Raw genomic sequence first — 72,089 nt, 5'->3', positions numbered from 1 at the left:
ATCAATCTTGCATTTTAGACACCATGCTTGTAAGTTAAAAAAAATCAGTCGCTACATACTAACACAATTTAAATCAGTTTTCTGCATGACAATAAGGTTTTAAAACTAATTGTTGCATTTAGATGCCATATCTATAGGATTTCAAAACCAATTTCTGCATTTAGATACTATTGTCTATAAGTTTAAAATCAGTTTCTGCACCTAGACAGCATGTCTATAGGATCTAATAAACCAAACTGCCTGCTTAAAATTGTCTACTGATTTATTGCACTTCTGATTAATAACTAGATACCATGTTCATAGGACGTCACTGATACACGACTAGGCAAGCCTGTAGGGCGGCTGAAATCCTGCAAATTGTAAAACTGTGCTTTGTTTAATTATTTGTGAATTGCCCAAATTGAGCAAGCCCTAAAATCAGTAGGCAAACTAATTAGGTCTCTATTGCCTCGCTTTAACACAATGTTGCATATATTTTGTTTGTCATGCTCACCTAGATATCCTGCTCTAGGATCCTTTGAAAAATCTGAAATCTTGTTGTTTGAGATGTGCTATTGTCTACTTGTGTGAGAAGGTAAAAGTGGGCCTTTATTTGTTCCTTTATGTGTATGTCCTATTTGCTTGTTGCTTAGATTTTCTCCTTTTAAGCACTTTAGGAGAGTCTAGAACTGCCTTAATTAGAGGTCCTAAACACCTCCAGGGCCATAAAGAAGGGATGGGTAATGCACGCATATAGTACGTTTAATTAGAATTGCTTATATAACCACTAAGGAGAGGGTAATCGGGTAGTAAAGGATATGATGACATGTGCACTAATGTTATGCGTAGCACCCCAACTTGGGGACGATTACCAAGCATTGTACAGAAGTGATCCTGTAGGCTAAAAAACCTAAGACCCCTCTTTAATCCTTGTTTTAAACATAATGTCCATTTGTCTAATTTGCTTTATCTGTTTATAAGACTAATTCACATAATTTGAGTTCGGCCAGGACCCACCGTTGTGGACCGCGAGGGGAGCCTAACATCTTCCCCTCAAGGTTATTTCGAGCCATTACCCAATCTCTAGTAATGCAAACCGATTTATGAGTTACTCCCTCTGTTTCATATTAAATGAGGTACTTTCCTTTTTAGTCTGTTCCAAAATAAATGACACATTTCTAAATTTGGAAATAATTCAACTTTAAACTCTTCCATTTTACCCATTTACCTTTAATGAGAAGCTTTTATAACCACACAAATGTCATGGCTCCACAAACTTTTTACCCCTTAAGCTTTTAAGAACACAAGTTCCTAAAGTCTTCTTCTTTTTTCTTAAACTTCGTGCCGAGTCAAACTACCTCATTTAATATGAAACGGAGGGAGTACTTGCTTTATGTGCCCTAACGCACCTTAAATCTGTTAGGTGACGACTCTTTAAATTTCATACCCAATTCCCAAAAGGAAATGAGTTGTTCCCAGTGAATGTCGAAACCCAGACTCCGTGAGAAAAAAGGGGGCGTGACATTCGTCATCTAACTTTGGATCCTAAATTTGTAATTCCTATTTTACCACATTGAAACATTTTTTTAATTCTTTTTTAATATTTTATAAGGAACTAAATATGTTAGGGTGCAAAAAAAACGGGGACAGAATGCAAATCCCAAAAGAGTACGTAACCCGGTTGTACCACTAAAGTCTCTGTAAAAGTTGCATGGGGCGTCCTATTTAGTCGCCCCCATTTAACTTATACCCATTTTTTTAAAAACTTTTAACTTGTACCCACTTCTAAAATAACTTCAGCCCCTTTCTCCTCCTTCGTTTTCTTCTTCTTCTGAAAAAATAGCTGAAATATGCAAACAAGCAATTGACTGAGTTGTCAAGCAAGAGGACGACCATCCTGTATGCCATATTTGATCTTCCTTTGCCTTTTTAAATATTAATTCTTCTACTGTCTTCCTATAAATCTGAAGCTTTTCTGCTTCGACGTTATCTTCTCTATTGAACTGGATGAAACAGTAATCCATTAGTAATGACTAATACATGAATCAGTATGCGAGGATTATTTAATATTTTGTTTGATATATTACAGATTGTATATATTATAAATTAGTATACAATACATAATTTTAAAATTTAAACAAAATATTACAACAGAAAAATTTCAGCTCTAGAGCTGAAGTTTTCCAGTTATAACACAAAAACTTCAGCTCTAGAGCTGAAGTTTCTCAGTTTCAACACAAAAACTTCAGCTCTAGAGCTGAAGTTTCCCAGTTACAACACAAAAACTTCAGCTCTAGAGCAAGCAAGAGGACGACCATCCCGTATGCCATATTTGATTTTCCTTTGCCTTTTTAAATATTAATTCTTCTACTGTCTTCCTATAAATCTGAAGCTTTTCTGCTTCGAAGTTATCTTTTCTATTTGAACCGGAAGAAACAGTAATCCATTAACAATGACTAATACATGAATCGGTATGCGAGGATTATTTAATATTTTGTTTCATATATTACAGATGGTATATATTATAAATTAGCATACATAATTTTAAAATTTAAACAAAATATTACAACACAAAAACTTCAGCTCTAGAGCTGAAGTTCGCCAATTACAAAACAAAAACTTCAGGTCTAGAGCTGAACTTCAGGCCCGACTACTAGAATATTGAAGTTTTGCGTGATTGCCTTTGCTACTTCAGCCCCGTGTGCTGAAGTTATGCGAAAAGCGGATACGCTTGCAATTGTTTTTGCAAAGCGGACACAAGTTAAAATGTGACACAAAAAGCGGGTATAAATACAAATGCCCCAAAGTCTCTCGACGAAGTTCATGCCAGCCCATTCTCTGGCGTTAAAACGACCTCCTTTCTTTTTCTGATTGAAATCCTATTTCATATTTATAAGGGAAAACTTTGTAATCTTAATATTCTGTCATCCCTACAACTAATTCAAAGTTAGAGTAGCCAGGAAACTTAAATTGTTTAGGATTCGGTATCATTTAAGTTGAAAGTGTAGTCAAAACAATATTGGAATATGTATTCTAATTTTAGTTAAAATAGGTTTTGAACTATTATAAATAAAAGTGCTACTATCTATTTTCCAATGTGAAAGTATTCAAGATATATGTTGAGATTTATGAGATTTTGACTGAATTCTCCATATCTGTTCTAAAAAAGAAACAAGAAAGCCCTACCTTTAAAATTCTTCAAAGGGGCTTTTATTGTTCCATTGTTTATTTTTAGATAGAAAAAAAAAGAATGGGATCTTATCAATTAATCAGAGAGAAGAATGATGCAAGATTAAGTCGTGATCTAGAACAAGGGGATATGCAAGTTGAAGCAGAGTTAAGAAGTATTACAAGCGATGCACAAAGGGACAATAATGATCATGTGGAATTGGCAGCTTTGACATCTCCAAATTTGTTCACAAATACATTGCCAATATCAGGCAGCAGCCCTAAGACTAGTGGAGATGGTCGCCTTGTTTCTCTTGACGTTTTTCGCGGTATCACTGTTGCATTAATGATATTTGTAGAATACGCTGGTGGACTTTATCCCGCTGTTAATCATTCACCTTGGAATGGTTTAAGCCTAGCAGATTTTGTCATGCCATTTTTCCTCTTTATTGTTGGACTCTCTCTTGGACTTGCATACAAGAACTTGCGCTGTAGACTGACCGCGACTAGAAAAGCAATATATCGTGCACTTAAGCTTTTCATTATTGGACTTTTTCTTCAAGGAGGCTATTTTCATGGTCTCAAAAATCTAACTTATGGTGTGGACATTGAGAATATTAGATGGATGGGTATATTGCAGAGAATTGCAATTTCATTTTTGGTGGCAGCAATGTGTGAAATTTGGCTTAAGGGACGTGATAATAGTGAAGTCAATTCAGGGAAATCTTTGCTGAAGAAATACCATAAACAATGGGCCATCGCTATAATCGTTACTGTTGTATACCTATCTTTGTTCTACGGTTTATATGTTAATGATTGGGAGTATCAGTTGCCAACGGACATAACAAAGACATTCTCAGTAAAATGTGGTGTACGGGGAGATACGGGGCCAGCATGTAACGCTGTTGGAATGATTGATCGAAAACTATTTGGTATTCAACACTTATATACAAGGCCAATTTATGGACGATTAAAAGAATGTAGTGTCAATTCCCCTGACTATGGTCCCCTGCCTCTAGATGCTCCATCATGGTGTCAAGCTCCTTTCGATCCAGAAGGCGTTCTGAGCTCATTAATGGCGATTGTAACTTGCTTCATTGGTTTGCATTACGGGCACATTATAGTCCATTTCAAGAATCATAAAGTTAGAATTCAACAATGGTTGATACCATCCTATTGTCTTGTGCTGTTGGGTGTAATATGTGACTACTTCGGGATGCATTTAAACAAGGTTTTGTACTCTTTTAGTTATATGTGTGTTACTGCTGGTGCAGCTGGATTTCTCTTCACTGCAGTCTATGTGATGGTTGATGTATTGGGTTATAGGTGCTGGACTACAGTGCTGAAATGGATGGGAACAAATGCATTGCTGATCTACGTTCTTGTATCCTGCAACATTCTGCCGGTTATTTTGCAAGGGTTTTATTGGACGCAGCCTGAAAATAACATTCTCACATTGATTGGTGTCGGACACACCAAGTAGTAGACAAACAATTGGCATGTAAGACGGGACTAGGATTTGAACTTTATCGGTTCTAAATTCTAAGATAGGTGCACTGTTGCATTAGGTGTTATTAATTGGATTCTGAATTTATTTTTGTACAAATTTAGTAAATTTTTTAACACAAATACAAAGTTTGGACGAAAGCTATTGAATTTTACTACATTACCTTCACGTGATCTAAAGTTTTGCTTCTCTTTTATTTGGTGCTCGGCATAGTAGCAACAAATACTGCAACTCGGACCCTTTTTCCATATTAATTTTTGAGAAATTTTCATAAAGCACTATCTTTTAGTGGTAATTAGCTATCTATAGATACCATTTGCTATATTACGGATTGTAGATACGTTTTCTGTTGTTCTAAGATGTATTAGATGTATTTAAGCTACTGTATTCATGAATACAGTAGCAAAAATAGGTGTGAATCGGGGAAGTCCAGCTAATCAGTTGTTGTATTCGAATGTATTCGACAGTATTCATGGCGTGAAACATGGGATTGCAGCTGGACAGATTATTGTATTCGACTGTATTCAAGGCGTGAAATAGGAAATGCACTGTTTTTAAACGGAAAGTGAATCAATTAACATAATAGACTCCTAATATAACTCAACAAACTCAATTATAACATACAAATTTTGTATTTCCATTTATCAAAAAGATTCTCAACAGAAAAATACCCCAAAAATATAGCAATCTTCAGAGAAATTATATAATACATCTGAATACATAAATTATATTAATTACAAAAACATATGAAAACATTCATGGCATATAGCGAGACAGTGAATACAATGAATACATAGAATACATCGAGATATATTGAAATACAATGAAAAAAAGGCAGTGAATATAATGAAATACAGCGAGATACATTGAATTACAATGGAAAAAAAGGACAATGAATACAATGAAATACATGAAAATACAACGTGATACGTTGAAAATACATTGAAATATATTAACAGAAAATCAAGTTGCTCAGCCCCAAACTCCGTCGTTTTTGTTCAAGAACAAACCCTAATTTCCGGCGAATCCGCCGTTGAGCAACGGTGGCAGAATAAGGTGAAGAAGAGCCAATCTTCGTAAACTTTAGTCAGAACAAACCAATCTTCGTTAGCTTTAGTCAGAAGAGCCAATCTTTGTTAGATTTAGTCAGAATTTATTTATCTATAAAATATAATTTTTTTTAAATGGTATTTATTTAAAATAAATAAGGTATTAATCTTTGTTATACGAGGTAAAAATTCCTTAATTTTTTAAAGATAAATGAAACAATATCTCAGAAAGCGAGAAAAAGAAAAATACTCTAGAAATACCATTTCCGTCAATGACAATTACGGATCTGTTAATAAATAATTGCCCAATTATGTAAAAGGAAAAGAAAAAACAGCCTTAATTTATGGTAATAGATCCAATTATTATTTAGTCAATGCTCTTGATCAGTTTTGGTTTATATTATCTCTTTTTCCATTTTTTCTTTTAAATTTTCATTTATAAAGACGTTTCTGCTGTCAACTCTCTTAACTTTTAAGATGCTTAAGCAATCATACTCAGTTCGAACTACTACTTTTTTTTCTTTGTTGGTCCTTGACTTAGAGCCTAATTAATCTAAATCATTGACCCAAATTATATTAAAAAACCTTCCAACTGGGCCTCAATCTCTGCACTTGGTGATTTTAGTAGAACGTGTCTTCACATACTATTATTTGCTAATATTAAGTAATATTTTCAAACGCTGAGAACGATCGAGCATTAGTGTTTTTAAAAATTTAAATTTTTGTGTGGTGGTAGTTTAGAAAAGTGTTTACACAACTAGATTACTTACAACTAAACATCTTCAATAAGATTAATTGCTAACTTGATAGAAATAGTAACTAACTTGCTAAAATATATTTTTTCAAAAATGGCGCAAATAATTTTTTTCTTTTATTAACCAAAAAATCCTCGAAGAAAATTAAAGTGATACAGGTTCAAAATTCGATGAATAATGTGTTCCCCAACTATTCTCCTCTTAAATGTTACTAGTAGATTTTACGCCATGATTCAAGCCAGTGACATTCGCTAATTAACGTATAAAATCTTTAACCTATCACTGCATATAACTTAAATTCTTTATTTTAAAACTCAAATGCTGAATATATATAACGTGAAGCTGGAGTAGGAAATGAAATACTAACTTCAATAAAATTTGATTATATAATAAAAGATGAAGAACTTTCGTAGATGTGAATTGCGACACTTTCTCTACTCTAGTTGCCACACATTGACCATTATATATGTTATTAAAAAAAATACTCTCGTCGTCCTCAATTGGTAGCAGCGACAAGACTTGGATTTACGTGAAGACATCTTTAAGTGAGAACAAATCACCACCTTTTATTACTCTACAATTTTTATTTGTCAGCTATCGCATATTAGTAGCATTTAAATTTTGGAGTAGTTTGCCAATTATTTGGTGTAAATATAATTTAGTCAGCTCATGCATCACAACTTATGCTTAAAACTAATTAAGTTAAGATTTGAGTGAAAACGTCTAAGGTTTTGTTTGATTAGATCGATGCATGGCATTTTCAATAAGTCGAAAGTAATGTCCATTAAAAGTGGGAAAGAGCTTTTGTATAGGAACACTTTCAGGGCCAACTCCTTCCTACTAATTATGATATAAGGTATAGTTAATTATTGTAAAAAATTATTTTTGATATGACTAACTTTTTGTTCGTGGTTTGGAGTTCAAATGGAATATATACATTTAATAGCTAGGAAGAAATGACATTGAGTCCTGACAAAAGTAGTGGAAAACATTTTCATTTGAACTCTTAAAAGATGTATATAAATTATTGTGTTCTTAGTGGTATAAAAAAAAATTCTTTGAGAAAATAATTTTCCTAACCCAAGACATCAATAAATTGCTTAAACTTAGAGAAAGTTTTTGAAAAGTAAGTTAACGTTTATGATCTTGCCAGACTGATAGCTTCTAATATTTTTATGTAGTCTCATGTCAAGAATTAGAGTCCATAGTCTCCTTCCTAGCTATATTTTTTCTATTTAAGAAGCCATTTACACCAAATTTTCAGACTTTTAAAATATGTCAGCTGAGTGCTGACGATTTTGTTGAATAATATCTCAATTTGCATTTGTTTAACAATTACGGTATAAATCTGAGTTTGGAGTCACGATCGGTTTCATCATACTCATAAAAAAAAAGGAATTTCAGCAATATTTAACTTGAGTTGGCAAAATATCATTAGTTAGCACATAATCGAGATAAAGTCGCAACAGCAAAGATATTAAAAGAACCTCTAGAGGCCCTTTAAATGACCCAGAGGGTACTATTATATAATATACTTTAAGAACCTACAGTTTACAATGACAGTGTAAAAGAAATTTTTATACTATTAAATCATTCAAAAATAATCAGATTAAATTATTCATAATAATAAAACTTGTTAGCTTATAACATGTTAAAATTACAATGATAGTGTAAAGAATCTTGATATATCAAATTTAACATAAAAAATTTAACCCGGAAGTACCGGTGTTCAAGAGATTGACAAGATCAGGATTATGATGAGATGTCCGTTGTTTCAAATTTCAACAGTAGGTTAATTAATTAGGAAAACTGGGGGTAAGAGAAGAATCACATTATCACAGTAATTGAGGTGGATTAAAAAAAGAAATCTCTTAAGATATTCGTGTCATGCCATGTTCAATTTAAAAGTATAGTTGATAGTAGCTCATTTATGACCAAGTGTTTTTTTTTTTGGGTGGGGGGAGGGGGGGGGGGAAGAAACTAAAAATGAATATCATGGACTCCTTATAATATTTCAAAGACCTCTCTTTGTTTGAGCTAATTAGTTGTGACTATTTTATAAATGTTCCTGTGGGACACTTAGTAATATTTTGTGTTGCAATTACTCTCTTTCCATTTGTCAGTCATTTTTCTGTTAATGAAAATTAAGTTGCCCGATTTGCTTAGCAAATTACAACATAGTAGATCCATCTGTCGCAATATAATAGTTTAACGTAGTACTAATATATTAAGAAAAAACTTTTGAGGGAATCTATATATTTGAAAATCAAGATTAATGGAAAAAAGTTTAAATTTTTTTAAACTAATGCAATGTAGAATTCACTATCTCATTGCATCAAACATGCTGGGGATGGTGAGTTTTCCTTTTATGCAAGGTGTAACAATAAATATTTATACAGAACAAATAATTTCTTGCATCTTCGTCGTAGAGTCACTCTCTTGAAAGATTTTTTTCTCCTCGAGAGAGGGTAAAAACAAAAAGATAATAGGTCACTGACTCTCGAATAAATTACAAGTTTTCTATCTGAACATTTTTTTTTACCCGTAATTCTAGTTTTTCAGTTCAAAATTATTGTTTGGGATTTAAGATAGGGAATATGTTTAAAAAATTAGAAGGTTGGATAGTCAATTAATGAAGATCAAGAGGTTTACTTCTCCGTGACTGAAAAGCGGTTTGACTAACACTTGAATATAACAAGGGATAATTCATACGTGTGGCCCGAGATAATCAGAAATCTTGGATTCGAATTTTGAAAATAAATATTATTTTTGGTAGAGAGCTAAATTTGGTCTACCTTGCAAAAATTTAGATTAGGTGAACATTGAATTTCAGATCTTGAATTAAAAAAGTTGTGTCAACGGAAAGTAAGGGTATACATAAGTTAGGTTGGTTCAGATTTTTCAATTACCAAACCAAATTAATAATATCGTATTTTTAAATCCATAAACCAAACCAAACAAACAAAGTCGAGTTTTTCAATCTCGATTTTTCTCGAGGTTTTCATTTTTTTTTCTTCCAGGTTTTCGGGTTTTACCGATAAAATCTTCATAGTAAAAAAATATGTAACTTGTACTCCAAATTTCTTAAGTCCTAGTAAGATACAACTATATAATGTATTTTTGAAGAAAATAACACAATAATATGAGATAAGTCATAGCATTATATTAAAATATTCAATAGCAAAGATAATAAAATTACATAAAGCAAATATTGCTAAGTAATAAGCCATAATGAAAATTAACATAATCTAAAAATACTATATAGGTCATGCTAAAATGCGATGACCCAAAGGGTCATCTTATGTTTTAGAACTCGATTCCATGTTCCGAGGCCTTAACACCCTCATTTTATCTCTCCTCAATTTGCGTGCGCAGTATGGGCGCGTTTTCGGAAAGCTTCTATGTGAAAAGTTGATGAAATAATAATTTTGGCCTAAAAAGTTGATTTTAGTTGACTTCGGTCAACGTTTTGAGAAAACGGACCCGGACCCGTGTGTTGACAGTCCCGAAGGGTCCGTAGTATAATATGGGATCTGGGCATATGCCCGAAATCGAATTCCGAGGTCCCAAGTCCGAGAAATGAATTTTTGATGAAAATTGTAAAACTGAAATTATAATGGTTTTAAGAAATTGGCTAATATTTGATCTCGTTAGTATCGGGTCTGTATTTTGGTTCTAGAACCTCATACAGGTCCGTTATGATAATTATACCTTATCTGTGACATTTGGTGAGAAACGGGACTGATTTGACGTGATTCGGACCTTTGGTTGAGAAATATAAGTTTTGAAACTTTCTTGAAAATTTCATGCAATTGGGTGCTAAATTCGTAGTTCTAGGTGTTATTTTGGCAATTTGATCGCGCGACCAAGTTCGTGCGATGTTTTAAAACTTGTGTGCATGTTTGGTTTGGAGCCCCGAGGGCTCGGATGAGTTTCGGATAGGCTACAGAGTGATTTGTACTTAGAAAAATTTGTCGGTATAGCTGAACTTGTTGCAGGCCTCTGATCTCGCATTTCCGAGATCAGGCATCGCAATTGCGAACCCTAGAGGTTCCGCATTTGTGAGCTCCTCATCACAAATGCGAAGAGTAGTCGGGCCAAGCAGACCTCGTAATTGCGAGGAAATCTTCGCATTTGCGAAGTAAGGTGGGAATGCAGTGATCGCAAATGCGATCTTTTGGTCGCTTTTGCGAAGAATTAAGTTCGCAATTGCGAACTCTTCTTCGCAATTGCGAAGGCACCAGAGGTGTGAATGACTTCACATTTGTGATGGCCCCTTCGCATTTGCGAGCTTCGCAATTCCAAAGCTCTGGTCGCAAATGTGACATCTGCAGCTGTGTAAAAGAGACTTAAACAGGATTTTTGATTCATTCTCCCATTTTTCAAAACCTAAACCTCAAGAGGCGGTTTTCCAAAGACCATTTCTTCCCCAAATCATAGGTAAATGATCTTAACTCATTTCTTTCAATCTTTTACTTCTTTTTACAAGATTTCATCCTAGAATCTAGGGTTTTTCATGGTGGAATTGGGAATTTTTAGATAGAACTTAGGAATTTAGAAATTTGGGGATTTAGACCTCAAATTGAAGTCGAATTCCAAAACCAATTGTATATCCGGGTTCGGGGGTGAATGGATAATCGGGTTTTGGTCCGAATTTCGGGTTTTGACCAAGAAAACCCGGGGTCGATTTTTGACTTTTTGGGGAAAATATTGGGAAACCTATAATTATGCATTGGAATTGATTTCTTTAGCGATAGTTGATGTTATTAAGTTAATTATGACTAGATACGAGTGGATTGGAGGTGGAATCTAGAGGAAAAGCGGTAATTGAGCGTTGAGTTGGTCGTTGGATCGAGGTAAGTGTTAGGTCTAACTTTGACTCGAGGGGTGAGGGATCCCCGACTTAATTGCTATGTGAAAACTCATGTGTGTGGCGTAAAGGTGAGGTGACGAGTACCTATCCACTGCCAAATTATCTGTTCAGCCTGTTCCTTCCCCCGTTCTTAATATAATGTCTTCCTATCTTAACTGTTACATGTTTATTGGTGTTTCCATGTTTAATTGCTTCTTGTTAAATGTTGTTTTCTTTATTGAAGGTATTAATTATTCTGTAGTTTCATTGTATTTCATTATTGGTCTAAGTTGGCTTATCGGTGTGCCATGGTATATTATGGTTGGTCTCACTGTGTAGTATTAAATGAGTGCAGTTTCATAATTTGTATAGCCTTCTGTTTGCTTCGGTTTAAGGCTTAAATATTATGGAGGGTTTTGAGTTAGATTGTGAAATTCCTATTCTTATTGTATGATTGGTACTAACTGTCTGGTGGGATCAGGTTGCGTGACGCAATAGGAGGAATAAGGGCAATGTATTGAGGAAGAATAAGGGTGATTGTCTGGTAGGATCGGGTTGCACGCCACAATAGGAGTAATAAGGGTGATATATTGAGGAGTAATAAGGGTGAATTACTATTGTACGGTGGAATCAGGATGCACGCCGCAACAGGAGGAATAAGGGTGGATTGATAAGGAGTAATAAAGGAGAATGTTCATATTGATATTGATTATATGGTGGGATCAGGATGCACACCGCATCAGTTTATGTGTCTATGTACCTTTTCTTCTACTGTGCAAGTTATTCTGTAATTTGGCTTTACATTTAAGGATTGGTTATAGCTGGTTACGGATGAGATATCGGAGTTCTGTATTCTTCCTTGCAAGTTACTATTTAATTGTTCCGTTCTTCTTCCATTTTATTATGCACTGTATGCAGGTTATATTGTAACTGTCCCGCCGTAGCTTCGTCACTACCTCGTCGAGGTAGGCTCGGCACTTACCAGTACATGGGGTCGGTTGTACTAATACTGCACTCTGCACTTTCTGTGCAGATTTCAGAGCAGGCAGTGGCTGATTGAGAGATTTGCTTCAAGTTACCTAGTTGGAGACCTAAGGTAGTCATGCAGGCGTCTGCATGCCCTGATGTCCCCTTCTACAATTCTATATTTTGTTTTCTTTCCTTCGAAACAGTTGTAATTTCCTTCAGACCAATGTTTGTAGATAATTTTAGTATGTTTGTGAGTTGTGACACCGGATTCTGGATGGTAATAGTGATAATATTGGTTATGGTATTTATATATAAAGAAATTGTTTACATACTTCCGCAATTAGCCACTTGTTTAAGTTTGTTCACTTGTAATCATTGAAATGTAAAAAAATTGGTTAATAACATTCTAACGTTGGCTTGCCTAGCAAGTGTGATATTGGGCGCCATCACGGTTCTGAGGGTGAGAAATCCGAATCGTGATAAGTTGGTATCAGAGCACTAGGTTGCCTAGGTCTCACAATTCACAAACAAGCTTAGTAGAGTCTGAGGGATCGGTACGGAGACGTCTATACTTATCCCCTAGAGGCTATAGAGTTATAAACAATTTCACTTCTATTCTTCTCTGTTGTGCAATTTGGTCTCTCAATGCTAATTGCACTCTCTACTCTTGTTCCTTCGCAGATGGCGAGAACACGTACCGCTTCATCAGCTGATCAGCAACCCGAGCCCCTAGTGGCAGCACCTACGAGGGGTAGAGGACGAGGGCGAGGTCGTGCTAGAGACCGAAGCAGGAGCTGGGCTCAGCTCAAAGCTCGAGCAATAGCACCAACGATGGAGTCTCAGGTAGAGTTTGGTAAGGAGGCGCCGGCCCAGACCGTTTCAGCAGGGCCAGCTCAGGTTCCAGAGGGGTTCATCGCTACCCCGGTACTTCAGGATGCTTTGGTCCTTCTAGTGGGCCTTATGAAGAGTGTTACTCAAGCTGGTACATTCCCTGTAGCACCAGCCATCTCTCGGGCTAGGGGAGGAGCATAGACTCTCACTACTCACACTCCGGAGCAGTTGGCTCCCCAGTTTCAGACTCCAGCAGCCCAGCCAGTTGGCGTAGTTCCGCCGGGTGTTGCAGCATAGACCAGCGATGGATCAGCTATGTCTTTTGAGGCTTTGTGGAGATTGGATAGGTTTACCAAGATTTTCACCACTACCTATGGTGGTACATCTTCAGAGGATCCCCAGGACTATCTGGACAGTTGTCACGAGGTATTACGGAACATGGGGATAATAGAGACCAATAGGGTCGACTTTGCTACCTTTCGTCTATCGGGTTTCACCAAGAAATGGTGGAGGTATTTTTGTTTGGCCAGACCAGCTGGGTCGCCAGCTCTTACTTGGGACCAGTTCGCTCAGCTATTTCTGGAGAAGTACCTTCCTATCACTTAGAGAGAGGACTATCGGAGGCAGTTCGAGCGCCTTCAGTAGGGTTCTATGACTGTCACTCAGTACGAGACTAGATTTGTTGATTTGGCCCGTCATGATCTTCTTACACTTCCTACCGAGAGAGAGAGGGTGAGGAGGTTTATTGAGGGACTTGCTCAGCCTATCATATTGTAGATGGCCAATGAGACAGGGTGTGAGATTTCTTTCCAGGATGCAGCAAATATGGCCAGACAATTTGAGATGGTTTTAGCTCAGGGGAGTGGTCAGGGATCTGACAAGAGGCCTCATCACTCCGGTGTATTCAATGGGACCTCATCTGGAGGTCGAGGTACTTTTGGTAGGGGCCATACTCTCAGGCCGTTTAATTCAGCACTTCGGACATCCCATGGAGTTTCAGGGGATCGTGGTCCTTATGCACCTCCTTTAGGGCAGCCAACTTATAGTGCACCACTAGCTCCTATCAGAGCACCTCCTCTTCAGAGTTATTATCGCGGTTAGTCGACTCGTTAGGGTCAGTCTCAGTTTCCTCAGCCGTAGTATCAGGATAGGTGTTTTGAGTATGGTGAGTATTGGCATATTCGGAGGACCTGTCTAAAATTAGTGGGTATTTAGTCACGCGGAAGGGTTCTCATGCCATGATTCCGGCACCGCCCGCTCAGCCAACTAGAGGTAGGGGTCAGGGAGCCAGATGTAAGGGTCAGCCCGCTAGAGGTAGAGGTCAAGCTATTAGAGGTGGAGGCCAGCCAGCAGGAGACCATCCCAGGGATATGGTTCAGAGTGGTGGGCCCCAGCCCCGACGTTATGCTTTCCTAGCCAGGCCTAAGGCTGAGTCATCCGATGCTGTTATCACAGGTATTGTTTCAGTTTGCAGTAGAGATGCTTCAGTTCTATTTGATCCAGGGTCTACATACTCCTATGTGTCATCTTATTTTGCTTCATATTTGGTTGTGCCTCGTGATTCTTTGAGTGCTCCCGTGTATGTGTCCACACTGGTGGGGGATTCTATTATTGCAGATCGTGTCTATCGCTCGCGTGTAGTTATTATTGGGGGTCTTAAGACTAGTGTAGATCTCCTACTTCTCGATATGGTTGATTTTGATGTCATTTTGGGGATGGATTGGCTATCACCTTATCATGCTCTATTGGATTGTCACGCCAAGACAATGACCTTAGCCTTGTCAGGGTTGCCTCGATAAGAGTGGAGAAGGACTCCTGGTCATTCTACCAGTAGGGTTATTTTTTATATGAAGGCTCGGCGTATGGTCGAGAGGGGATGTTTGGCTTATTTGGCTTATGTTCGTGATTCTCGTGCAAAGGTTCCTTCCATGGATTCTGTACTAGTTGTTCGGGAGTTCCTAGAGCTATTTCCCGCAGACCTGTCGGGGATGCCACCCGATAGGGATATTGACTTTTGCATTGATTTGGCTTCGGGCAATCAGCCCATTTCTATTCTGCCATACCGCATGGCCTCGTCAGAGTTGAAAGAATTGAAAGGGTAGTTGCAAGATTTGCTTGATAAGGGCTTTATTAGACCTAGTGTCTCGCCTGGGGTGCGCCATAAAGAAGAAGGATGGGTCGATGAGGATATGCATAGACAATTGGCAGTTGAACAAAGTCACCATCAAGAACAAGTATCCATTGCCGATGATTGATGACTTATTTGATTAGCTTCAGGGTGCCAAGGTGTTTTCGAAGATTGATTTGAGGTCTGGCTACCATCAGTTGAGGATTAGGGCATCCAATGTCCCTAAGATAGCTTTTTGGAACCGGTACAGGCATTATGAGTTTCTAGTGATGTCGTTTGGGTTGACAAATGCCCCAGCAACATTCATGGATTTGATGAACTGGGTGTTCAAGCCCTATTTGGATTCCTTTGTGATTGTTTTTATTGATGCTATATTGATCTACTTCCGTAGTCGAGAGGAGCACGAGCAGCATCTTCGGATCATACTTCAGACTCTGAGAGACAGCCATTTATATGCTAAGTTTTCGAAATGTGAGTCTTAGTTGAGTTCAGTTGCTTTTGTGGGTCATGTTGTATCAACAGAGGGTATTCAGGTGGATCCTAAGAAGATTGAGGCCGTTCAGAATTGGCCTAGATCTACTTCAGCCACAAAGATCCATAGTTTCTTGGGATTGGTGGGTTATTATCGTCGGTTTGTAAAGGGGTTTCATCTATAGCAGCCCTGATGACCAGGTTGACCCAGATGGGTGCCTTTTTCAGATGGTCGGACGAGTGTGAGGCGCGCTTTCAGAAGCTCAAAACAGCTTTGACTACGGCACCAGTGTTTGTGTTGCCCACAGGTTTAGGGCCCTATATAATATATTGTGACGCATCTCGTATTGGACTTGGTGCGATATTGATGCAGGGTGGAAAAGTTATTGCATATGCTTCGTGACAGTTGAAGATAAACTAAGTTATGCATTTTCATTCCAAGTGTTGAATTGAATTTCTTTTGTTAGTATTAGTATTGATTTGAACATTGTTTTAGTACTATATTTATGGGCTATAAAATTTATTTATCATTCAAGAATGTTAAGTTTAATCTTGAAATATGTATTGGTGGAAAAAAGATATGACACGTGGACCATCAACAAGGTGACAAGTTGCACTATTAGTTAAGTAAATTAAAGGAATTGAAAAGGCATGAACGAAACACCCCCGGTGTTCCATCAGAAGAGGTACTGGACCTGACAGCTGGAAAAGAAGAAATAGGCACGAGATGAATGAAGACCATAAAAGGGGAAGGTTCATAAATCTCTTATAAATAAAGAAGGAAAATCGGCTTTGATCTTGATTACGGAAAATCTTTAGTCATTAATGCAACCGTTATAATTATATATGGTAACGGACAATCAAAGCAATTAATGTCATTAGCAAGCCATAATTAAGTAGGAAAATTGTTATAATTATGTATTCTTATATAAGGACCCGATCCTCATTTGTTAAGGCATCTGAATTTTTATCAATATGTGTAATTAGTATTTTACTTTATTCAAAGTGTTCAAACAGCCATTCTGGGAGAGATTAGCGATCTACATTAAGATTTCTTTCTTACCTATTTTATTTTATTTTATTTTATTTTTTGAATTACCAAGAAAGTGAAGTAATTTTGGTTATCGGTAACCCAATTTTTTCCTGATATTAGCTTTGACGGAGAAATCGAGTTTTGGATTATGTAAATTGGATCCGTTGTCGGGAATCTGATTATCGGTTCACTTTCCAAATTTTATTTTTAGCAAAAAAATATGTCTGTTGCTAACGAGAATCCAGCTGAATCAATAAGGCGGAACTCTACCACATCACACACCCAAAGCTACTCCTCAGCACTCACGAGAACGTTTACCTGAAAGGTCTGCTTCACGTACTGATGGGCAACATGGAGGTGACCAAACCGTCGAGCAGTATGCTTTGAAGCAGTTGCTTGCACAATATATGAACAAAACACCACGAGCTTTTACTAGTGGATTAACCAACGCAACACAAACTCCACCATCAGTGAATACCACCTTGGAAAATCCATGTTCAGGACTCCATAACTCTGGAAGTGGAGAAATGCCAAATGAATCTCGCGATGGAGGATCACATACACCAGATAATTCCAATTTACAAAGTTTAGTGCTAACCCTGCGAAAACAGCTGAAGGAGCAAATTAAGCATATAGAATAAATACCTGGCATGCCTCCTGTGATCAAATGTGTGAATATTGATAAATATTCACAATAACCTTGGAAGCCAAGTGAAACACCTTTGCCAATTTCCAAAAAGTTTAAAATGCTTGATATCCCTAAATATGATAGGACATTTGACCTACGGGATCATGTTACTGCATTCACCATAGGCGTGAAAGGCAATGATTTGACCGAGCATGAGAATGAATCAGTCTTGGTTAAGAAGTTTGGCGAAACTCTCACGAAAGGGGCATTAACATGGTACTCACTCTTACCTAAGAACTCTATTGATTCCTTTGCTGAGCTTGCAGATTTATCTATAAAGGCACATACGGGGGCTCAAAAAGTTGAAAAAAGGATGGAGGATACCTTCAAAGTTAAACAAGGGAGTACATAATTGCTCAGAGAATTCGTAGATAGATTCCAATGTGAGAGAATGATGCTGCCACAAGTACCTAATAATTGAGCGGCTATGGCATTTGCAAGCAATTTGAATGAGAAAAGTTCAGAAGCCACGAGGAGGTTAACATAAAGTTTGCGGGAGTTTCCTGCAATAACTTGGAATGATGTGTACAATCAATACAACACGAAGTTGTGGATAGAAGAAGATACGGCCACACAGCCAAGGGCAGATGAAAGATTAGGGTCTAGACGATCGGAATTAGAGAGAAGGCCTGGTAAGAATAAGTACGAGCCTTATATGGGACATGCAAGGAAAGATTCTCGACTTAAACAAGAGATTGCACGTTTTGATTCAAGATCAAGGCAAAAAGAGGCGAGTTCTTCTTCCCAATTCAAAAAGGAGCGGGACACCCGAAGCAATGATTCCAGCACTCAAGTAAGAATAGGAGATTATAATTTTAACGTCAGCACTTCTGAATTGGTGGCCATTCTAAGAGGAATGGGAAACAAGGTACGACGGCCAAAAGATACGAAATCAGATCCAAACAAAAGGAACCCAGAGTTCTGGTGCGAGTTTCACAATGATCATGGCCATAGAACAACAATTTTTAGGCTCATGCAATGGGAAGTTGAATATCTACTGAAACAAGGCTATTTTATTGATCTGTTCAGTGAAAGGAAAACAATCGTACATGAAAAACAGGAAAGAACTTCTAAAACCTCCATATCTAAAGAGAACGGTAAATGTCATAATCGAAGGAGAAGAAGTTAATGGAGTAACGTACACAGCTGCGAAAAAGACATCAAAGGTCATCGTCACTCACGGGAAACGAGTTTTCCAATTCTTGGAAGGTGATAGTATAGTGTTTGACGATGAAGATGCGAATGGATTGATGATTCCTCACAACGATGCACTGGTAATATCTTTACTTGTACATAATACTAATGTTAAACGAGTTTTGATTGACCCAGGTAGCTCAGTGAATATTATTTTATTGAGAGTGGTAAATAAGATTCAAGCTAATGATAATATCATACCAAAAGTACGATCATTATCTGGGTTTGATAATTCAAGCATCGTTACAGAAGGAGAATTTGTACTGGCTACATTTGCAGAAGGAGCAATCAAAGACACAAAGTTCTAGGTAATAGACGCAGACATGGCCTATAATATAATCTTGGGTAAGACATGGACCATGATATGGATGTTGTCCTGTCCACGTTGCATCAAGTCATCAAATTCCAATCAAAGTGGGGGATCCGACAAATTCGGGGAGATCAACAGGCATCACGAAACATTAATTCAGTGATGATTGCAAATACAACAGCCAACTATGTAGATGCGAATATCAATTAAAGAATTCAGTTGGGAACACTTCTATTCACACCCCAACTAAAAGCCCACAAGGTCAAACTGATGTATATTCCAGACATGATATGATTCAAGAACTAGAGGAAAACGAGAACATCAAAATAACCACAGAGGAACTCAAAGCCGTAATATTATTTGTCCATTGGCCAGACAGAAAAGTCTACATCGAAGCAAATTTGAGCCCGAAAATGAAAGATAAGTTAATTAAATTTTTACGTGATAATGCAGACTGCTTTGCTTTGTTGCATTCAGATATGACAGGTATACCACCAGAGGTGATGACTCATAAGCTGAATGAGGATCCATTACATCCACCTATCATACGAAATAAAAGGAAGCAATGAGCATTTAAAAATCAGGTGATCCAGGATTAGGTGCAAAAATTTTGAAAATCTGTTCAATAAAGAGGTAAAGTACCCTGACTGGTTAGTTAATACTGTTGTGGTTCCAAAAAAGAATGGAAAATGGTGAGTCTGTGTAGATTATACCGATTTAAATAAGGATTGTCCTAAAAATTCATTTCCTTTACAAAACATAGACTAGTTAATTGATTTAACCGCAGTTCATGAGCTTTTAAGTTTTTTAGATGCTTACTCTGGTTATAATCAAATAAAAATGGACCCTTTAGATGAGGAAAAAACCACATTTATCACATATAGGGGGGACTTATTCCTATAAAGTCATGCTATTTGGATTGAAAAATGTTGGAGCAACATATCAAAAACTGGTGACTAAATTTTTTCAAGAATACTTGGGAAAAACTATGGAGGTCTACATACATGATATGTTGGTTAAGTCAACAGAAATAGGGGATCATTTTAAATATTTGGCTATGACCTTCGAAATTCTCTACAAATATAACATGAAGTTGAACCTAGAAAAGTGCGCTTTTGGTGTGGCTTCAGGTAAATTTTTAGGCTTTCTTGTTTCTAATAGAGGTATTGAAGTAAATCTCGCACAAATCAAAGCTATTGAAGAAATACCTGATGTACTCACGAGCAATAAAGAAGTACAGAGATAAACAGGTAGGGTAGCGGCACTAGGAAGGTTTATATCCAACTCATCAGAAAAATGTTTTAAGTTCTTTTCAGTATTAAAAAACCAAAAATCAGTTAGAATTGATTGACGAATGTCAACATACTCTGAAGGACTTAAAGACGTATCTATCAAATCCGCCCCTATTAGAAAAACTAAAGGATGATGAGAGATTGTTCATCTACCCTGTTGGGTCAGAAGTGGCGGTAAGCGCGGTATTGGTATGTAAAGACAAAGGTAAATAGTATTTGATCTATTATATTAGTAAGTCTTTGCTAGATGCTGAAACACGGTACCCTCACCTAGAAAAACTTGCTTTAGCTTTAATTATGGCATCAAGGAAGTTACGACTTTACTTTCGATGTCATCCTATTTCTATTATAACTGCTTTTCTGCTAAGGAATATATTGCATAAGCAAGAATTATTAGGAAGGTTAGCTAAATGGACAATAGAGCTTAGTGAATATGATATTATATATCAGCCTAGAACGGCTATACAGTCCCAAGTGTTAGCAGATTTTGTAGCATATTTTAGCTAAAGCCTAATTCATAAAGCAAACAAAGAGCTACAAATATTTACCGTAGCTAATCCGAGAACTTGGACCTTATTCACTGACGGTTCCTCACATATTAAAGGATCGGGTTTGGGATTGTCTTAATTCCACCCTCAGGTGAAATCATAAGACATGCAATAAAATGTTACCCAATAAATAATAATGAGGCAGAGTATGAAGTTATGATTGTAAGTTTGGAGCTCGCGCGAGAGCATGGTATTGAACAAATCATGATCAAAAGTGACTCGTAGCTAGTAGTTAATCAAATGCAGGGGACTTACGTGGCAAGAGAAACACGAATGCAGCAGTGCCTCGAAAAGTTACGTAAATTGCTTAGGAAATTCCAAACATGGAAAGTTGTACAAATACCCAGGGAGGAAAATGCAGAAACAAATGCATTGGCAAATCTCGCATCTATCGCTGATGTGACAAATGCAAAAAATGTTGTTGTGGTACACTTATTTCATTCAACCAGCGACCAAAAAGAATGAGGTAAATTTCAATTGGAGAAACAATTTGTGAACTTTTTGCAGTATGGTATTTTGCCTGAGGATAAAAAGAAATCTCGGTTGCTACGGTTGAAGGCTGCTCAGTTTTGCCTAATACCTGGGAATTTATATTGCAATATATTTTGTGGACCTTTAGCACGATGCCTTGGACCTTCACAAACAGAATACGTAATGAGAGAAGCACACAAGAGGCATTGCAGAAATCATGTCGGGGGAAGATCATTGGTAAAGACACTAATAAGAGCGGGATACTATTGGCCAAAAATGGAAGAGGAAGCGAAAATGTTTGTAGCAAGGTGCGATACATGCTAACGATACGCTAATAATATGCATTGACTGGCAGAATTGTTGTATTTAGTTATATCGCGATGGCCATTCATGAAATGGGGGATGGATATCGTAGGACCATTGTCTCGAGCTAAGGGAAAGGTACGGTTTTTGTTAATTCTAACGAATTATTTTTCAAAATGGGTAGAAGCAGGTGCCTTTAAACAGGTGCGAGAAAAGGAAGTTATTGATTTTATTTGGAGGAATATAATGTGTCGATATTGAGTCCCAAAGGAGATCGTTTGTAATAACGGGCCGCAATTCATAGGCGCGAAAGTTATTGACTTTTTCCAAAGCTGGAAGATTAAACGGATTACTTCTGCACCTTACCACCTAGTGGCTAATGGGAAAGTCGAGTCAACAAATAAGGTCATCATCAACAACTTAAAAAAGCGATCGGTTGAATCAAAAGCCAAGTGGCTAGAAGTACTACAAGGTGTGTTATAGGCTTACTGAACAACGGTAAAAACTAGCATGAGAGAAACCCCATTTTCACTTGTATATGGAATGGAAGCTCTTATTCTAGTGGAGATAGACGAACCAAGCACGAGGTACACACATACAAGTGAGGCAACAAATTAAGAAGTGTTACGAGTAAATTTCGATTTGATGGAAGAGAGAAGAGAAGCAGCATTAATTCGGATGGCGACTCAAAAGTAGATGATTAAACGATACTATAACAGAAAGGCAAACCTGAGGTATTTCAAAATCGAGGACTTGGTCATCAAAAAGGTGTTCCGGTTAACACAAACATTGAACGCAGGAAAGTTGAGTCCAAATTGGGAAGGCCCATATAGAGTTAAAGGCATTGCTGGAAAAGGAGCGTACGAGTTAAAAACTATGGATGGCAAGGTGTTACCATCTCATTGGAATGCAGTCCATTTGAATAAGTACTACTTCTAAAAAGTTAATATCCATGGTCAGGTATCACGAAAGTTCAATTTTACTTTGTTCATTTAAGTTTTGCTAACCGTTTTAGATGATAGGCAAAAAGTTGGCACGTACCAAATGATGATATTAGACCCAAAAGACACGTAAAATACTTAATTATGTCCGGTCTAGGTTACAACATTTCTGATGGCAAAGGTTTAAGTAGTCATCATCTAAAAGATTACCCTCGAGTCCCGTATGTATTTCCTTTTTCAGGGAAAGGACCAAAGGTAAGGAACTCATCTAGTATTTGAGATCTCATGCTTCAATGCTCAAACACTAGGGGACTATGCATATGGAAGAGTACACGAGGATAGAAGATGTACACCACAAAAACATAGCTTAGCCAGAGTCAAAACCTTAAAGAAAATGTCAAAATTTCAAAGGCGTTCAAACTCGAATGGGCAGTATAGAGTTAGAGAACCTACAGAATACTCTTACGAGCTTCTAGGTTAAGGACATAGATTTAATCACGGGAAAATATACCCGCATTTGTAAACCTTCTATAAATAAAATAGTTATGAAAATGTTGTACAAGATTACTTATTTGAAAGTTCAAAAACAAATATCTTCAAATTACTTCATGTTTCATATCTTTGCACCAATATGGAGATGAGACGTCATCTTCATCAATGTTATTAATATAAAAGGGCCCTCTTTAATAAAAAGACTCGTGCATATTGAAGGTGCGGTCTACTAAATCATGTTTATGCAAATATAAGCTCAAAAACTTAAAGAGCAAAAAGCATAATATGCAGCAAAAAGATATTTATATCATTTTCCCATAAACAGGGGAGGGAAAATCTCCCAAAAACTACTCAAAAAAAAATTCAACAAAAACCAGCACAAAGTCAAGCCACTTTCACAAAAGCTAAGGGTAAAAGCTAAGGAGCATCATCCACGGAGAAGAGGGATCAACTTGAGAAGACGAAGGTATCAATTTACCAGGAGTAAGTCCATCTCCATCACTTTTGAAACCTTCATCCTCGGGTGTTAAGAAGCTTTGACGTAGTTAATTTTGTTCAATCGCTTCTTTAGCCTTTGCAATTTCAGAATTAAGGTTAAAACCCTCCTGGCTAGCTTCAGTTAGAGTCTCAAAATGGGTGTTCAAGAAAGTCCAGCTAACATCAAGTGTCAACTTGTCTTCAAGAGCCTCATAATCCTTCTCCCACTACTCAATTTCAACCCTCAACTCTTCTTTATCTTCTTCTAAAGCTTCATAAGATGACTTCAAAGGAGTAAGAGAACTCTTAAGGAACTGAATCTTGTCCGAAGAGGTACAGAGGTCTTCTAGAGCTTTGGTGAGCATCTGCACCAAATCACCCGCATACACCTCTTTCTAGTTAATTAGCTCTTTCAAACTTCTTATTTCTGCAGTTGCCTTAGAGTGCTGCTCTGCGAAGGAGGATTCCAATCTGTCCTTGTTTTTTAACTTGATTGGAGGAAGCTTTTAAAATCGCTAGTTTAGTGGTGGTTATCTTCAGTTTTTGTTCTAAAGCTCCCTTTTCCTCAGCAAGAACATCTTTCTCCAGTTGAAGGCCTTCGAATTTCTCCTTCCAATTATCAACCTTGGTGCGTAACTTCACTTGTTGATCCGTACAAGAAATTGTTCTCATAATCTCCGTACCTATCAAATTGATGCCACGAATGGCAAACCCTATAAAAATACATCAAAAGAAAAGAAAAAGATGAACAAATAGAAGGAGAACCACGGGGATAAAAATTTACCGTGGGTGTTCACTTTCCATCAAAAAATCTGTGAGAGAAATTTCCAAGATCTCTTGTGTATGGGAGCAACAATCAACATTTTTTCTACCCAATCACAAAAGTCAGAAATTTCTGCAAAGACTTCCATGGTTGCTGTAAAATGAACACACACTTATGTGAAGAAAATTAAAACGCCAAGGAACGCAAAGAAATAAGAGAAAAAATACTTACATGAAAAGTTTCACTTTTCAATGAAGGGAATATTCTCATCACGCACTAACTCACGAGTGGGGATAGCAATAAATCGAGCATACAAGACATGGTGACGATCATTCTCGGGGCTGACTAAAAACTCTTTTACTTCTATTCACGAGGGAATAAACACCTTCACAAAAACGTTTCAGAGAATACAGGTGGAGCAAGTGACGGAGGGTAAAAAGGGCAACAACTAAACCTGACAAGTAACAAAGGCAAGCAACTACCCTCCATACAATCGGACCTATTTGACCAAAGAATACATTGAAATAGCGGCTAAGAGGTTATTCTTTGATCTACACTAGGGGTCATTACTAGAAAATCAGGTTTCCAGTGACATTCACGTCGAACCAAGGAAAAGAGTCCTGGAGTAATTGAGCTAGGTACTGACCAGCGGGGTTAAGAGACGCTATGGAAGAAACCTATTTTTCATAGCTTCACGATCTGATACAAAAGAAAATTCTTATAGGACAATCTCAGAAATAGTGGGTTCTCACATGGGTTCGTTATGATCTCTACCCTCTAGAGGATCTAGGAGTTAAGGAAGCTCTAGCCCTAGAAGGAGAAGGCTTAGCAATACTACTTTGAGGGGTAGAACTACGAGTAGATAACGAGCCTAAATCACGTAGTCTGCCACCTCCCCTACTCCCGGTAGGAGCAGTAGAAAGAAGGGGTCCATCAACGATCACCACTTTATGTGGATCTGATGATGAAGAAGGATTTAATGAACGAGAAGATATCGTTAATGGTGAAAATATAGGTAAAAGAAGAAGAACTACAAGAGAAGTTAGGGAGATGAATGCAAGGAAGAAGAAAAGGATTTTCGAAATTGGGCGTGATGAGGTTTTTATAGGGGAAAACAACCGTCATTAGAGATGGTCATTATGAACTGTTAACATGGAACCGTCACTTTGAGACTGATGCAGCCGCTGAAAAACACTAAAAAGGTGTTGAAAACTACAGAACCAATTATAATGAGACACATGTCTTGAGCATTAAACAGACATGACGTATGTCTCATTGATTCTGAAGAAGGCATTATGATAATAGAGAAAAGGAGGCAAGAAATTCCCACCATAAATAGTTATCGCTTTCCCAATATTCAGTAGAGAATATTCAGAAAGTGGGGGGACTATCTGTATTGATAAAAAAAGGCATGACACGTGGACCATCCGCAAGGTGACAAGTGACACTGTTTGTTAAGTAAATTAAAAGAATTGAAAAGGTACGAACGAAACACCCCCGGTGTTCTATCAGAAGAGGTACCGACCCTGACAGCTAGAAAAGAAGAAATAGGTACGAGATGAATGAAGACTATAAAAGGGGAAGGTTCATGAATCTCTTATAAATAAAGAAAGGAACTCGACATTGATCTTGACTACATGAAATTTTTAGTCATTAATGTATCTGTTACAATTATATATGGTAACGGACAATCAAAGTAAGTAATGCCATTAACAAGCCAGAATTAAGTAGGAAGATCATTATAATTATGTATCCTTATATAACGACTCAATCCTCATTTGTAAAGACATATGAATTTTTATCAATATATGCAATTAGTCTTTTACTTTATTCAAAGTGTTTAAATCACCATTCTATGAGAGATTAGCAATCTACATTAAGCTTTCTTTCCTTACCTATTATTTCTATTATTCTTTTTATTCTTTAAATTACCAAGAAAGTGAAGTAATTTTCTTAATCAGTAACCCGATTTTTTATTGATATTAGCTTTGAACGAGAAATCTATTTTTGGGTAAAATAAATTGGTTCCACTGCCGGGATTATGAGTTCAAATCAACACGAAAGCTCACCTAATGGAGAGTATAGTTCCTGGGTTCAAACCAACACGAAAGCTCACCTTATTATTAGAAAAAGGTTTGGATCAACCCGATTTTCATGACACGATGCCCCAACCAAAAAGACCTTGAGCGTGTGTGTGTATATATATAGTCCCACACTTAAACTCTTGCTGTCCTCGAGCAACTTAAAATTAAGCGCATATGCAAGAATTACCTTTCAAAACATACTCAAGCATCACACCAATGACAATAGTTTATATCAACACTTAAAACCCAACATATGCACTCTTCATACATTTACTCAAGTTTTAAACTCATGCCAAGATTATTTAAAATATTTGTGTGACTCTTCTAACATCCTAGCCTAAAAAATTGACTTCATTACATTCCTTTTTGTGACTAGCTTCTTATACAAACTAAAGATACGAGTTCCTTACCAATCAGTTGTAAAGCATGTGCTCTCACCAACAAAACAAAAGGAGTAATCAGTCCGCACACTCAAAATTGAATTCAAGTATAATTTAAGGACTCACAGAATGAAAGAATTCACTCACTCTCGCAAAGAAACTCATGTCCCCCAAAGCTCATACCATAGGCTTGCTTGTAATGTAAGTCTCTGCTAATTTAAGCTCGTAAAGTCTAGGATCAATTAGGTCTTTATGGGTTGTATTGTAGTCTAAGGGACGAGTAGGATAGATATGGATAATAGTGACTAACCCTCCTAAGCACTTTTAATAGAATACACTTTAACTTTTAAGCAAATCCTCTGCATGATCACTCAACATATCGCTATGATAATGTAGCCCATTGACTTTAAGCACACCTATATAAGCACTAGTACATATCAAAGTGAATTGGAGGGATTTTTATTTTATATTTTTTTTTCAAAATTATTTCAACACCCTCCATAAATTAGTATTTCCAGCTAGTGGCTCTCTCAATACACACATGCACCTTTTGGCCTTTCTATGGTTCCATTCAAAAACTACACAATCTCTTTTCCTTCTCTTCTAGTGACTTAAGTGCTTTTGGAGGTAAAGGTTCAATAAGATTTAGTTCAGAACAAAAGGAATTCGTCTTGTAATGTGGGTACCAAAGAAAAATTTTACATGCTCAAATGGGCTAAAAGGATAATTTTTATCATTGCTAGGCAAATAGACTAAAGGATCAATTAAAGAAACGCATATATCATTTCCTAAACTCACAAGACTTAATCATTTCGCTTCGACTCACACACGGGGCAAGTTCTAGACTAACAAGGGATGACACAGAGTACAACCAAAATCTCACTTCACACAATGCACATGACTTACTTAGGACGACTCAGACTCGACTCTCAAGTTAAAGCAACTAGCACAATCATAATATAATCCAAACACTAGTAACAACAAGAGCCAATAGACGAGCTCAAGCGTCAAAAGAAACATATATACTCTCAAGGCATATAGTTACAAGAATAAAAAAGAAAGTACTCAGTGCAAATACTCCAGCTCTAAGCCCCAACATAAAACATGTCAAAAACATAGATACTCAAGTTCTTCCTGTTCCATTATCAGTTGAAAAAAAAGATTTTTGTATTTTTCTTTAGACTTAAAATCCTCAAGAAAACTGTCTCTATCGTTGGGAAAAGTCCAAAACTTTTTGAAAATTCTACTTAAAAAAAACTACTACCCGATTCAAAGAGTCATCCCTTGAAAAAGAACCATGGTCATAAGAAAAACTAAGAGAGATTATTTCTACCTAATTATTTTTTTAAATTTATTTTTCAAATTATATAAAATAACACAACTAAACTAGCATAGGAATCCACCCAAACAGTCTCTTTACCCCACACTTAAAATTGTGCATCATTTCCAATGCACAATTATAAATACAAGAGGATAAGAAAAACTCCCTGGTAGACTATAGGCCGAAGCATTAGCAGCTCATGGGGTACTCAGACTTATCCCAGACTTGATTCTTTGTGCGGTCCCCCACACTTAGTTCTCACCATCTCACTTGTTTTGCTTTCTTCCGATACTTTGCTTCACATGCTCCTAGAAAATAAAAGGTGACACTAAAAAAAAATTAACAAGAGTAAAAAAAATAAAGCTTGGCTGCCTCCAACAAGCGTTTGATTTAGCATCGCTGAACGACGCGAATTACTTTTTGCCTCCACCTTGAGCTTATGAACTGAACCCCAAGTTTTGACTCAAGCTTATGATTATGCTCTTGGGGCGGTGGAATGAATCTAACTGGCCCAAGGAAAAAATATAGTATTCTACACTCCTTGGCATTTAGATGAGGTGTGTAATCCTGACTTTCTGGCAAGAAGAATTCAAGAATGTAGGCACCTTGTTATTCATTCCTTGACCCCTCAATTGGTTCGGATGACTCTATTCCCATATCATCATCCAAACACAATGTGAAGAAATGTTTGGAATGAGGACTAATGCGCTCAAATACATTAACTTCAAGACTGTCAACATCCTCTACACCAATGACAATAGAGTCAACTAAATATGTATCATCAATGTCCTTGGTTGACTCTAGTATCTCTTGTGCCACATCGACATCCTCCAAATCTAGTTTGATTGATTGTTGTTGTTCTACTCTGTCCTCCTCCATTTGTACCTCAATTTCAGCGTCTAATTCACGCTCTTTTTGTCCACTATCCATAATATTAGCTTGTTGAGCATTAAATACTTCAACTAGTTGACTCACTTGAGCCTCCAAGTTGTGAATAGTAGCCTCTTGCCTTTGTATGTGTAGTTGTTTCTCATTATTTTGTTCCATAAGGCACCTTAGAAAATCCTTGATCTCTTTCAGGTCATCATCCCTAGGTTTTTTATTCCTATTAATCTCATAAGAAAATGTAGAACCATCATAGTAAGGGGTTGAGGGAGGATAAGAAATATAAGCACAACCATAAAAAGTGACCATCTTAACCACCACACATATTGGTGTCGCCCAAACTCACACCACAAATATAGGTTGTGAGGCGATCAAAGCAATAATAAAAACCCAACGCAAGTCGGGGTCGAATCCACAGGGAGTTAGATATAGGATTAGGTATATATCTATACTAGGTATATGATGTGCCCAAGATTGCACTTTCACATATTTGGTTGTTTCTTTCTACTTTTAATGATTATGCTAATGTTTGCAAATGAAAAGCTAAGAGACAATATTTTTGGTGTTGTTGTTTTACAAGTTGATAAAAGATCTAGGGTCGTGACTTCCACCTAAGTGGTTACCTAATGGGGTTGTAAACTCTAGGGCAAGATTGATTGGTCGGGGTTGTAATATAGCAATCGCACGCAATTACCCACTCAATACATCACGGTAGTTAGAGTGATTTTGCCCAATTTGGATCTATCAAGTCCAAATGGGTATTGCACAAAACAAGTGATAAATGCTCAAGTCGGGTCTTACTATCTCTAGATTCAACCCTTTAATTGGGGCTATCAATTTCTTGAGTTCACCCCAATTCCTTGTTAGCCAAGTTTTGCTAGATTTAGTCTCTCTTTCTCAAGCAGAGACTAAGTCAATTAGGCATGAATCAATGTTTGCAACCATTAATTCTTAATTTCAAGCAAGAACTAGGCTAAATATCACTAACCCAATCACAAACAAGCCATAATTCAAACACCCATTAAATACTCACACTAGGGTTGGGTCACAACCCTAGCTACAAATTTAGCTACTCAGGAAAATGTAGAAATTAAAGAAAAAACTTAGATAGAATTAATAATACTTGATTAAGGAAAGAAAATCTAATGTTTAGAAGCTAATCTAGAATAATGTTACCCAATACAGTAAACAAAAATGGCTCAGGTGCTCCCAACTTACAAAACTTCACCCAAAAATGATAAAAAGTTCTATTTATACTAAGTTGAAAATATCTGACAAAATTGCCCCTGCAGAGGTTGTGCGGTCCGCACAATGAGACTTGCCTTGACAGGTTCCTGTTCTACGGCTGCACAATTCTGGGTTGCGACCGCACTCCTTCAACTTCTGCGGACCGTACATTTATGAGTGTGGCCGCACTCTTGCTTCTGCGGCCGCACAATTATAGTGCGGTCCGCACTCCTTGAACTTGGGATTTGGCATCGTGGGACTTCTGCGGAATGCACATTTCTGAGTGCGGCCGCGCTCTTGATTATGCAGCCGCACAAAAATGGTGCGGTCCGCATTTCTTCTTGACCTTAAATCTCATCTCTCTACATTTTGTCTTCTGTAGCCGCACCAGAATTGTGCAGTCCGCACTTTGCATAACATTCCTTATCAGAGGCTATCTTCATGATCTGCGGCCGCACTCAATATTGTGCGGTTCGCACAGTGCCCTTTTAGCCTTGTTTTTGTCCTTATCCAAGATTACTCCTTCTTGAGTTGATTTCCATCTCTTTGGCTCATATTCTAACACTCCTACAAGAAAGCACATTTCATTAGTTTTCGGAAATACCTTTAAGCAATTTTGAGCTAAAGCGCGAGTAAAAGAGTGCAAATAAGTAGTCAAAATCCCTACTTATCAACTCCCCAAACATAAGCTTTTGCTTGTCCTCAAGCAAATAAGGTAAATCACACCTCCACAGTAAAAGAGCTATTTCATCTGACCTAGATTGAATTAAACACACATCAATTGGGACCAATAATTACCCACAACACGTATGAATTATCAACAATGCAATGATTTGACTTTTTGAGTATAATAGTTCTAATGTGACACTAAAGCATCAAGAGTTAACTCTATTAATCAAGGATTCTCTCTCTATTGTGTAGGTCATTGTGGATCCCAAACTCCTACTCCTTTACTCTCCACTAGCATATCTCACTTTCGAATGCCACACTCGATGCAAGGATTGTGAAAAGTTCGTTCATCTCTCTCAAAAGAATGTCACAAGTCCAACTCTAAGTACCATAAGCTTTCCCCTTTTGTAAATCACCAGTAATGTAAGCTAACGCAACTTGAAATCATGTAGAGCTTTTTCGGGATGTAATGAAGGCTTTTGGACCAAGGTAGGACTTGTTGGAATAGAATAGTTTCATCTTTCCTTAAGCACTCCATTTTCTCTTTTTTTTGGCTCATACTTTATCGACTCTTTCAGTCATTTTCTTTTTTCTCGGGGGAACTAGAGAGCCGCAATATCACTCTTTCTTGGTCATGATAATCATTTTTCTCCTTCTTTATTTATTCCATGCCCTTTCATTCTTGCTTTTCTTTGAATCCCTTCAATTCTTCACTTTATTCACTTTCTTTTGGCTTCTTTTTGTTCTTTCTTTCTTTTCTTTGCCTTTTCTTTTCTTCATTTATTTCTCCTTTCTGTACCTTTATATCACTTTTAAACTCCTCTTCTCTCCCCCAAACTTTTGTTTTTGCCAACTATTTCTCAAGAATGCTAAGGAACGATCGGGTTCCAAGAGAGGGTCAATACAAAATAGATTAAGGTTTGTAACGTGGTTATTGAAAGAAAACGGGCTTAGGCTCAAATGGGTTGACTAGGGATGTCACTTTGGTAGGCTATGGAAGATTTTAAATTTCAAATTTCAAATTGGATCAAGGAGAGCCTACGATCATTTCTCAAGCCAAGCTACACATAGAATTTCGCCTAGAAAAATAGTCGGGGGTAAGTTCTAGACTATTAGCACGGGTACTTGGACTTGTAATTCAATACCTCACCTCTCACAGTGCTAGATTGTTAAAGAGAGAGGAGTCAAGGTCCCATAACAACCCTAGTTAAGATTTAGAATCATAAATGGTTCGACTGAACCACTCGATGACTGTTTTAGTCAACACAAGAGTCAAAAGGTCACAACTAGAGCTATTTTCTTTCAACCACTTATTTTTAACCATAAGGTCGTAGGTAAATGTGTTGGTACTAAGTGAAACATGCTTGAGACCCTTTTATTCAATACTACTATTTTTGCGTAAACATAAAAGAAAACGGATTCAATCCCTTAAGAAGGTTGTCATACCATCCATCTTTGGGAAGAGTCACCTGGTTCACACCAAACCCACATTGGGAAAGAACTGTATCATTAAGAAAACCAAAGGCTTATTGTTCACTCAAAACGCAAAAAAGAAGCTAACAAATCCAAAAGAAAATACTAAAGTAAATAAGAAGTTATACTACCAAGAAAGACAAACTAAAGAAGCTATGAAATAAACTACAGAAAGTAAATATATACATAAGGAAACTAAATATATACATCAAATGAAAGGGAAGAATATATACATACCAAAGAGAAAATAAAGATAAAAGAAAAATAATTTAAGAGTGATTACAGGCCAATGTCAATGTCAAATCAATCAAAATAGACCACCACCCCCCCCCCCGAATAAAAATAAGCATTGTCCCAATACTTAACCAAAAAAATAAGAACAAGGAAAGGTAGAGAGTTAAGAGAACTCCCTATGTGGTCTCAGTCTGCATGGCATCCGCAGCACCCTCGGTCTTCTCTAACTGTATCATATCATCAACTGGCTGAGGGACAATAGGGTTGCTGAGCATCTGGAGCATCTCCTTAGCAGTGTGGGCAGTAGCGTCCGACTCCTCAGACTGGCCGGTTGCTACCTCTGATGCCTCGGGTACTACTGGTGCCGCCTGTGTTACTGGGACTGAAGGTGCTGTCTCCATAAGTAAATCCAGCGGTAGATCACCAGCAGATGCAATCTTGGATATATCTTTTCTCAACCTCCCCACTGACTTCTTCGATGCCTGAGACTTCCGCATCTTCTTCGTTTGCTTCCCCACTCCTCAGTGACCTCCCCATGCACCACCAGAGTCTCAATAATGGTCTTCTGGTTTTTTAGAATCTTCTTCAATGTTTCCTCCACTAACGGAGGTACCTTGGTGCTGTTGAGGCAGAAGATTGTGCTGCTACAGTATTTGATGTGTCAGACAGCTTTGAAGTAGTTGCCTGCATTTAGTTGTTGCGACTCACCAATGTCTAGGAGACTCACAGTGCAGTCTGTGGATAAGTGGATGAGGCTAGCACTGATAATAGAGCTGATGGTCTAGAAGAAGAAGGTGGTGGCATGGCTGTTGTCCTAGTGGAAAGACCGGCTGCTGTAGAAGGCATGTCATCTGTGGAAGGCTCAGCAGCTGAATAAGTAACTATTATTGTTGGCTCCTCAGACTAGCCAGCGGAGGTAGTTGCCTTACCCTTGAACTTCGGGTTGTCAGCACCCTGTAGGTCGTACCATAAGAAAGGCTTCTTGGCCTTTACTTTTGTATCATATTGCCTAGGATCCACCTTTTGATCATTGAAATACTCTGTGAGGAAGTTCAGGTATGGGTATAATCTCTCATCTTTATAGACAATTGAAGTGATGTTGGTGGACATGATGGAACCAACATTGATCGGGTACCCAGCCATAATCGAAGCCACCAGAACTGCTCGGGGAATTGGGAGGTTGTTATCATTTAAGCACATATCAATACGGCTACACACGAAGGTCTACCACCCTTTGGCTTCAAAATTTAGGGTGGCTCGAACTATGGGAACCCCCGGAGATGGTGATCCTCGAGCAGCCAAAATCTCAGCTAGCCACAGGTGAGCTGCATCACCCATAGCCAACTTTTCCAAATATTAGACCGCCTCGACTTCTTCAAAGACCACATAGGCATTCAGAGCACATGAGTCGTTCAGATTCTCAGTTTTGTTACCTTGGTACCCTTATTAATATGAGCCACATTGGCATAAAATTCTTTAACCAAGTGCTCATTTGCATCAATGACATTGTGGGTGAACCATTTCCATCCCTTTCACTCTCGGAATTGTCTAAGGACATTAGGGTTGTGAATGTCCAAATCCTTCATTAAAAACGGTCGCTCAAGTGTGAGCGATCTCTGGGGCCACCACTCTCTGAATTTTTTGAAAGTAGTTAAGCTGATGAATCTGTCTTCCCACATCTCTTTCCTCCTCGACCTCTCAAGGCCGCCCACTCAAGTGTCACCTCCTCTACCATCATCCGGGACATCATTATCATCATCTATATTGACTGGTACAGTCGGGGCATGTAAGGAAGAGGGCTCAGAATCTTGGCTACCCTCTTCCGAACCCTCAGAAGAACTAGCAGGTGTAGAGGATTCATCGCTCAAGTGGAATTTACCCGGGACTTGTTTGGGTTGATATTGGGTATCAGGCAGCGCTTGCACAGATTTACCCTCAGAAGCTTCCCAAGACGGGAGATACTCACTGGACTTAGAGGGTTCAGGAACTTTGTTGGCGGTTTCTTTCTTGCTTATGGCTCTCTGTATGGCTAGTGGTAGGTTACTTTTGCCTCAGCCTCGGGAGGATTCACCTCTCCCTTTAGAAGCATCACCTTGACCACGTGATCTAATCATTGTCTGCAATTAATAGCAATAAGAATCAGTTAGAGCTCAAAATAAGGCACACATATGCATGATAGTTGCAGGAATCAGACTATAGAAGAGGCAGTGCGAACCGCACAAAAATGAGTGCGGCCGCAGTCTTCCAAGTGCGGACTGTATAATTTTAAAGTACAACCGCACAACCCCAGGTTCAGACTACTGGGTTCTCTTATCATTCAACAGTGCGGACTGCACAATTTTTCTAAGGACCGCATAATTTCACTGTGGACCGCATAATTGTGAGTGCGGTCCGCACATTGCAAGCACCAATTTTACCCTATTTAAGAGCTATGTGGACAACACAAAAATGTGTGCGGCCTCACAATTCAAACAGTGATAGCACTACACTTAGGGTTCTTACATTTTTTCACAAATTAAACATGGTGTGCACAAATTGACAAGATTAGAAGTCTACCCAGCCTCTAATAAACATATACGAAGCTACCCACATGATTTTGAAGCGCATATTAAGCATATTTGACATTTTTACACCTAAAAATAACTAAACTAATCAAAGAAAACAAAAACAAAAATGAAGAAGAATGAACAAAAATTTAACATGGATTGAACATACCAGTAGTGGATTATACAAGTGAGAATCTAACTTGATGAAATGAGGGAAGATTTAGAACTAACAAGATATGCACTGTGTTTGCTTCGGGCTTGGGAGTTCAGAGATCGTAAAGTGTGAATAGTGTTGAAAAGCCCTTTTTATACTTTGACCAAGTCAGGTCCAGAACTTACCTGAGTGCGGCTGCACAATTTGAGTGTGGTCCGCACGCTTTACCTGAAACTTTGAAGAAGCTCTACGGTCCGCAAAAAGTGAGTGCGGGCGCAAAATTTGTGCGGACCGCACAATTTTATGTGCAGTCGCAAATTGTTAATGAACTTTTACAGGCCAATCTTCAGAGAGCATGCACTTTTGATCTTCCAGTTGTATGACCACACACAAAATTGTGCGGCTGCAGAGTGATTGTGCGGTCCGTATAATTCTGGTGTGGTCCGCACTTTTGTGACACTTAGCTAATTTTTCTTGCACAGTCCCTGCAATACACACTCATTCCTACATACACTTCAAAACTAGTTAACACAAAACAAAGCATATCTAATCCAAATAAGAAAAACAACAAAAAGAAAAAGACACATGGGTTGCCTCCCAAGAAACACCTGATTTAACGTCACGGCATGATGGAGATTACCAATCATTTGACACAATAATGTTTAACCCGGTGCTCATTGACTCTAAGCACTTCATCGTTCTTATTTTTCAAATCGATAGCACCAAAGGGGGTTACATTCACCACTTCAAAGGGGCCACTCCATTTTGACTTCAACTTTCCTAGAAACATCCGTAACCGGGAATTGAACAATAGCACAAGATCACCTTCTTTAAACTCCTTGTTGTGGATGTACTTGTCATGGAGGTACTTCATCTTCTCCTTATATAGGGAAGAACTTGTGTAGGCATTATACCGGAATTCATCAAGCTCATTCAATTGTGTCACTCTTAGGTTTGCGGCGACATCCCACTCAAGGTTCAACTTCTTCAAAAAGCCTACATGGCCATATGCTCAAGTTCCATCGGAAGATGACACGCCTTCCCAAATACCAATCAATATGGAGACATCCCAATCGGTGTTTTGTAGGTTGTACTATAATCCTAAAGAGCATCATCAAGTTTTATTGACCAATGCATTCGGTTGGCATTCACAGTCTTTGACAAAATACTCTTGATCTCCGGGTTGGAGACTTCAACTTGTCCGCTTGCTTGAGGATGGTGGGGGTCGAGACTTTGTGAGTCACACCATACTTGGTGAGTAAGGTATCAAAATCCTTATTGCAAAAATGTGAACCCCCATCACTAATAATGGCCTTAGGAGTATCGAATCTTGTGAAGTTGTTCTTCTTTAGAAATGCCACAACACTTCGAGCTTCGTTGTTAGGTAAAGACACGGCTTCAATCCATTTTGACACATAGTCCACAGCTACCAAAATGTAAGTGTTCCCACAAGAGCTCATGAACGGTCCCATGAAATCAATACCCCACACATCGAAAATATCTATCTCCAAAATGGTGGTGAGAGGCATTTCATTCTTCTTTGAGATTCCACCAGCTCTTTGGCATTCATCACAATGCTTGACAAGATCACTAGCATCCTTGTAGAGAGTAGGCCAATAGAATCCACAACTCAACACTTTTGTAGCTGTTCTCGCTCCATCATGGTGACCACCATAAGATGAAGAGTGGCAAGCCTCAAGAATTCCCATTTGTTCTTCCTCCGGCACACATCATCGGATCAACCCATCGGTACATATTCGAAAAAGATATGGCTTATCCCAATAATAGTCAAGGCAGTCCTATTTGAGCTTCTTCCTTTGGTTTAAAGAGAAGTCATTCGGTACAATTCCGCTCACAAGATAATTGGCTAAATCGGCTAACCACGGCATCTTGGTCATTGAAATGGCTAGCAATTACTTGTCGGGGAAGGAATCATTTATCTCAAGGCCGTCATTTGGCTTCCCCTCCTCCTCCAAACGAGACAAGTGGTTCGCCACTTGGTTTTTACTACCCTTGCGGTCTTGAATCTCTAGATCAAACTCTTGCAATAGAAGCACCCACCGCATCAACCTTGCCTTAAAATCTTTCTTGCTCATCAAATACCGAAGCACCACATGGTTGGTGTGAACAATTACATTTGTACCCATCAAATATGGGCGGGACTTCTCCATAGCAAAAACAATAGCAAGTATCTCCTTTTCGGTCAGTGTGTAATTGACTTGGGCATCATTCATGGTCTTGATAGCATAGTAGACCGGATGGAAGATTTTGTTGATATGTTGCCCCAAAATTGCTCCAACCGCCACATCACTAGCGTCACACATGAGCTCAAAATGTAAGCTCCAATCTGGTGAGGTAATAATAGGAGTAGTAGTCAACTTGAACTTAAGCAACTCGAATGTCTTCATGCAATCTTCATTGAAATGGAACTTGGCATCCTTCTCCAAAAGTTTACACAAAGGGTTTACCACCTTGGAAAAGTCCTTGATGAATCGACATTGAACCCAGCATGACTCAAGAAGCTCCCAACTCCCTTCACGGATGCAGGGGAGGGAGTTTGGAGATCACCTCAAATTTGGACTTGTCGACCTCAATACCATGCTTTGAAATTTTGTGGCCGAGGACAATGCCTTCCTCGACCATGAAGTGACATTTCTCCCAATTCAACACCAAATTTGTTTCATCACATCTAGCCAAAACCCTATCCAAATTGTTCAAGCAATCTTCAAAAGAATTCCCAACCACAGAGAAATCATCCATGAAGACCTCAAGAATATCCTCCACCATGTCGGTGAAAATAGCTATCATACACCGTTGAAATGTAGCTGGTACATTACACAAACTAAATGGCATCCGCGAGAATGCGAAAGTACCATAGGGGCAAGTGAAAGTAGTCTTCTCTTAGTCCTCAGGAGCAATAAGGATTTGATTGTAGCCAGAGTATCCATCAAGGAAGCAATAAAAAGCACGTCCGGCCAACCTATCAAGCATTTGATCAAAGTAAAAAAACAAAAAACGTTGAAAATCAGAAGTATCTCTTGGAAACGGAAACTACAATATTATTCAATGAACTTATTGATCTTATTACAGAGAACCTTGACATAATCTGACATGAAGTCAAAACTCAAAAGCACATAAACATGTACGGCTTGGTACGTAAATAAATACAATACTTTCAAAACATATATAGTTCGAAAACTTTACGAGATATACAACTAATATGGAAGGGGGGAATGATCTTTTTGAGTGACTTTGTTGAGCATCCTATAGTCCATGCACACTCTCCACCGGGTGACAGTTCTTGTGGGTATCAATTTATTCTTGTCATTTGTTATCACAGTCATGCCCCCTTTCTTTGGGACACATTGCACTTGAAAGTTCCACGAGCTATCAAAAATGGGGTAAACAAACCTGGCATCTAATCACTTGATTATATCCTTCTTGACCACCTCTTACATTGCTTTATTTAGCCTCCTTTGATGTTCAACGGAGGGTTTGGCACCCTCCTCCAAAATAATCTTGTGCATGCAAAAGGCGGGGCTTATGCCTCGGATATCAGCCAATGTCCATCTAATTGCTCTTTTCCTCCTTTGTAGCACCTCCAATATGGACTCTGCCTGCATGTTAGTTAAACAAGAAGAAAGGATAACCGGTAAAGTAGAAGAAGGGCCAAGGAATTCATACTTGAGATGCGGAGGCAATAGATTTAACTCCAAAGTAGGAGGCTCCTCGATTGAGGGCTTTGTTGGAGGAGTCTTTCGATTTTCAAGATCCAAAGATAGCTTGCGGGGCTCATAAGTGTACAACGCCATCCCTTGAAATGCACTCACACACTCCGCATAGCCTTCTTTCTCCTCATAATCATTAAGATTGAGCAAAACGACTTCCAAATTATCCTCAACATTCATTGTAGCACTAGCATCATCAATAATCACATCTGTTACCAAATCCACGAACAAACAAACTTTATTGCTATTCGGTTGCCTCATAGATTTGCACACATGGAAGACTACCTTTTTGTCACCCACCCGAAAAGTGAGCTCACCGGCTTTCACATCAACAAGAGCATTCCCTGCAGCGAGAAAAGGTCTACCCAAAATGTTAGGCACCTCATAGTCCACTTCACAATCAAGAATCACAAAGTCTGTCGGGAGGATGAACTTGTCAACACGAACTAACAGATCATCAAAATACCCAATGGCCTCTTCATTGTACGATCCGCCATTTTCAACCTCATGGATGTGGGTCTTGGTTGACCAATTCCCAACGTTTTGGACACTGAGTAGGGCATCAAGTTGACACTCGCCCCAAGGTCACATAAAGCTTTGGCAAAGTCGGCACTCCCAATAGTGCAAGAAATTGTGAAAGCGCCAGGATCTTCCAATTTCGGAGCCATTGAGTGCACAATAGCACTCACTTGATGTGTAATCTTGATAGTCTCACAATTCATTGATCTTTTCTTTGTCACCATTAGCCTTTGGCACTACCTATTCTGGCATGTCAATCACATGTTCCCTAGACGGGTTCACTTCTTCTTGCGTCTTCTCCACATTTTCATCAATATCAATTCTCACTTCTTAATTAGCTTGAACCACATTGCTTGGAAATTCATCTTATTGAACCACAACATCTTCATCCACATTTCTTCTTTGATTTGAGGTGGTTGCATCTCCACCTTTTCCACTTCGTTTAGTCACGACTATAGCATGTCCCGTATTATTCCCACCCTTTGGGTTCACCACCGTATCACTTGGTAGTGCCCCCTTAGGACGAGTGTTCAAAGCTTGTGAGATTTGTCCTAATTGAACTTCCAAATTGCGAATAGAAGTGTTGTGAGAGGCTAGTTGAGCATCGGAGTCGGCATTCTTCTCCATCATCTGTTTAAACATGTTCTCAATTCTACCCATTTCATTGTTAGAAGAGCTCAGACCTTGAGAAGTATAGAGAGGTGGATTGCTCGGTTGTTGGAACATTGGGAGCCTTTGAAAACCCGACCCCTGGTTGTTGTTATTGTTCTACCCTCTTTGATGTTTCCTCCCCAATTGGTTTAATTTTTTCCATCCCTATTGCCTTGATTATTGCCTCCCCAATTGCCTTGGTTACCTTGATTATTCCAATTGCCTTGATTATTGTTACTACCACTCCAATTTTTTTGGTGGCCTTGATTGTTCCAATTTCCTTGATTGCCTTGTGACCTCCATTGTTGTTGATTTTGTCCTTGAGCATTATTTTTTTGTCCTTGATAATTGTTGACATATTGCACTTCTTCCTCTTGCCCATTGAACGAATCACCTTGGTCATACCCACTATCATCTTGCACGAATTGATCCGGATGGAATTGCATTTGTTGACATTCTTGTCGTCTCTTGTTTATCATCATATTGACACCTTCAATCGCATTCACTTGTTTCGGCGCTTGAACTTGTTGAAGCTGAGCTTTGGCCAATTGATTCATTGTAGTTGTCAACTTGGCAATAGCTTGCCCATGATCATGTAGTTCCTTGTGTAGGTGAATGATATTTGGGTCGCCTTGAGAAACATTGGCTCTTCTTTGCCATGCCGATGAGGTATCCACCATCTCATCCAAAATTACACAAGCTTCGGCATAAGGCGTATTCATGAAGTTCCCACTGACGAGTTGATTTACCACACATTGATTTGTTGTGTTAACCCCCATGTAGAAGATTTATTGGATCATGACCTCGGTCATATCATTACTCGGGCATTCTTTAACCATGGTACGATATATTTCTCAAATCTTGTGCAATGGCTCATTGGGCTTTTGCTTGAACGCAAGAATCTCATCCCAAAGTGTAGCCATATGCCCCAGAGAGAAGAATTTGGCAATGAATTTTTCCGCTAACTCATCCCATGTATGGATGGAATGATTGGGCAATCTCTCTAACCAATCCAATGTTTTTCCCCGTAGAGAAAAGGGAAATAGCCTCAACCGCAGTGCGTCCTTGGAGACATTGGTTTGCTTGCTCCCCCAACAAGTATCGATGAACCCTTTGATATGCTTGTAAGCATTTTGACTCGGAGCCCCGGTGAAGAATCCTTATTGCTCAAGTAGTGTAAGAATCACATTGGTGATTTGGAAGTTGCCCGCCCTAATGCAGGGCGGGACTATAGCACTTGCATAACCCTCATTCGGAAACACCCGGTGACCTGCCACTCTTGGTAGAGGTAGGGGAGGGACGAGAACATTATCATGAGGTGGTCGGCCTCGCCTATTTGCTTGAAGTTTGGAAAGAACCTCATCTCCTTGATCATCATTCAGTTCCTCCCCCAATGGCATATTCCCAATACACTCGTTGTTGAGAGCCATTCTCGTACCTATAATCAATTCAAAAACAAAGTTAGTGACTCGGAAGGAAAAGAAGACAAATCACACAAAAACCTAGATATATAGCTAAATCCATTTAACTCCCCGACAATGACGCCAAAAATTGGTGTCGCCTAAACTCACACCACAAATATAGGTTGTGAGGCGGTCGAAGCAATAATAAAAACCCAACACAAGTCGGGGTCGAATCCACAGGGAGTTAGATATGGGATTAGGTATATATTTAGACTAGGTGTATGATGTGCCCAAGATTGAACTTCTACATATTTGGTTGTTTCTTTTTACTTCTAATGATTATGCTAATGTATGCAAATAAAAGCTAAGAGACAATATTTTTGGTGTTGTTGTTATTCACGCTGATAAAAAACCTAGGGGTGTGACTTCCACCTAGGTGGTTACCTAATGGATTGTAAACTCTAGGGCAAGTTTGATTGGTCGGTATTGTAATATAGGAATCACACGCAATTACCCACTCAATACCTCTCGGTAGTTAGAATGATTTTGCCCAATTTGGCTCTCTCAAGTCCAAATGTGTGTTGCACAAAACAAGTGATAAATGCTCAATTCGTGTCTTACTATCTCTAGATTCAACCCTTTAATCGGGGCTATCAATATCTTGAGTTCACCCAATTCCATGTTAGCCAAGTTTTCCTAGAATTAGTCTCTCTTTCTCAAGTAGAGACTAAGACAATTAGGCATGAATCAATATTTGCAACCATTATTTCTTAATTTCAAGCAAGAACTAGGCTAAATATCACTAACCCAATCACAAACAAGTCCTATATCAAACACCCATTAAATACCCATACTAGGGTTGGGTCACAACCCTAGCTAGAAATTTAGCTACTCAAGGAAAATGCAGAAATAAAAGAAGAAACTAAGATATAATTCATAATACTTGATTAAGGAAAAAAAATCTAATGTTTAGAAGCTAATCTAGAACAATGTTACCCAATACAGTAAACAAAAATGGCTCAGGTGCTCCCAACTTACAAAACTTCACCTAAAAATGACAAAAAATTCTATTTATACTAAGCTGAAAATATCTGACAAAATTGCCCCTGCAGAGGTTGTGCGGCCACATAATTTTGTGTGCAGTCCATACAATGAGACTTGGCTTGATAGGTTCCAGTTCTACGGCCGCACAATTCTGGGTTGCGGCCACACTCCTTCAACTTCTGCGAACCACACATTTATAAGTACGGCCGCACTCTTGCTTCTACGACCACAAAATTATAGTGCGGTCCGCACTCCTTGAACTTGGGCTTTGGCATTGTGGGACTTCTACGTTTGAGTGCGGCCACGCTCTTGATTATGGCCGTACAAAAATGGTGCGGTTCGCATTTCTTCTTGACCTTAAAATCCTATCTCTCTGAACTTTGTCTTTTGCAGCCGCACCAGAATTGTGTGGTCCGCACTTTGCATAGCATTCCTTGTCAGAGGCTATATTCATGATCTGCGGCCGCATTCAATATTGTGCGGTCCACAAAGTGCCCTTTTGGCCTTGTTTTTGTCCTTATCCAAAATTGCTCCTTCTTTAGTTGATTTCCATCTCTTTAGCTGATATTCTAATTTCTAACACTCCTGCAAGCAAGCACATTTCATTAGTTTTCGGGAATACCTTTAAGCAATTTTGAGCTAAAGCGCGAGTAATTAAAAGAGTGCAAATAAGTAGTCAAAATCCCTACTTATCACATATCACACACATTCCACACATAAGATTGAGTTGGTGCATATAACTCCCTTTCGGGAATATTTTGATAATTTTGCCATGGGTGATTTCCTCCACAATATGCATAAGGAGGATCAAAAGTAGAATTACCAACATCGAAACTCTCATAATTCCAAGATGCCATGTTTCTAAATTTAACAAGTAAAACAAAAATAAAAAAATCAAAAACAAGAAAACAAAAATAAAAGTTCAAACTTGCAACCTAGCAATATGTACACCTACAGCTACATCATTAGTTCCCCAGCAACGGCACCAAAATTTGATCACATCCAATTCTAGTCCTAAAAAGGATAAGCGGTCGCTGCAAATATAATCCGATCTAAAAGTCCGGAGTCGAATCTCATAGAGAACTAAGGTTTAACTACAACTGTTCACTATCACCAAGAAGACAATCTTGAATAATTCCTAAGTTATAAATATTAAGATTCTTATGTCTAAATAATTAACTAACAAATTTAAATAGTAAATTAACAACTAAAGATACTAAGGGTTGGAGACAAGATTAAGGAGGTCTAGAGTTATAATTTTTTCAATTGTCGGAATCCTTCCCGCTACATCTCCTATAATTTCTCCTAATTATTCTCTACTGATCGTGAGCACTTCAGGTGTCGTAATTCTCTCCCGAGCAACTACCATAATTTACTAGACATATTCTCCCGAACTACGCTAGCTGGCATAATCTTACCGCTCACTATGACCACGTCAAGACTTTGTTATTCCTAAACCCACCTTTAAACCTGCCGTATTGATTCTTCATATACGTTAGGAGTGACGTTGTTCAACAACTACCTAAATATGTATTCTTTCCCAAGAAATACATAATAAATAGGTACAGCCAATTGATGACCATTCAATCAACAGAAATAAGCACGTAGTTAAACAAGTAAAGAAATTCAAAAGTTAAATTATATTCAAACTTAACAAAATTCATCCTCCAAAAGGTTCCATCAAACCCTAAATAATAAATTAGCTACTCATAATAGTATGTGAAAATACAATACTAAAATTTAGGCGTAATACATACGGAGACACCTAAAGTTGGCACAATCTTTCACTTAGACACTTAAATTAGTCCTCTTTCCAATTAGACATAAGAATTCATTTCAAACTGTACCAATTAAACACAAAACTATGACATGGAAAAGAAAGTATTTCTTAGTCTCCTTGAGCGCGTGAATGAAATAAACATGGCATTTTCCAATTAATTAAATATTAAAAATATATTTGACCACAAAAAACCCTATTTTCACTAAATCCCCCATCCCCCCCCCCAACCCCAAACTGCGTTCCATCATCTTCTTCATTTTCCCACCATATCAGCTCCCCCACTATCGTATAGTACATTTGTTTTTTTCCCCTTTCATTTTTCCATATGAAACTTTTCTTTTATTCATTTTTCTTGTTTTCACACTTAAATCTAAAGGGTTCGCCAACTATTCTTTTTTCCCCCTTTTATTATCTCACTATCTATCTCTTTGAGTTTGACCCGTTGCCACCTACGACAGCTTCTTTGCTCCCCTCCAATGGCTACCCCTGAGAAGTAACCATCTAAGTTAATATGTGAAAGAAACTCCGCCGGCGAACTCTGCTGCCGGAGAAAATTACTACTACCGGCGGATTCAAACAGACCCGGATCGCCGGTGAACCTAGTTTTCGGCTTAACAAGCTCCGTAAGATGCTGCTGAGTAGTTGATGGGTGGGGTGGTGGTTTGTTGGGTGAGTGTAAAATGGGAGAAGAAGGGTTAAGAACCACTTCGTTTTCGGTATCGGATTCAAGAAGTGCCTCTAACCATGTTGCCGGAGCTGAATTTTAGTGGAAATAACACTATATAGCTGAGGTGGACAGTGAGGTGGACAAAAAATGATGTGGCACGATTTTTAATGGTTACTTTTGCCATGTAGACGGAGATTGCAGAACACGTGCTTGGTTAATTAATAAGCCAGCAAAAAACGTGTCTAATTGGTATGAGAATTGCCTAAGAAACGTGTCTAATTGGAAAGAGGCCTAGTTTAAGTGTCTAAGTGAAAGATTGTGCCAACTTTAGGTGTCTCCGTATGTATTAGGCCTAAAATTTATAACTAACAATAGAAAACAGGAAGAAGAAAGGAAAAATACGTGGTTGAATCTTCCTCCTTGCTCCTAGTATATTCTTGGCTCCAAAGGTATTGTGTAACCCTAAAATAGTGTTTCCTCCTCCAAAGTTATATTTTAGGATGTATTTATATGACCTAGACAGGGTGGAGGGCCGTCCAAGGCAATCCAAGATCAGATAGGAGAACTGGAGGGCGCGTCTGCCTTCGCGCACCGCGCAGCCATAGACGCGGACTTAGCTTTTGTAATTTTTCAGTTCGCGAAGCGATCCGTGCCTTCGCTTCGCTGTTTTGTGCCTTCATTTTTCTCCTTTTTCGCGTCCGTTTTCGTGCACGCACAAAATTGGACGAGCTTCCAATTCTTTCCATCTCTCTTTTTGTGTCGAATTGTCATCTTTTGATCATTTATCATCTAAACTCGTTCCTATGCATAAGAAACACATAATGAGCGTATTTTACTTCAAAAACCATGTAATCTCCCACGACTCACACAAGAATTAACATGCAAATATACTAAAAAATATGCACTTTTCATCATTTATCAGTGTGTGTCAAAAATAATGAACATTTCAGCTAATATTGAATTCTCAACTCATAAATCATAGTAATTTAAATGTGTAATAGTTTAAAGGTAAAAAAAAAAAAAAAAACTCGGACCCTTCAAATTTAAAAATCTCGAATCCGTTTCTCACAAAAAGTTTGCCTCTCTTTAGAGTGACCCTAAGGATCTATCTGGTCACCAGCCATGCAAATTAAGTTGTATGATATGAGTTGACCCTTTTGCCATGTGACCTTCATTTCGTACGAAGCTTCAAAAGAAGTACTTACTACTAAACTAATAAGAAGACAATTTCAAAAAATAACATAGTAATAATCATATCAAGATTGGAGACAGCCAAAAAATACGTTTTCCCTCAAAAAGTCTTCAAAGCTCGTCTGTCACTTAAACGTTGAATTTGAACTTCAACTGTTCTTTTTTAATTCTTTTCTTTCTACTCGTCAGGTCATCAACAGAGTGTGTATAGAATAATGAATATAAAATAAAAGATGATTGGCGGTCGCCCTCAATTTTTAAATATATATATATTTTTCTTGAACGTTTGTGTGTAAGAATGGCGATAGGAGGAGACTTAGATTCAAGTGAATTTAAATATTTAATAATAGTAGTAGTTTGAAGACAAAGGGCTCCTTTTGTGGAATAACTACAACTATAAGAAACCTTCAAAAACTGTTCAAAGAGACCAACCAAAAAAGGTTTTAATTTCAAGCTATGGAGAAAAAATTGGACAACTCCATCACAGAAACGGTTGTAGCTAGAAATCAAGGCAATAATCATGAAGAAGAAGCAGTCGGGAACTCTTTAAAGGTAAAATTAATCTCTGTTAATTAGATTTCTTCTTCATTCTCTGTGTGCATTTATATTTGAAGTCCAAATTTTATTTTGCTTGGAATTCGACCTCTATATCTTAGTTTCCAGGTTCATGGTAATAATGATATACCTTAATTTCTTGCAGTTAAAAGTCTAAACCTCTCTACCCTGCATTACATCGGGGGGGATCCGATTGAGTCAACTATGATTTTTCTCCCTAATGGCTACCTACCATGGTTTATGGTTTTTTTTTAAATATATGCTTCGGTTTATATCAAACTTTTCAATAGAAAATTAAGAGTCAATTTACATAATTAGATGATGAACCAATGATGGAGTTTGTTATTAAAGGTATGCAGAATTTTGCATAAATAGTGTCCGTCTATTATCACAACTCAACTTGTACGCGAGTTTGAATCTTGAGGTTGTAAAGTAAAAACTTTAGATGACACCCCTGAAGGGTGTTTTCCCAACTGGTCAAGAAATTGAATACTCTTCCCAATCAGTAGACAGTGAAAGTTGCCTTTGATTTAGTGTTATAGCTGTATGAGATGTGGCATAGTTATTTTCTATGAAATATACGTTTGGTTGAATTGAAAAAAAAAAAAACAAGCTTACGAAAAGACTACGAGGATGTTTGGCTAAGCTTATAAGCTGGTCAAATTGGCTTATAAGTACTTTTTGGCTTATCTACGCGTTTGGTAAAATTAAAAGTGCTTATAAGTTAAGTGCTTATAAGCCAAACATAAGCCAAAAGCCATAAGTTGGTTTCCCCCAACTTATCAAATTTCAGCTTATAAGCACTCTAAGTTTGACCAAAATATTTACTATTCTATCCCTAAAATACTTCTTTTTAAAACAAAACTCTTTGTATACCTAATTCTTCAGCTACTTATTATTAATTTCAGCACTTTTGTCCAAACACGTAACTGCTTATTTTTTAAATCAGTTTCAGCACTTAAAAATGCTTTTTAGCACCTAATGTTTATCAGCTATTCCAAATCAGCTAAGCCAAACGGGTTCTATATACTGCCGAAATAATCCACCTCTTGCTCGTCAATGGGAAAATGATGTTTGACTGAATTGTACTATTGTGAATGTAGGCTGATGAATTTAAGTCGGCCATAGCAGAAGTCAATGAGCTCAGACTAGAGAACGCAAGACTAAGAGTGTTACTCGAGCAAATACGGAAAGATTACAATTCTCTCCAAACTCGCTTCTCTAATATTTGTCAACCAGATCATAAGAGGAGTGTCAGCCCAACATGTACAACTGAAAACGTTGCTGAAGAAGAATATGAACTAGTCTCTCTTCGACTTGGGCGAAGTCCTAGTCGTAATGAACAGTACAAAAAAGACGATAAGAGAAGACATTCTTGTCAGTCCAGTGATGGGCTTAAACTTGGCCTGGACTACAACAATGAAGTACCTAAATCCGATCCTATGAAGCTCCATACTGATCCAAGCCCGGATAAGGTTTTAGAAACAAAAACAGTAGACGCCAGAGAATCAGGGCCAGCTAGTGAAGTTGACAGGACAATGAGAAGAGATGACAATGAAGTTTCACAGCCCAGACCAAGTGTTAAAAGAGCTGGTGATGATGAAGTTTCCCAGCCCAATGTCAAGAGAGCTAGAGTCTCTGTTCGGACAAAATGCGACTACCCAACAGTAAGTACAAAAATTCAATTATGATTTAATCTTTTAACGTAGTAAGTGTGAGTTCATTTCTCACTCTTCTTTTCCCTTTCCCCGTGTATGTAATACAGATTAATGATGGTTGTCAATGGAGGAAATATGGACAAAAGATATCAAGAGGTAATCCATGTCCACGTTCATATTATCGATGCTCAGTCGCTCCATTGTGTCCAGTGAGAAAACAAGTCCAACGATGTGTTGAAGATATGTCCGTATTAATCACAACTTATGAAGGAACACATAACCATTCACTTCCAATTGAGGCTACTGCTATGGCCTCCACTACTTCAGCTGCTGCTTCAATGCTTCTTTCTGGATCATCAAGTTCTCAATCAGCTAATAAAGATTTGAGAAATTTGCCTAATAATTCGAAAACAACACCTCTTTATTTATCCAATCCTCCTTCAAATTCAAATCCTTTTCCCACCATCACATTAGACTTCACCACATTCCCAACTACTTCATCATTCACTAGTTTCAACTTCCCTTCCAATTTCCAATCCAATACAAGATTTCTTTCTAACAGTTTGAACTTTTCTTCGCCTGAACCGGACACACTATCCAAAATTTTGGGCAGTGGGTATGTAGATTATGATTGTACTACTACATTACCATATAGCAAGAGCCTCGCAAACATTGGCTCATCAAATCTTGGAAGACCATCCCCTGCCCAAAAACAATTTGACCAACCTGTTCTTGGAAAGAATAATAACAGTAGTAGTAGTAGTAATAAATTGAAGGAGAATTCTTCTCAACAGGCTCTAACGGAAACGTTGACAAAGGCAATAGCATCAGATCCTAGCTTTCAATCGGTGCTAGCTGCTGCTATTTCATCAATGGTTGGTGCCACCAAAACTTGAACTGGAGACTGGATGATCAAATTCAGGTTCCAAATTCAAGTTCCAGAGCACAGATAATTTAAATGATGAAGTTTTGACGCTCTTGTCATTGAAGTTTAGTCAACAAGAGATATTTTAATTAAACGTTTTTTTTTTTTTGTCATTAATTTGATAGCTTTGATATATACACAAATGTAAACTCTTTTGACTGTTTTAATTAGTCATATTGGTGCCCTTTCTTTCATGTTAACTAGTTCCAAACGCACGTGTATATCAAGTCATGTAATATATAATTTTGTAAAATAAATAATAATAATATTAAAATAAAATTTTAAGTAAAATACTTCTCACAAAAATCTTCATCAAAATATTTTTCTCCATACGAAACTTACCCAAATTAGCAAAGATGGAACATTTCAAAATTGAGAATATTCTAATTCTTGTGATAAATTAGTCAAAGAACTAATATCTAATAAATCAACAGTACTAAGTAGCATCTCACACATTGAAATATATAACTTATCAAAGTGTAAGAGTACAAAATCATCTTTAAGGTGCATGGATCAAGAGAGTTAGATCATTTCTTCTAAGTTATGGTAAAAATTATACAATTGGCTCTACAGGTCAATATCTTATTTCTATATATTTGTCCAGTAGGTAATCTTTTCAAAAAAAATTTGGATGATAATTAGCATAGACTTTACTCAGGAATTTAAGGCTTTAAACAAAAACTCATTGTTAATGCATAATTAGCGTAGAAACTACATATATGCTACGTCAATACAATGACATGTTATTATAACAGTAGTTTTAAAAAAAAAACTAAAGACAATCAGAAGAAGATACACATAGGTGGGGCCACACCTTATTTATCAACCGTTCCGAAGGCATTGACCAAACGCCTTTGCTTTCCTTTTCCTTTCTCACAAAATCCCCCACATAATTGTATCTCATTATCAAAATGCTTGCCAATTGAGTGGAAAAATTGAATTTTTTCCAAGCAGTTTGTTAATTACTTTTCTAGTCTTCTCAAGCTCTTGGGATATAGGAAAATGCTCCACAGTGGCTAACTTTGTAGCCATTTTCCTTTTTCCTATTCATAGCTCTAAAGTTGTTTTCTTTAGAGAAAACTATACTCCTATATCTTTGTTTCCTGAAATATATATCAGTGCAAGAGAAAACTTTATTGCCATAAAAAAATTCGTTTGTAATTTTCATTAGCCTTGCGCGCACTTCTAGTTCTCCAAAACAATATTAGACATTATGAACTTTTAATCCTAAGCCAAGTACATCTACACTTTAAATATTTCTAGTGCCATCTTCATGTGTAACATCCAGAGGCGGGCCTCACCTTGAGGGGTCACGTGACCCCATTAGCCTCGGTATAAATTCTGTATATACATATTATATATATTTATATATATATATATATAGGACCCTTAAATATTTTAAGTGTGCCCCCTAAAACAAAGAGGTGAATGAGAGAAGTAGTTGCTTTGGGCCCTTTAATTCCCAACTGTGATGAGGACGTTGGTTCGAAACCTCCCTTTAGCTTTTTTCTCCTCCTTTTATTTTTATTATTTGAGTACAATATAATTTATATTTAATAGAAAATTGCTTTATCTTTTACTTTTATCTCTTTTTTTTTTAAATTCAATTATAATTTAGTACTAATATATAATAGTCAACTTTATTAATATTTTAATTCTTTGAATAAAATATAATTTATATTCAATAACAAATTGCTTTTTTTTTTACTTTTATCTTTCTTTCTTTTTTTATTTCATTTATAATTTAGTACTAATACACAATAGTCAACTTAATTAATTTTATTCCTTCTCTTTCCATAGTACCCATCTCTCTCTCTCTCTCTCTCTCTCTCTCTCTCTCTCTCTCTCTCTCTCTCTCTCTATATATATATATATATATATATATATATATATATATATATATATATATATATATATATATATATATATATATATATATTATCGCTGGTGATCAGCATACAGTGGTGCTCCCGTCTTGCTCAAATCCTAGGTCCGCATCTGGTAACATCTAGGGAAAATGCATAAGTACCCACCTATACTCGGATTCTCAACTACACACTTTTTCTTTGCAGGAATTCTATTATCCTCCCCCCCCCCCTAAACTTATTTTAAATGGAATTATTTGTACCATAAAATTAGACAACCAAACTCTTGGCAAGTGGTGAGCTACACGCGCCCCCACATGTATTTTTAGTACTTTTTTATTCTTTCTTCTTTTTCTTATCCTTTTTTCTTATTTCTTATTATTCTCATTTTTTTGGTTATTTCATTCTCTTTCTTTTTGTTTTGGTCACCGGCGACATAAAATGGTGGTCGTCGAAATTTCACAAAAATCATTTTTTCGGCGAATTATTTTTTTTCGGCGACATATTTTTATCCCGATCTAAGTGTGTGTTATTTTGTATATATATAATTTTTTCTTGAAAGTATAATTTATGTGTGGGAGGAAGAGCAAAAGAAATAAAAACGAATATAAGCTGAGAAACTTTTTCCAGTTAAAATTTTAATACATTATTTTTTTCTGGCATGGGAAGGTTTTTCGATGATGAAATTTTCCCTCCAAATCTGAGTGTATTTTGTTTTGCTTATGAATAGATCTTTTGAGAGTTTAATTTGTGTGTGAAAAGAAAAAATGGAAGAAAAACGGTTAGACAAAGTCGCCAGTAAATAAATATCCGCCGGAATTAGAGAAGAAACGAAAAAAAGTAAAAGAAAAAAGACAAAGAAAAAGGAAAAGGAAAAGGAAAAGGGAAAAAAAGTAAGAAAAATGGTAAAAAGAATAAAAAATAATTTGAAAATCATTTTTTCTTGCTTTCTCACTCTCCTTTGGGAGAGTGAAATACACACACTCTGTCACACCAGCATTAAGAGTGTAAATAATTTTATTTAAAATAAGTTTAAGGGGATAATAGAATTCCCGCAAAAAAAAGTGTGTAGTTAGGAATCCGGGTATAGATCAGGAGGTACTTATGCATTTTTCCTAACATCTATCTTAACATTTGTAGAAATAAGATTTCAAGCATCACCTTGAAGTTGACATCTTCCTGCGAAACTGTTTGATGCCAAAACGTATAATAATGTGCCGGTTGCACGGAAAGATTTATGTCTAGCTCACCAAATGGTTGCAAAAGACTTGCTGCTCACTCGGCATTTTTTTGAAAAATCTGCAAAAAGTCCATAATAAACTGCGAGAGACGAACAGAAATCTATAGTAGCGGATCATTAATTCCAATTTTGGAGTATGGTTGATGTCTCTGTTACATTTCCATTCATATACTGCCAAGTATTAACTGTTATCTCTTTGCAAATCTTCTCAATATTCCTACATATTAGTTTGTGTCTGCAATATAAAATCCACAGCAAAGGGGAGGATCTCTGGTACTCCATTAAAGTTGAGAGAAATATTGGCATGGTGCTTGTTCGGTTGCGTGCAAGTTTTCTATACAGTATAACAAAAATAAAAAAATACTCTTTCCTATATCAATAACTAATTGGAACGGATGGTAATCAAGAGGTCATAGAATTCTATTGATCAAAGGATCATAGAATATATGGGTTAACTAAGTCTTGATAAATCAATTTGCATATTATGACACAATAACATCATTCTATATTATGTTATTCTGCCAAACAAAAGGCTGCCACCGTTTCCTTAACTTTTGTAGCGTCTTTTCGTTTGCGCTGTTTCCCAGCGTAGTTTTTCTTTTTTTCCAATTAGGGTATTTTAATTTTAGAAGGACATTTATGTAATTTAACTTTTTAGTTTAGAGGTTTATGTTTTTATAATAGTACTAGTCTCCGTACACGTGCGTTACACGTGTTTTCCATATAAATTTCTTACTAAATGCTAAATAATAGTTATAAATCTTTAATATGCGTACATATTTGAAAAATATAACTTTAAGACTCTTTATGAATTTTTGGTACATCTCTATTCTTCTGTCATAACATTGTCATTAAGTTTTGGTATATCTTCCATATGAATATTGATTGCTCCAATAGATGATGTTGGAAGCAATATTTTTTGGCCAACTTTATCTTCCCTATATCCTTCCGCCATAATAGTATTAATTCCGCATTGGCATAATTGTCTTCTCAAGATTGATTGCTCTTTTGTGGAATATTGAAGCCTTACTTTTTCTATTTCAGTACACATGTCATGAACACAATCTTCAATTTCCTCATGTATACCTACAAGTAATATGTGTTTAATATACTAATAAGTGTTAGACTTCAAATTTTTATTGTTAAGTATGAAGAATTGAATTGCTAAATGAGTCCAAGTTAGATAAATTAAAGTATACTCTTTAATGTTCAAGTTACTCAATTTTATATTTTCCAGTAAAATCTTTAAGCTTGATATATCATTATTGGAAAAGTACAATTTGAATTGTATAATGAATCCTCTTTTATCTACTGGCTGAAAATTAGATAATCCATAGCCCATAATATATAGTGTACTCTTCAAAATTACTTCAATTTCATATTTTTCAATTAAATCTTTGAGCATAGTCTTATTCGGGTGACTATAGTCCTTTTTCATAATAGCCTATGCGAGGAGCTCTCCCAAATTAATTAAATGAGGCTTAGATAAAGACAATATAAGTTCAACATAGAACAATAATAGCATGTAAAATAAATTGAAATAGCCCGTAAATAAAGAGAAAAGTGTAGAAGAATTAGTACAAGGATTAAAATGATGGATTTTAATGTTGCTTTGTCGTTGTACTTTCCTAAAATGATCCTGATACTGTAAAAAAAATTACCATCATTTGCAAGAAGTATGTTTCGTGTAAATTAATTTCATGAATGCAACAAACTAAAAGCAGTAGAATGGGGGAAATTACAGAGTTGTTCGTAAATCTGTGTGAATTCATCTTGCTCAAATATAGGATCCTGTCTGCAAGAGTAAGAAGCATAAAATAATATTATTATAAGTAATGTGGCAACATCTTTCACGGAATATCATATTCTAGTCTATTTATATTACGAAAGATTGTATTACAAAGCAATATTAGCAATTAAGATCATTACTTGCAATTTGACATAGGAATGATCCAATAGATCAAGAATTTGCTCGTTATAATTTACTCCACGCGTGCCTCTCATTCTTGTACCAAATCGATATCATCAGACTTAAAATAGAAAATAAAATCAATATTATAAGTGAAAAATTCATCCTAACTATTCTATTCCAATGAAGAAAGTCCCACATAAACTAAGACATGGATTTATGCGAAATTCCTTTGTATCTGTTATTATTATTCTCATATTTGTGATGGCTCTTTCATAAATAATATTTATGACATATTTATATTTAATATAAACATATAATTATTTTTAATTTTTAAAAATAATCTGTAAACGAAATAATGAAGAACATAAATGCTGAACTGGGAATGATCCAATTTAACCAGGGAAAACTCCAAATCCTTATAAACTTCAAAACAAAATGTCAACCCTAAATACTGCTTACTTTCTCCACCAACATTTGAAAGCAACAACCAAATATATTAGAGAATAAGTTAAAATTATAAGTAACAGCGTAAAAGATTATCAGTTTGAATCTAAAGCCTCATTCCTCTAACTGATTCTACTCTATGCCAGGTCTCAAGAAAATGGCAATTTTTTTAGTGTATGGGCACTTTTCAAGATTTAACATCTGGAATATTGGAAAAGAGAAATACCATAATAGTAAAATAGGACTTGTCATAATTGTGCTTTTCAAGAAAGACCAAGTATAAGGAATTAAATTAAATCCACAATTTTCAATTTACTTTCTCTTGTTGTAAACCCGAAGACAAGTAAATTGGGGCTCTAAGAAATTATAAAAGTAGATTTAGAAATTCATAAAAGTACCAGTAACTGAAAATAAGTTGAGAGACAAATACAATAATTTTAAAAAGGAAATAGCGAAAACTAAGCCTTGAAAATTAGAACTCAATTAAACTCTAATCATCTCTAAAATAGAACCATTCCACATAGTATCCCAATTCAATAACAATTTGTAAAAGTAGATTTAGATGAAAATAAGTGGAGAATTAAACAAAAATAAAATTTTTAAAAAGGAGACAAACCTGGTGGCATCTTTAACATGGGCAATCGATTAGTGAGAAAAAAGTGTCATGAGACTTTTTAATTTTTAAAGAGGATAATGGTGGCAACTCTTCTTCAAAAAAATGTCTGTATGCTTGGCGTCTATTCGTAGGGTGACGTCTGTTGTAAGGGACTTTGCTGAAGTGACACACGTTTTAGGTTCTCATATTTAAGTTAATTAAAAGGACACTTTAATAAATAATAAGGGGGTAATTTAGTAATTTGACTTTTAGATTATGATGTTCCTACTTTTAATATATTGTAGATGTAGATAGATTAGCCAAGCAAATTATGTTAGCTTATGCTTTTAGACCTGATTTTCTTAGGTTCTTTTATGGTAGTTAACATTTGGTCAGGGAGGCAAAAAGTTCTCCTAAGTTTTCTTTTAATGGTGGTCATGTCTAAGCCATTTTACTCACATTTCGACTAATTCACTGGATATTTGTTACCATTACACCCATATGGATAGTGGATAACTCTTCCGCAACGATTTAGACAATGGAAATATATTATTTACCTAGTGTGTTCACACACTAAAATTTGAACCTTGATTCCCAAGGTTGTCTCTCCGACCCTTCGACCATCAGGATGTTGTTATGGTTTTGCTCTGAATTTCTAATCTATTAAGACTCTCTTTCTTGATGGAAAAGGAAAAGACTTCTAAAAAAAAATCTCCTTCAAATACCTTATCCTTTTTTGGAGGAAAAGTTTTTGAGATCTATTATGACTCATCAAAAGAGTCTTGTTTAGGAGAAATTTTTTCTCTCAATAGTTTTTTTTTTCTACTAGTTTTTATATGTAGGTTAATTGACCAAACCCATTATAGTATCCTATTTTAGTACTCCCTCCATTCCAGTTTATGTGTGAACCTGTTTCCTTTTTGGTTCGTTCCAAAAAGAATGACCCATTTCTAAATTTAGAATCAATTTAGTTTAAACTTACAATTCTACCCTTAATGAGAAGTTTTTATAACCACACAAATACTCTGAGCCCCTTTTTGACTTGTTTAGGATCACAAATTCCAAAAGTTTTTATTTTTTCTTAAACTTCGTGCCCAGTCAAACAGGTTCACATAAATTGGAACGGAGGGAGTATAATTCTTTTGTCGTCTTGGTTTATCGTCTACTAAATTTTGTATTGTTAGCTTCCGCATGCACCAATTTGAACGACAATGAAGACTTATCCAACAAATTTGAACATGATGCTACATGTGGAGATTAATTTACCATCACAAATATTCTAAATCCTTGTTGCTGCATCATTATAAAAATAAAAACTGACTTTTAATCCATGTTTGAGCCACTTTTAAGCAATGTCAGTTTTAAGCAATGCCTACTTGTAACAAGTGAGCTCTAATGCCAGTTTTAACTCATGCTTATTTTTAACGCATATGCTAGTTTCAATCAATATCAGTTTTAACTCATGCTTATTCTTAATGCGTGAGCTCCTTTTAACCCATTCTTGGGCTTCTTTCAACCAATACCAAGATTTTTCTATTTATACCTATTTTTAATCATGGCAAGCAAGAGTGATGAAGATTATGTGAAGAAGGTGACTCAAGTTTTGTCAAGAAAGTTCAGGCCAAGGAGAGAATTATTAGGGTGTTTCCCTAAATTTCTAATCTATTTGGACTCTTTTTCTTGAAGAAAGGGGAAAAGACTTCTAAAATGAATAAATCTCCTTCATATAACTTATTCTTGAAGGAAAAGTCTTCGACATCTATAAATTGAGGATCTCTGCTTCTCACAACAACAACAACAACAACAACAACAATATCCATGATGTAGTTATCAAAAGAGTCTTCTTTAAGGGGAAATTTTTCTCTCAATAGTTTTTTGTTTTTAAACTAATTTTTATATGTAGGTCAATTGATCAAACCCATTATATTATCCTATTTTAATATAATTCTTTTGTCATCTGATTTATCGTTCACTGAATTTTGTATTGTTAGCTTTCGGCTGCACCATGTTATTTCGATCCCAACATATACCTCGTTGAGAGCAAGTTTCCAGAAAATTTAGGGGCAGAAATACAATAAACTAAAAGTTATAAGATCAAGCATTTAATTTTGGAAAAATAATTTGTTAAATGCATGTCTATTACTCTTATAAGTAATTTCTTTGGCAAAATACATAGTTTACCCATCAAACTTGCACCGAAGTCTCTGTTACACACCTTTTCTTCATGGATAATCTTTTAAACACCCAACCTTTTAAAAGTGTATCGAAAACACACCATTTTGATTATGTGTCACTCGCGTATTTTTCACACATTAAAGGCGAGTGGACAATTAAAACTTTGTGTCTAAAGGCTCATTTTGACAACACTTGTCTAGCCTTTTCATATTTTTATTTTTCTAAATCTTTTTCTTTATTTTTTAGAATAAAAAATCCACCATTCTTTTCCATCTTTTTTCAGTACTGCACCATCGCCTTCTTCTACAAGCATACCACCAAATATTTTTGTCAAGATTTAAAGGAGGATAAAAAGAAATCAGAGTTTCATATTCAATATAAAAATCGTTGAATGACGGTGTTACGATTGAGCTACCTGGGTGGCCAAATGCTGAAAGGAAAATTCGTGAAGTTTTTCATATGTGTTTCGTGAGAATTTATGGGTTCTAACTGGGTCTGTGGAGTTTCTTCCATTTCAGCCATTGATGGGTTGGGAATTTTGGGTTCTTAGGTTCTTTTTTGTTCTTACTGTTGCTGGTGTAAGCAATTTTGGTACCCAAACTATATAATCGATTGGTCAAAGCAAAGATACAAATACAAAAAAATTTAGGGAAAATATTTAATTGGTAGTGATGACAGAAATTCAATGTTATCCTAATAATTTGAAAATTAAAATTAAAAATAAAGGTTCATGATTGCTAGTACAAAATTACTCACTTTGGGTGGGGTGGGGGAGGGGCAACCATGGTGGTATAACTTGGGGGAAGATGAAGAAGATGGATATTTACGCGATTTGTAACAAGACTACAATAGTGGCTATTTCGTGCAATGCATGCCATGTAAGATCTGACATGGAGCCCTCCATATATGTATATCATGCAAATCAAAGGCGAAATACATAAAATGCACCAAATCTTTTAGTTAAATCCCTCTTACACACCCGGCAATCACGGGAGTATTAGAATACATTCAAACTTTTTAAAGTATGTCTAGTAGACACCACTTTATCTAGGCAGCACTCCGCATGTCCTACACATGAATCAGACGCGTTAATAGAAAATTTCTTATGTTTGAAGCTCTCTATGGATGCCACGTGTCCAACTGTTTCATTTTTTCATTTTTTTAATTTTATCATTTTCCTAATCGTTATCCCTCATCTTTAGGTGACCATTATCCCCATTTCCAAATTCAGGCAAACCTCCATTGTGGGTAACCCCATTTCTATTGGAGTTTGAATTTTGAGTTGTTGAATAAAGTGATATTGGGTGTTGGAAGTTGATTAATTAACTACTTTGGATCGAGTATTATTACTCACTCAAATTTTCGAATTTGAAGAGTAAAAAAAAAAGAGGTACCATTGAAGAAGCCTTCAATTGTACTCCTATTTAAAAACCCAGATTTGAAACCCGAATGTATTGGCGATTTATTGTTAAAAACTAATCTGGGAAGTCTAACATGGATTACCATGTGCACTTCACTAAATTTGAGCTCAAAAAAATATAAAAGGGAAGCTCGATCGCCGGAAAATATGGATGTCTTGCCGGAAAATATGATATTCTTTTGTCAATCGGTGCACTTTTTTTCTTCCTCTTTATTCTCTCTTTCTTCCAAATCAGTCTATATTTTCTAACTCTTCAAATTCGTTTTCAGTTATGTTCAACATATCAAAAAGTTTTACAAAAGTTTTCAAGAGATTCAAAGCTAAGAGAAAATCTTAACTCGATAGAAAATCAACTGTTGGGTGGGGGAGATTAAAGAACCGGGGAGGGGACTTGGGGAAGATGAGGATAGGGGTGGAGGGGAATTTCTTTTCTGTTTTTTTTTTCTTTTCTAAAATATTATCATTTGTGGTGTAGGCTCCTTTTTTTCTTCTTTTGAGTTATGACACGTGTCACACTCTAATTAGCACGTGTGATGCAATTTTCAAATAGAAGTTGTCAACACAAAAATGGTGTGTAATAGAAATACTTCAAAAAGTTTAGGTGTGTAATAATATTCCCGTAATTTTCCGGTGTGTAAGAGGATGACTACAAGATTTGGTGTCATTTTATGTATTTCGCCCAAATCAAACTCAAATTTTCACTCTTTAAGTTGACGATTGCAAAGGGGACACTAATCACGGCGGCCGATTCTCCAAGCTCAAATTCAAACGCCGTCCACTATCTTTCAAAATTATATTGCCGCTTTGGCTCTCAGGTAAATGGATCTCCCCCTTACCTATGCTTTTCTGCATCAATTCACGTGATTGGTTTTTGGGCTGTTCGTTTTTCACATCAACCCTAGTGAATTGACAATTTTTTCTTTATGCAATACTCTTAGTTATTGCCTGGGATTGAGGTGTAGTTGTTGTTATTGTTGCAATGCTCTGTTTCGTTTTGGCTTAATTTTGCAGCATTCGATTGCCTCATATATTGGCCTATATAGCTTTGTGGCAGATCGGCAGCTCGTGCGGGGTGCTCCTGTTGCTTTTACTATATAGTTGAATTTTTTCAATACACACACAATAACTTTACATAATACTGCCTCCAGGGCTTTGGTTAAGTAGTAAGAGCGAGCATGTGTTGTGTGCGTTAGGCGCATGTCAGAGATTTGAACCTTGCCTCAGACAGAAGCCTGCCTCCATGGCTTTGGTCTAAAGTTCGATATGTTTTAGCTGCCTTAGTAATCATGGAAAATAAGGTTCTTTAATGAGTTTTGTGTTTACTTGAATTGTGATTTCTTAATTAGGCAGTGATGATGTCAACACCAGCGAGGAAAAGATTAATGAGGGATTTCAAGCGGTTACTACACGATCCTCCTGAAGGCATCAATGGTGCACCTTATGACATCAATATAATGCTATGGAATGCTGTCATATTCGGGTATGGCATTTGGAATTGAATGAAAATCACGGTGTACCATAACTATTTGGAGTTTTAAAATGATTGCTCCTGCCCAAACAGCAGTATATTTGTACTTATAGCTTTTCTTTCCTTGAAATGCAGCCCTGATGACACTCCCTGGGATGGAGGTGAGGCAATGATACGTTGCTAATGACCACCTTTTGTTTGTGATGTGAATTAAACATTCGTGTTTAATAGCGCTCCATCATACCTATGCCTCATGAGATTTATTTATGCCTTGGCAATTGTATGAACAAATAAGGTGCCCCTATATGTTTTATATCAGAAAGTTAGCTGCATCAGGTGAAGATTTCTTGTGTCGATATGGTCCAGTTTGAGTTGCAGAATTGTAATTCAGGAGTCTTTGTAGGCAATTTGCTTTGTGCCTTCAATGCTGGGATGTTCTTGTTTTATCCTCCCAGTGAAGAAGGTTTTCTAGAATTGGTATTGGGTGGCTGGGTGCATAACCAGTGTCCTCTCCTAAGTTAAATATCCTTCTGCCCTAACTTTGATTGTTGGGTGATATTGTTTGCTTACAGGCACGTTTAAGCTTACTCTTCAATTTACAGAGCATTATCCTAACAGGCCACCAAAAGTGTACTTTATGTCCAGGATGTTCCATCCAAATAGTAAGTAGCTGAAGTATATCTCACCCCTCCTTTTCTTCTCCTCTTTATCTCTTAGCAGAGTTGTAATCCTTTGAGAGGATAAGAACGTTCATTATACTATAAATTGTGGAACAATAAGTCTGGTTGCATTTTCTCTTTTGCGTTCACATATGTGTGGGTGTTTGTATGCATGTATTGTTATGCAAGGAGGGCAAGGTCAGTTTGGTTTTATATCGTTACATTGTCAAGTCTTTTGCAAAAACAATCACAACTAATCATCAATGCCAAATTAGTTGGGGCTGGCTAGTGGCTATATGAATCATCACTATCTATTTTACGCCATTTGACCCAGCTCATTCCAATGTTCAATAAATTAGGTTCTCAAATCCTAGAAGTTCTCTCTACATTCTCTATTGATATACAATCCTCCAACAAGATTAAATAAGCCCCTAACGGATATTGAACTGAGCCAGCATACCAATAAAACTAAGCCTTAATCATAACTAGTTCGTATTGCTTATATAGATCTATTTCTTCCATTGTACTTTACTTTTTGCCAAGATTGCATGAATTTGAATAGATTGTTAGCCTGTCAAAAACGTGATTTTAGGTCTACCTTGTCTCCCTTTAACACTTAGAACCACCATGGTTTTTCACCTACACGCTGGTGCATTTGGAGGTCTAGATACAAAACCATTTCAAATGATCTTCTTTTATTTTTTCCTGATATCCTCTGTGTGCTACTTGTACTTGTATCCAATGTGTTCATGTCTAACCTTTTTGTTGAAAGAGGAGTAAAATCACTTTGTTTGAAATGTAGACATTTAATTCCTCTTGCGTCCTACTTCTGCTTCTTTTTTCATTTCATATTAGCTTATCTTATGCTTTTTCATATTGTCATGTTTAGTATAGTTTTTCTGATCTCTTATGCTTTTGCTTATTGTTGCTCAGTTTATGCTGATGGAAGTATTTCTTTGGACATCTTGCAAAATGAGTGGAGACCTATATATGATGTAGCTTCTATACTTATCTCAATACAGGTATTATGAGATGTTCTAAATGCAACACCATGCCTCGTTTCCATAAATAATTTTGAAGAATTAAAATGATTATTATTTTGGTTTTTTTGGGGGGGAGGGGGGAAGGTGGGGTGGGAATGCGTCGATGCATTTCTCCCACATAGTATGGACAACCTATGACCTGTTCTGCTTTATATCTGTGAATTCCAGTTTCTTACTTTAGATATTGAACTAGTATGTGCATGTTGAGGATAATCAATCAGTAGTTTGGTTGAACATATGAATAGAGGAAGAAAAGAAGCATCATGCACATGTTTGTAGCCTGAAGATAACATGGATGTGTCTCAGAGTGACACTATTCTCAATGCTGATTCACAAGTTTTCAGTTCTCTCTTGAGATTACTAGTAGGTTAAGATTTACAATTTTGAATATCCGTGTTTAGTTTTGATAATTTAATCCACAGAAGCAAGTCTTTCTTCATTTCTCTAACTTTATTGTTTCAAGCAAATTTTTACTTATGTTTAATTCCCATGTAAAAAATGCTCTCATTAGTTGCACATACCTAGTACTATTTAGTGAGTTAGCAGCTTTTCTTGGCACTGGTATTTTAGTTATTTTTGTCATTGTTAATTCAAAAGTTGGTGGTTAGCATTGTCTCGTGTATTTTGATAAATTTCCAAATGTTATTTTCAAAAAGTAGGTAGATAAATCTCTGATGATGGACATATGAATCAGATCATTTTTTACACCACTTGGTGTTTACTAATGAAACTTTTTGTCTTATCAAAAAAAAAAAAAAAAATCAAGTCAATTTTTATAATTGTAACTGGGTCAAAAGTTAGCATTTTTCAGCATCTTCCTGAGCTAAAGAAAATGATCTGTATAAGTATACCCATTAACATCTATGCTGGATTGCTGGTAAGTAGCTCCCTGATATGCGTTTTTTCCTACTGCAGTCGTTGCTCTGTGATCCAAGCACTAACTCAGCAGCTAATGCAGAAGCAGCACGGCTGTTTAGCGAGAACAAGTGCGAATACAACAGGAAGGTGCGTGAAATAGTTGAGCAAAGCTGGACAGCAGACTGTCTCTGTTGCTGACTCTGTTACATAGTGTTCCCCTCGTCTCTTGTCTGCATCAAAGTGAGATGTTTTAGGTGTTTTTCTACATTTATAATAATGTAGGGCGATAATGTCCTTTTATTGCTGTTAGGAGCTCTGATTTTCTTTATCTTCATCTTTTGCTGCTCGACTATGAGACTCTGTACGTATTATGTATTATATCCAATTATGTGAAATTGAAGGAAGCTCTTATTCCATAAATTATAAGGAAACCTCAACGAGTAAAAGGAAAAATATCGCATAGCGGTTTTGTTATCAATTGAAGTCCCTCTGAAGGTACATCACTTGCAACTGCTTATGCGTCTGTCGTGGTGACTTGAACCAAGTAGATTCTAGGTATAAGTGGTCCTTCAACAGACTTATTGAGGAAATTACAAATCAGTGATCAATCCCTCTAATTTTACATCATTCTGATTGGAGAATATTTCTCTGCCTGTCTGAGCTTTAAGATTTACATGCACATTTTCATGGATCCCGTGCTGACACTTATTATGATAAACTTCATGGAGGTCCATCCATGGCAATCGACATCCCGGGAGATGCTTGATCTTTATAAAATTGTAAATGTTGCAAGAACCAGTTCGTAGTTTGTGCTCAGGAGATGCTGAGTGGTTGAGACAATGGTATAGTAACCTGAAGATCTCCAGGTTAGAATCGCAGCTATTAATATTTTAATGTGGCCTAAGTTGGTTCTATATATTTGTATCATATCTACGAGCACAAGAATTGATTTTTCTTGTTTGAAAACGAATGTTCTAATCAAAGGATGTATGCTAAATTTTTCTCTTTGTTCGTAATAAATTGAGCCAAGTTTTTGCACATACTTTCTCCTTTTTCATTTCCTTTTATGGTGACCATCAAATTATACGCGTGATTTAGCTTGACATCTGACAGACTATTCTGACTGCCTAATTCATTATATAATCTTCATAATAGTATAGGTATAAATCGTGATTACGCGCTTGTGTGCAATATACAAGTTCCTCCTTTTTTGCATATAAAGCTATAATCATATGACGTAACAGACTCTCCCCTCATGTTTTGATGGAACACATTGTTGTGTTTTCTCATTTCGTTTCCTTTTGGTTTCTTTTGTTTGTCCTTTTGCCATACTTAAATTTCAGCATCTCAGAAAAGGAGTCTGCAAATTTTTTTTCTTTAAACAGAGACTGACATACAGGTCACAACTCACAACAGTAGGCAGAAAGAGTTACTAATATAGAAAAATGACTCATTCCCCACCCCCGTAAACAACATTGTTCTGTTTTCTTCTTTATCCCTATCTCTTTGGCCTTTCCCCTCTCGTAATTTTGTGGTTGGATTCCTGGCCTGACTCTGATATTTGATACTCTTCGTTAAAAATCATACTAGTAATTATTGTTTGAGCAGCAAAGCAATCTGTAAATCATCAGAATCTGCAACTTTATTAGTAGTACTGCACAGTCAAAAGAAGCTTCTCTACAATGATTTTCATACCATTTCTTTTTACTAGACAATAAGTAAATGATATATATTTCTCGCAAAAATGATATCTCTTCCATTCTATGTTATGTGACACTTTCATTTTTAGTATGTCAAAGAAAAATTGTCACATTTCTATATTTAGAAACTATTTAATTGTATGACGTATCATCTTCACTTTACAAGAAATGTTAGGACCCTTTGATCTAAAAGTCACCTTATTATGTGGAGGCAGAATATAAAGGACATACAAAACTCCCACACTTCTTAATTGTTGGTAGTAAGGATCACTTTGATATTTTGTAGTATATTTTTAGCTTATGTGTCAATTTTTTAAAATAGATTTCTTATATTTTATTCAATGAAACACCGTCATATAAAATGAGATGACAAAATATGGGAATAAGGAAGTATAATAATATTCAGGTATTAACCAACAAAACATTTAAAGAAAAGAAACAAGAAGGCTACATATCTGAAGCAACAACAAACACTAGTGCAAGGAGAGAATCTTCCTTTTTTGCCCTTCTCTTTTCGAATTGTATAGGTTATGGCCCATAGCCAGAAAAGGTGACCCTGCACCACACTCCACAGTCTCTCCTGATATTGCTCAGAACACGAATCTTTTTTATTATTTTAATCTGTCCTCCCAAGTTGTCCAACCTTGCAAAAACAGCACATCTGTCTCTCACAAGAATAAAAAATCAAATACTAGTAATATCAATTACCAATTTCTTACATGGTCACTTTCAAGTCTTTAATAACAATCCTGGTACAATAACATATGTGCATTTTACTATACACACAGTAAATTTAACTGTCCGCATAAGACCCAAAAAAATGGTTTAACTTGAAAGAAATTAAAATTAGTAAAAGTGTTGCTGCACTGGCAATGGCCAAAAATTGGTCTGATCTTCCACATTGGTAAACATGTTGCAAAATCCTTCTTCATTGACAGTTTGGTCTACTTTATAAGCTGTTGGAAAAACATCATGGTTATTGAGTGGACTGTTTGTTGATGATGTTCTTGTTGTGGTTCCAAGATTTACGTCTATAGTACTGTTGTTCTCATCGCCACTTCCATTGTTGTTCCAATTACATCCTTCGTTTTCCTTGTTCAGGTTAAACAACATTGGTGGTGTACCTCCAGCTGATTCTCGGTTTCCCAGACTCAATAACTGCAGCTGCCCACCAGAATCATCAATGCGAAACATAAACAATTAAAACCTTGGGAATTGTGTGTGAGTAGTTAGAAGGGACCCAAAAAAAAAATGTACATACTTCCTTCGGTCTTTTCAGTTATCGTTTATGGTTTTGTCAAACTCATTAAACAATCATTTAATTAAGAATTACTCGCTCCGTTCACTTTTAACAAGGTATGTATACTAAAAATAGATGTCTACTTTTATTTGGCATTTTACGCATATCAAGAGAAAACAACAATTTTTTTGTTTGTTTTACCCACAATATTTATTACTCATTTCAAATCATTTTCTCAAATTCAATAAAATATACATTAATTAGTATGCGTATCATGATAAATTATGCACTTCATTTATTATTTCTTAAGGGACGTGAAAAGTCAAAATATACCAAGTAAAAATGACCGGAGGGAGCACTCATTTGACTAAATAGTCCTTTGCCTATCCACAAAATGAGAAATAATTATTGAGAGACTTCCATAAAATTTTACAGTATCATTTATTAAAACAAGGGTAGATTTGAAAGAAACACAATAAATGTACGTTCTTGATTTTCTAAGAAATTGATTTCTTGCCTTGGAACAATATGAATTACATGAACACCATTTGTGGGTGCAATTGACTGGATCCAAAATTTTAATATTGTGGATTTTTTGGTGAGAGAGTGAGTTCTAAGATGTATATCTAATTCTAACCATACATAAATACTGGGTTCTACCAAACTGCAAACCCGTCCGCCAGCGTTTGTGAGTGATGGTGAATTTCTATAACGCCAATGATCAAATACTAGAAATCAAATTAAACCTAAACTAATTTCAGCTAAAAAATATCTAAAAATGCAATATGGAGTGAGTTTCCCAATAGCCTGCCCTAAGCATGCGCAGGATCCAAAGACGTTTAAGTCAAATTCCAGTGTGAATATAAAAGTCAAGTTCAATTGTGTTACGTACCTCAGAGTGAAGTTTTTTGTTTTGAGTCTTGAGTGCATCATTATCAGCCTTAAGTTTATCACATTGTCTCTTCAAGATTTCGTAATCTTTCTCCAATTGCTTAGTTTTACACCTAGCTCTTCTGTTCTGGAACCAAATTGCAATCTGCCTTGGTTTCAACCCTAGAGCTCTAGCCAGTTGCATTTTCCTCTCAGGCTCAAGTTTGTTCCCCATCTCAAAACTTCTCTCAAGTGCCTTCACTTGCTCCAAATTCAGCCTCCTCTTCTTCTCCCCAAGTAAGTGTGAAGAGCCATCATCATCAGACATGTCGTCCTCCACTCTCGATTCTTGATTATGATCAAATGACATGGCTCTCCTCATTAACAACGGTGAAATTCCTGCATATAAATTTGTCATATTCCTACTATTATAGTATTATGCTAGCTAGCTCACATTGTGGTAGATCTAGACTAGACACCGTGATGCAATATGAAACGAATGGGTCATTTTTTATACGAAGCATAGATATGTATGTGAAATGTCAGTAAAATTAAAATGAATATCAAGTTTAAAACTCATAATTTAGAAAATGTAATTGGTTTAGTGCTAAAAAGTAAAAATTGAACATATCAAATATAAATTCTAAATTCACCTTAGCACAGTAAAATTCAATGCATTTAGCTCGCATTATATGTGTAATGTGTGCGGAAAAAATTATAAAGAGCAGAATTCACTAACTCTCTAGCTAAATCATGGATTCATCAAGTTATCTACAAAAATACATAGAGATAGACTGAGAGAGAGAGAACCTTGAAATTCTTGATGAGGAGGACAAGAAGAAGGAAAGACATGACTAGGGAAGGAGGAAGGGAGATCATCATTAGCTGCTTCATGGTTTCGAAAATCAACAGAATTAGTTTCTGGTGCGGCAAATGCCATGGTACCTGTACTACTAAAAAGCATGTTATCGTATGCACAAAGTAAACCAATTAAAGTCATATATATCTTCTTTTTTTGAGGTGTTAATTAATAAGTCAAGAGGTGTAATGGGGAGGAGAGGTTTTGAAGTGGGAACATGGAAGGTGCCAAGGGGGGAACATTAACATGGGGTGGCAAGATGGCAAGACTGGAAGCCAGCGAAGTTTATAAATTATTTTTGTTAAGAATTAACAACACATAACGTGAAATGTTATTATAAAATTTATTATCAGCACAAATATTCTCCTTACTTGCAATGTGACGCCCTTGTATTTTTCCTATGACTTGCGCTTTAGGTGTCTAGATAACAAGTCCAACTTTTTTACTATTTTTTTTAAAGCGCTACGTACTATATACATACAATGTCTATTATTTAAGAGGTAAACTCTCTAGGCTAGAGCTATGTACTCCACAAAGTCAATCTGATTCAATCTTCAAGATTGGTAGATTTAACAACGTTACTCTTTTTAATGAGAGAAATATCCATGAATTCAACATCAACTTTCGAAAGGAAAATTACTGAATTTGAGGTCATGTTTGGTGTTAAGTAAAATGTTTTTCGTAAGTGATGTTCTTTGATACAATTAGGTGAATTGAATCGAATAATAGGATGATCACCTGCCGCAAAATCTGAAGAAGGCATGTGACTGGGTATATATATATACCCTTTTTATAAAAAAGTTATTTATATGTGTATACTACTTGCAACTCCCAAATTACTCGCAATAGGTTGATGCCTTTCCATGAAAAATAGGAACAGCTAAGGGCCGCCATTACCAAAATTTGGATTTTCCTTTTCTTTTTTTCTTTTGAATCTCTAAATACCAGATAAGTTATTTTTCATGATTAATTATAACCACAGTTGATATTTTATATGGAACAGAAAAAAGAACAAATCTACAGAGAGAGAGAGAGAGAGAGTGTATAACCTCAAATCTCTTTAATTTTGCTGCCTGTAATATGGAGTAATATACTTGAACAAACACTTAACATACAATTAGATTTACTATTTTTATTTTTTTTTGCATTTTTCATTAGGTGTTCTGTACTTACTTTTCCACTTTGAAGTCCCACTAATCAGAATTCGCACTGCCTTTCCAAGTTATTTTCCATTGGACTCGGACATTGCAAAGTGAGAAATAAAGAAGGTAGGGAAAGGAAGGAAAGTGGAATCTTGTGATGTGGAGTTGTTGTGGGGGAAAAAGGATTAAAAAGAGGAAAAGAGTGCGATGAGCAGTGGGAGTGTGGTGGCCAAGTACGACGACCTATCACCTGATAAAACCCAGAGAAAGTTGAGGTGCCTCTTTCTCGCACATTTTCCTATCAATTTTTGGCACTGAAATAAAGGCTGTTTTGTCTTCGTAAAATTTAGCCCTTTTGCTGTGACGTTTTTACTCTAGGACCCAATATGGCGTCGACCACATATGACGCAAAAGTTTTTGGTATGGGCAAGTCACAGGCATGAGGGTTGCAATATAACTAAGTTTGCAATTTACCTTCTCTATTTGAGTTACCTGCAGTTGCATCTCATTCTTTATTTTTGTTAACGCTCGTGTCGGGGTCCAACTTGTGTACATTTCCATTAATTCCATTAGGTATCTACTACTGTATGACCCAATTAATTTTCAAATGATGAACCAAGTGTATTTAAGGGAGATGTCTCACGTGTGCTGTTGGATAGCAATGAATAATAACAATGGAAAAGGGTTAAAAATGCCCCTAAACTATTGAAAAAGGGTTAAAAATGCCCCTAAACTATTGAAAAAGGTATAAAAAACCCTTCGTCCACTTATTAGGCTAAAAATACTCATCCATCTACTTTTTGGTTCACTTATGCCCTTTGACCGTTAGGTCAATGCTAAATTAAAAATACTTATTATTTAAATTCCACGTGGCAACTAAAACATCTAACCTTTTAGAAAGACCCACCCATATCTGCCTATTTTTTGGACTAACGCATCCCAAACACTAACCTCATCCAAATAAAAAGTTTAACTAAAAAAAAAAGACGCCCCACTTCCATCTAACTACGTGATGTCCGGACATCAAGTACTTTTTTTTATAACCATGGTGTCCGGGCTAGCTTACACACAACTCGGCTAATATTAAGTACTTGTTAAAGACCAGTTAGAATACAAGGGCATGACTTAGCAATAATTACGAAAAATTCGCTAATGGCGAAACGTTATACTACAGGGATATGGTGATGTATCCTGTAACCTAGCACTCAAAATGTTTCCAGAAATTCCTAATGAATTTTACCAAATAAAAATTAATCATTCGAACGAGTTTCATTGCAGTTCTATAAAAAAGTCAAGGCATCAAACTTTCTCTGTTACTAATAAATTTTTTCCACTCGTTGTTCGAAAATTCGCCATCAGTATTGACTATCAGGAAGAAAACGATCATTTCTAACCACTGAACTAAAACAAAATTACTAGAAATATCAAACTATACTTCCATAGATAGAATTAGTACCTCCATTCGGGAAAAGAGAGAATTCCCCGTGAAGAAATTGTGCTTAGGAAAAGGAGCATCTTTTTTTAGTTGAACTTTTTATTCGAGTCGGGTTAGTGTTTGGGGACGGATAGACCAAACAATGGGTAGATATAGGTTGATCTTTCTAATAGGTTAGATGTTTTAATTTCGACCAATAAGAAGTTGCCACGTGGAATTTAAATAATTATTACTTTTAATTCAGCATTGACCTAACGGTCAAAGGGCATAAGTGAACCTAAAATATGGATGGAGGGGTATTTTTAGCCTAATAGGTGGATGGAGGGTAATTTTAAACCTTTTTCAATAGTTCATGGACATTTTTAACCCTTTTCCTACTAACAATAATGGAGTAATAAATGACTCAAAAATATGAAAGAGAGCAATAAATAACATTCAAGTAAATAAGTGAATAGAGGTCACCCGACAAAGGTGAGATTCCTCAACAATTCCTTTGACAATGATATACAATGACAAACCTTTCAATATTCTAATCCTTCTTGGATCGGGGAAGAAAAGATAGATAAAAATCTAAAAAGGTGAATTTTGTACGTATGTGATAAAGAGAGAATCTTGAGAGAATGTCAATACGTTGTTCTTTATAATGAATGTCCAATCCCCCACCCCCGTCCAATAAATACATATCTTTCTATTTATAAGGGTACATGGGCCATAAAACCCTAGATAGTACAACTAGGAAGAATATTCACTCGAATATTCTCTAGGGAATAGTAATCCTAGAACTAGCCGTTACTTATTTCCAAAAAGGATTGCTCATCCTCATCCTCTATTGAGTCATTTCGATCTCGTCGATGACGCGTTGTCTTCTCATGACGTCGACTCTTTGAGGCCAGTTCATTGTATCTTTTTGATGACACGTGGTAACCTCCGAAGGATTCCTTAACGTCGACTTGGTCCAAATATAACATGACATTTTTGCCCATACAGTTAGTCCCTCCGCTTGTTGAGGTTTTCCTCGTGGGCGAGTTTAATGAGCGGATAATAACGTTCGTGGTCGTTGTGAGAAACGGCGATGTGGCATATTGCAGATCGCATATTTCAAAATCTTAATCTTCTCGAGTGATTCAATGAAACTATCTTGTCAAGGATAAGATTATGACATCATAGCGTCATTCATCATGAGGAGGGATGTTCCTGATGCGTTGCATCAATATATGTGTGGTTCTTGATTGACTCTGCCATTTCAATTCTAGTAGCAATCATGATGAATCGTTCCCGGTTCGGTGCCTCTTCTCTATAAATAGAGATGTTTTTACCTTCTTTAGAATCATCTTCGATTTTTCTTCTCTTGCTAACTTATATCTGTTCTTCATGCTTTCAATTTTCTTTTTCTAACTTTTCTCAACTTCCATAGTCATGTCAAACATCCCTTCTGATGTAAATGAGGAAAACCAACCCATTTCGCTGGTTGTTATGTTTCCCTTTCATGGGGAAGACACCATCTTCGTGGCTAAAGAGGAGGATCTCCCTTTAATGGAGGAGATCATCCCCCATAATCCTGATGCTAAACCTGATTTTCAATAGCCGGCGGAGGTGATGATCGAGAAATTCCAATCTTCGATGACAACCTAATGTTAGTTCAAAGTCAAACATGGACTTCCCTACCACGTGGAGCTAATTCTTGGTGATAACGATGAAGTGCACGCCCACCGTCCTAGGTAGTTTGATCTTTATGCCTACCCATTCACCATCAACTACTCGTTCTCCCTACTTCTATTGATGAAGGAGTTTTGTCATTATTATAAGGCTTACCCCGCTCAGCTTGACCCTACATTTATAAGGTGATCAA

The 72,089-nt window shown here is 36.7% G+C and overlaps 4 protein-coding genes across 6 annotated transcripts; 3 read left to right on the top strand and 1 right to left on the bottom strand.

Annotated features, from left to right (window-relative positions):
• The first annotated feature begins 3,369 nt into the window (after positions 1 to 3,369).
• LOC104225355 (uncharacterized) lies at positions 3,370 to 4,634 on the top strand. Its single transcript, XM_009777127.2, has one exon. The coding sequence runs from the start codon at positions 3,494 to 3,496 to the stop codon at positions 4,628 to 4,630; it is 1,137 nt and encodes a 378-aa protein (XP_009775429.2). The 5' UTR covers positions 3,370 to 3,493; the 3' UTR covers positions 4,631 to 4,634.
• Positions 4,635 to 46,498: 41,864 nt separating this feature from the next.
• Positions 46,499 to 49,515, top strand: LOC104225356 (probable WRKY transcription factor 72). The gene is made up of 3 exons (XM_009777128.2): positions 46,499 to 46,729; positions 47,836 to 48,399; positions 48,498 to 49,515. Exons 1-3 carry the CDS (start codon positions 46,634 to 46,636, stop codon positions 49,284 to 49,286), a joined length of 1,449 nt encoding a protein of 482 aa, XP_009775430.1. The 5' UTR covers positions 46,499 to 46,633; the 3' UTR covers positions 49,287 to 49,515.
• A 10,061-nt stretch (positions 49,516 to 59,576) lies between these two features.
• LOC104225358 (ubiquitin-conjugating enzyme E2 2-like) lies at positions 59,577 to 63,398 on the top strand. Of its 3 annotated transcripts, none has more exons than XM_009777135.2 (6): positions 59,577 to 59,781; positions 60,317 to 60,446; positions 60,570 to 60,595; positions 61,007 to 61,096; positions 62,027 to 62,115; positions 63,052 to 63,398. In XM_009777135.2, the coding sequence occupies exons 2-6, from the start codon at positions 60,319 to 60,321 to the stop codon at positions 63,190 to 63,192; spliced, it is 474 nt and encodes a 157-aa protein (XP_009775437.1). In that variant the 5' UTR covers positions 59,577 to 59,781; positions 60,317 to 60,318; the 3' UTR covers positions 63,193 to 63,398. The 3 variants fall into 3 exon arrangements, with proteins under 3 accessions (XP_009775437.1, XP_009775435.1, XP_009775436.1); XM_009777133.2 differs by having other exon boundaries at positions 59,579 to 59,781; positions 60,313 to 60,446; XM_009777134.2 differs by lacking the exon at positions 61,007 to 61,096 and having other exon boundaries at positions 59,584 to 59,781; positions 60,313 to 60,446.
• A 1,964-nt stretch (positions 63,399 to 65,362) lies between these two features.
• LOC104225357 (homeobox-leucine zipper protein HAT7-like) lies at positions 65,363 to 68,073 on the bottom strand. The gene is made up of 4 exons (XM_009777130.2): positions 68,035 to 68,073; positions 67,615 to 67,749; positions 66,827 to 67,203; positions 65,363 to 65,858 (listed from the first exon to the last, which is right to left on the bottom strand). Exons 2-4 carry the CDS (start codon positions 67,742 to 67,744, stop codon positions 65,541 to 65,543), a joined length of 825 nt encoding a protein of 274 aa, XP_009775432.2. The 5' UTR covers positions 67,745 to 67,749; positions 68,035 to 68,073; the 3' UTR covers positions 65,363 to 65,540.
• Between the last annotated feature and the right edge of the window lie 4,016 nt (positions 68,074 to 72,089).

Source organism: Nicotiana sylvestris, chromosome 2 (genome assembly GCF_000393655.2).
Source record: "Nicotiana sylvestris chromosome 2, ASM39365v2, whole genome shotgun sequence".
Classification (NCBI taxonomy): domain Eukaryota; kingdom Viridiplantae; phylum Streptophyta; class Magnoliopsida; order Solanales; family Solanaceae; genus Nicotiana; species Nicotiana sylvestris.
The sequence above is the reverse complement of the archived record's forward strand: the minus strand, read 5'-3'. Positions and strand labels throughout refer to the sequence as shown.

Bases quoted from the DNA above. Each gene is read 5' to 3' on its own strand.
- LOC104225355 (XM_009777127.2), top strand. From the start codon at position 3,494: ATGATATTTGTAGAATACGCTGGTGGACTTTATCCCGCTGTTAATCAT.
- LOC104225356 (XM_009777128.2), top strand. From the start codon at position 46,634: ATGGAGAAAAAATTGGACAACTCCATCACAGAAACGGTTGTAGCTAGA. The intron at 46,730-47,835 runs GTAAAATTAATC...TTGTGAATGTAG, and splicing joins CAGTCGGGAACTCTTTAAAG to GCTGATGAATTTAAGTCGGC. The intron at 48,400-48,497 runs GTAAGTACAAAA...TATGTAATACAG, and splicing joins CAAAATGCGACTACCCAACA to ATTAATGATGGTTGTCAATG.
- LOC104225358 (XM_009777133.2), top strand. From the start codon at position 59,635: ATGTATTTCGCCCAAATCAAACTCAAATTTTCACTCTTTAAGTTGACG. The intron at 60,596-61,006 runs GTGAGGCAATGA...GTTTGCTTACAG, and splicing joins TGACACTCCCTGGGATGGAG to GCACGTTTAAGCTTACTCTT. The intron at 61,097-62,026 runs GTAAGTAGCTGA...ATTGTTGCTCAG, and splicing joins CAGGATGTTCCATCCAAATA to TTTATGCTGATGGAAGTATT.
- LOC104225357 (XM_009777130.2), bottom strand. From the start codon at position 67,744: ATGGCATTTGCCGCACCAGAAACTAATTCTGTTGATTTTCGAAACCAT. The intron at 67,204-67,614 runs GTTCTCTCTCTC...ATTTATATGCAG, and splicing joins TCCTCATCAAGAATTTCAAG to GAATTTCACCGTTGTTAATG. The intron at 65,859-66,826 runs GTACGTAACACA...TCTGGTGGGCAG, and splicing joins ACAAAAAACTTCACTCTGAG to CTGCAGTTATTGAGTCTGGG.